A 57,242-nucleotide genomic window follows, 5' to 3' on the forward strand; every position below is an offset into this window, starting at 1 on the left:
CCTTTTTATATTCTGTGTAATCATCATTTCAAGCATTTGCTTCTGATTAATACATGTTAATTTTGGAACACATACGGAAACTACTGAAATTTGTTGAAAAGAGTATCAGCTATAAGCTGGCTGCCCTCGGAATAACGGATGCACTTTCCCAGTCTTCGTAGGTATACTTCGTATTCTAAGAGTTGGAGTTGATGCCCTATAAGCCGGTTTCTATTTGCTCCCCACCCCTTCAGAGCGAGGTGGAGACAAGGACCCGAGCCTCGGGTTCCCCACAGGTGAAATGTCACGCCACGGACGAGAACCAGGCGACGGCACTGCCAGGACTGCGGCGGACAGGAAGTAACGAGTGGCAGAGACAGCTTTCAGCGCCCGCCGCGCGTCCGCCTTGCGGCCTGCCGCACCATTTTCCGCCGCGTGTGTGGGCTCCGGGGGCCGGCAGAGGGCGCTGTGGCCCCGGTGCGCGGCTGCGTCGGCGCGGTGCGAACTCTCCCCGGGCTGCCCGGGTGCCGCCCTGTCCCAGCCTCCTCTGCGGGTAAACAGACATGGCCGACGAGAGAGACCCGCAGGACGCTGCGCACAACATGGGCAACCACCTGCCGCTCCTCCCTGGTAACCTCCCGGGGCCGGTCCCCGGCGGCGGGACGGGAAGAGGCTCGAGCCTTGAGCGGCGCGGCAGGGCTAGGGAGACGGGCGGGGGGCACCGAGGCCTGCCGGGGCGCTCCGGGAAGGGGCCGCACGTCAGGCCTCTGGCCAGCGACCGGGTCCCGGCGCATTTCTCTCTCGCCGGGTCGCCCCAAGCTATGGGCGAGGGTTTTGGATCGGGGAGGAGTCTGCTCCCAAGGGCAGAGACCCTTCCCTCTCCGTCCATTGTGTGTCCAGAACTTGGCTCCAAGGAAACGGCTTAAAACTGAGGGGGAAGGAGGGAGGGGATATGCGGGACCCTGACAGGTTAGCAGCCGTTACTTTTCTGGACTTCTGTTTAATAAGAGTGACAGCTAACAAGTATTAAGCACTTACCATATCAGGGGCCCTGCAGTAAGCGCTTTGCATGCATTTCTCTGTTTAATCCTCCCCACATAACTTTTCTGATCCCCATTTGGTAGGTGAGAAATGGATTAGCGGATTAGTTCAGTGACTTGCCCAAGGTGACACAGTTGCAGAGCCGGAACTGCAATTCTTTCTGTCAGTATAGCCAGTGTCGCTTAACCACTTCACTGCCAAGACAGTATGGGTATGTTTTTCTCAAGGCATGTAGCTCAAGCAGGTAGTAGAATATGCTGGATTAGAGAGATTTAGGAGTGCGATGTTGAATTCAGTTTTCTATTTTCTTTTGTATTTCACGAAAGTTTACACCTTGGCTTTATATTAGAATTCTGGGCAGGAAAAAAATGCATGAATTAATTGTACAAATTTGTCATGGAAGGCTATAGAAGTGATGCTTTTCAAGAGGCTCTCAGACAAACTGGGACTGTTAGCTGAGTTCCTTCAGTGTGTGCCAGTTAGGTGTTGTGGACTTGAAAAGGGGTATGATACACAGTCTGGTACTTGAGGAGGTTTATAATCTCTATGAGGCAAAAGGTAGTTGATTTAGGACCTGATAAATTAATGCTGTTATTGTCCTTAAGAGGGATTGAGGTAAAGCATTGTGAAATGGATTTGGAGATATCCGAAAGTATACACTTAGGATGGGGTTGTGGAAGAGAAGTCCGAGGAGGTAGGTTGAGTCTAATTTGTTAGGAAGCTTGCGTCTCTTGCCAGTGGGTGGGGGCTTTTTTCTGTGGGTTGCAAGAAACAGTTGTGGGTTACGGGGAGTTCCCCAAGGAAAGCTTTTCTTGAAGGATTAATTTGTCCCCTGGGAGTTGTGTGCCTTGAAGGAGGAGAAGACTGAATGCATGCCCACCATATAGAAGGGACGTTTTATGTAAAAATAAACCAGAGTCAGAGTCGGTGGTTGTTCCTGAAGCCAACCTAGCTGAATTGACATAAAGGTAAGTGTGTCAGCCTTTGACTGAAGAGCTGAGCTGTTTATTTCAGAGACGTCAGCCCCACTCTGTGCCAAATCCAGTGTTTCAGGGAGGTTACTGATGTTCTGTTTGCATTCATGTGGTGCTTCTGCGTGAGATGAGTCATCAGACTTCACCCTGGTAATTCCGAACACTGTGTGTTTTGTTGAAAAAAATCGGAAGTGAGGGGGTATCTGGGTGGCTCAGTCGGTTAAGCTGCAGACTCTTGATTTCTGCTTGGGTCATGATCTCGGGGTCCTGGGATCGAGCCCCCACATCAGCTGCGTGCTCAGCGGGGAGTTGCTTGAAGATTCTCTCCCCCCCCCCCGCAGCCCCCAGCTCGCATGCACACGCACTCTCTCTCAAATAAATAAATAAATCTTTAAAAAAAGAAAGAACCAGGAGTGAGAAGGCCCAGAGAGGTGGTAGATATAATAATAAAGCTTTTCTAAATCATACGAGTTTTATTTGTAAAGAAACATTGGATCCTTAGATCTGTGTAGTGTGAGTTGTTTTGAAGAGCAATACTCTTTAAGTGCTAAGGAAATAGTTTAACATTTAAGATGCAAAGAATCCTTCTTGGCCAAAGGAAACGTTAATAAATAAGCAGTCGAGTAGAGGGAAGTGGCTTTTGGACGTATTTATGAGAAAGGCTACTGTATATAAGGAAATTGGTTGATATTTTTGTTGTTGTTACTTTTGGTGAAACTTCCCTGTTCTTAGCAAAAATATGTATGAAGTGTTAGACCACTGACCATTTAAATATAAGTTGAAATAATTATGTTACTCTCTTTGACCAATCCCTGTATCTAGGAATTCCTGAGATTTAATAGAAAATCCAAAGCAGTCACTATATTGAAAAACATTTGTTTTTTTCTTGTCAGGACCCTAGCTGGAGGTAATTTGATTTAAATAGTGACATACACAAAAGAAAATGACAATTTTGTAATGACATTTTATCTGTTTAGAAGTGTATTTGGGGCCTTTACATGAAATACGAGGTCAAAATTGAGATTCAGTTTGTTTAGGCCAGGATTTCTTAACCTCAACACTTTTGATTTTGGGGGCTGGAAAAGTCTTTGTTGTGGGGGACTATCCTGCAGGATGCATCCTTGTCGGATATTTAGCAGCATCTCTGGCCTCTGCCCACTAGGTGCCAGTAGGGCTTTCCTAGTTGTGACAACCAAATATATTTCCAGACATTTCCAAATATAGCTTGAGGGGCAAAAATCACCCCTGGTGGAGAATTGCTGATCTAGGGTAGGAATTTTACCCACAGCTGGCATTAACAGGACAGACTCCTATTTAGTAGAATAGCACCTATTTGGTATAGCTTTTCTAACTTTCTATTAATAATATCAAGTTTTTAGGGGCGCCTGGGTGGCTCAGTCGTTAAGCGTCTGCCTTCGGCTCAGGGCGTGATCCCAGAGTCCTGGGATCGAGCCCCGCATCAGGCTCCCTGCTCTGCTAGGAGCCTGCTTCTTCCTCTCCCACTCCCCCTGTTTGTGTTCCCTCTCTTGCTGGCTTCTCTCTCTCTGCCAAATAAATAAATAAATTCTTTAAAAAAAATAAAAAATAATATCAAGTTTTTAAAGTATATCAGCTTAGTTTTCATAATTTAAAAATTGTGTGTGGGGAAAGTTTTCTAAGACATTAGCTTTAAAATATGTTTTATGTTCCATGCAAACTTTATTTTTAAATTTAAAATTCCAAAGCAAAATTGGAATGAAAATGCTTACAGACATTTCATTTTTTTAGTGACAGCCAAGGAAGTGATGTTCCTGCTGTGGAAGTGTTTTTGCTGGGTAGTAATGTTATCTTTTTCCATTTTAACTAAAAGGTCTGCCTGCCTGCCTTTCTTCTTTCCTCCCTCCCTCCCTTCCTTCTTCCGATCTTCTGTAAGAACTCTTTAAAGTTAAGAGTTTGAAAGAAACAGAGATTGTCTTGTTCCTGCCTGTTATTTTTCCGATGTGGAAACTAAGGCATAATCAGGTGAAATGTGTTGTCTGAGGTCTCTAAGTTAGTTACTACTGACAGAGAGCGGTGGGGGGGTGTGGTGGAACAAATCTCCCTCACTTAAGAATTTAAATAATTTATGTAGATACTTGCTCTTCACGGAGAAGGGAGCATAATCCCTCACCTCTTAAGTGTGAGTTGTGCTGCGTAATTGGCTTCTGGAGAGTACAATGTAGAAAGGAGGAAAAAAGTAACTTTGCAGTAGAGAAACCTGACAGAGAATACCTCAGGCGGGTGATTATGTCAGCATCAGCAGTGATAAGTCATATTGATAGTATGCACCCTTGATATGATGTGATGAACACAGCCCTTAACCCCTTGTGGTGTTCTCCCCGAAGTACATAACCTCAGTGTAATCATGAGAAATATATCAAATTCTAATTGAGGGACACTGTATAAAATGCCAAACTAGTACTCCTCATAACTGTCAAGGCCATGACAAACAAGGAAGGTTTGAGAAACCAGCCCCAAGGAGGCTAAGGAGACGTGACAACTCAATGTCACGTGCTAGCATGGATGGGATCCTGAAACAGAACAAGGGTAGTAGGTGAGAACAAGGAAATCCAAATAAAATGTCGAGTTTAATGATGTGCCAACACTGATTGCTTAGACAACTATACTATACTGATAGAAGATATTATATGTAGGGGAAGTGGAGGAGAGATCTATAGGAAAAGGAAATCTCTGTACTATCTTTGCAGTCTTTATGTAAATCTTAACCTGTTCTGCAAAAAAAAAAAAATTGCTTAGTGACAGAGCCCGGCATAGACCCCAGCCCTCTGGCTGCCTCTTCACAGGCTGTAGAGATCACCACATACAAGTGGTGTTCAGAAGAAGCCCTCTTCTCGTGGGCCCAGAATCCTCATGAAGGATTTATACATTTGAAGGGGAACATCGCTTTGACATTTTCTTGCATCCATTTTTTTTCTCATAATCTTTTACAGCAGAGAGTGAGGAAGAAGATGAAATTGAAATGGAAGTTGAAGACCAGGATAGCAAAGAAGCCAAAAAACCAAATGTCATAAATTTTGACACCAGTCTGCCAACGTCACATACAGTATGTAATGTAATAACAGATCTTATACAACAGATAGATACGTGTAGCCGTAGGTGGAGGTTCCTTACAGCAAGTGACTGAGGTTAGCCTTATTGCATATTCCCTCACAGTAGGAATTGTGGATGAGGACATGGGCTATTTGCCACAAGATACGCATACTTAACTCTAATTTTCAAGCAGTTTGATGCTATGTCCTAGAGTAATTCTTTGAAGAATTGTCACCCTCCATATGTGTCTACTAGTAATGGAGCTACTCAAATACTTCTTACTCTCTGCACTACTTGGTACCAGGGTGTTGGTTAACGTGCTAACGTTTTATAGTTGTCATTTGTGATATTTGGACGTAGAGATGTTTCTTATCGTAGTCAAAGAAAAATATTTTGAACTAAAAAATGCTCTTGAATTTGTTTGTGAGACATTCTTCACAAGATAATAGAACTTCCACTCATAAGAATCAGAATTTGGTTTTCATGTGGGATGCTGATACACCCGGCATATTATTTAAATAAATATTTGTATCTTCTGTTTATATTTCTTTTAATCTGATTTGCTCTGTAGTCTGTTGAGCTTGTATTTTTATTACATATCTACAATGACAGTATATCTGTGTGTGTTCTTAAATAGTATCTGGGTGCTGATATGGAAGAATTTCACGGCAGGACTTTGCATGATGACGACAGCTGTCAGGTTATTCCAGTTCTGCCGCAGGTGATGATGATCCTGATTCCTGGGCAGACCTTACCTCTTCAGCTTTTTCGTCCTCAGGAAGTCAGTATGGTGCGGAATTTAATTCAGAAAGACAGAACCTTTGCAGTTCTTGCATACAGGTAAAATATTAGAATGAATTTGCTTAACACATTCTCTCTCATGTCGAGTCACAGCAGAGGTCAGTGTTAAAGCCAAACCTGACTATTATTTTGCATGCACAGGAGACTGGATAAGGATGTGAGGTAAGAAATTTTGATGAAAAGATTGAAAGTGCAAGTTGGATTATTTTTATTGTTCTCACTACCATCCAGATCAGACATTTACTGTCACACACAATTAAACTTTCTGGTATTTGAAATTTTTTTAATCATTAATGTCTAATAAAAATTTCCGGAATCTTATTTTCAAGCACTATCATTATTTAAAGAGAGAGGGCTTTGACATTTTAATGTAAAGGATTACTTTTACAAAGGAGTAGGTTGTTCTTTTCCCTCTCTCAGAGTTCATAAGTTGTCCCGTAATAGACCAGTGGCAAACTGGTATTTCAGGTATCTGGTGGCAACTGAAGGAAATCAGTGGTAGAAGCAGGAAATGAATACAAGGGTTTCCCACCCCAGTACAATGCTGCTAATATGAAGCAGCAGAAGTGATGGTCTACTGAAGTAAAAGAGTGTCTCATTTGGGAAATGAGAGTTTAAACCCCTATCAGTCCTAGATCATTTTCAGTGACTAGAGATCTATTATTTACCTATTTTTTTTTCTTTTTCCTCTAATTGTAATTCTGAAGCCTTCTTCTATATCTGCATTCCCCATGTGATTTCAAAATAAAATGATAATAGCTTTGTAGTAAGTGCTAACTGCTGTAGGTTTTTTTTTTTTCAATTGTGTGTATTGCTTTTGCCACTTTGCATATTTAAAATTAAATGTTCAAAATTATTTCCTTTTAAAATTTATCTTGGAAGTAATATCCAGGAGAGGGAAGCACAGTTTGGAACAACAGCAGAGATATATGCCTATCGAGAAGAACAGGATTTCGGAATTGAAATAGTGAAAGTGAAAGCAATTGGAAGACAAAGGTTCAAAGTCCTTGAGCTGAGAACACAGTCAGATGGGTAAGAAATACCATAGATCTTAAAGCTGTGTGTACATCATTAAATGAGGTAGTTTTCTTATATTTTTTCTGTTGTATTGACCCTTCATATTTTGTAACTTTGAATTAGTTCTCTTTCCTTTGAATGTATAGCCTAGTGGTTTCCAACTCGGCTATGCATCAGAACCACATAGGAAGTTTTAAAACTATAGAAGCTTGAGTTTCATCCTCCTCTCCCATCCCTAGAGAGTGGTTTCGCCTTGGGTGAGGCTGCAGCATCATTTGTCATGATTTCTAGGTGATTCTCATGCCCCTCCAGGTTTGAGAATAGTAATATAAACCCAAAATGCATTGTCTCTGGGGACAGGGCTTCTTTGTGATTGAAGGCCTCTCTTCAGAGTGGGGAGGCCACCAGCTTCTGAGCTGTGTGTGCACCGGGACAGCTGTGGTGTTTGCAGCATTCCTGTGATATTTGAAAACCACACTGGTTACACCTGCCAGCTGCTCCATCTGAGCTGTAGAAACCATGTGCAGTTAGCACCCATCTCTGGTGAGAATTCGACATCACCCACAAATGTATTAGCTATATAACAGGTGGTCAATAAATGCTTGTTGTCTCTGTACCTCATATAGTTTGTAAATTCTCTGAGTATATTGTTTTAGTAGTTATTTTGGCATGGCTCTCATGGTTCGAGCTTTTTAAGTACCACTAACCTCATCAAAAACAAAAAAAAAAATCAGTTCACCTTACTTTGCGCTTTTAAAAACAAAGCAAAACAAAATAAGCATTTGTCCAGATGATTGCATGTTACCTCTTAAGGGAGTGGTTCTCAAATCTGGCACATAAGAATCACCTGTGAAGTGTTACAAGGATACAGATTCTTGGGGTTCACCCAGTCCTGGTTGATTGGTCTCTTTATAGCCACGCTGAAAATGTTATCTGACCTCTGTGTTGAACAGATAATATCTTCTGAACACCTGGAACTTCAGAAGTTTTGTCTTGTTTTGTTCACATGGTGGACATTCACAGATATCGCTGAATTATGGAAGTATAGTGGACAGGTGAGGCAACCCTTTGGGGATAGAGAAGGCACAGAAAAATGAGAGATGAGGTGCCAGAGTCCTCAGTGGTCCCCCCAGAACATTCACGGTGCAGACTATCATGGTATTAGCACACTGTACTGTCGTTACAGGATTGTGTATCTGTCTCCCTCAGTAGATGAGCTGCCTGAGGACAATGACTAACACTTGCATATGTTTTGCACTTAGAACCATAAATGCTGCGTGAATGAATGAAACAGTGTCTTCCTGAGAGCTCTGCATTGTGATAATTAGCAAGCTGTTTTGTTACTGCAGATTTCACTAACAGTTCCATATTTAAAGTACTTCTTATCCTCCTGCTTATAAAATTTTGATTATTTGTGAATAGTATATTATAGGAACCATGGAAGAAAAATGACTTGGGAGAAAAGTATGTTTCTGAGGCTTTCTTGACTTTTGATTGTGGAAATACTATTTTCAACACAAGATGGCAGTAGACCATTAACTGAAAACAGGTCGAAGACTATATGTTTGACTCTAGTGAAGAGAAACATGAAACTGATAGGGTTAGACAAGACTTGGCAAGGGCAGGTTCTCTATATTATTCCATAGACGCACTGCTAAGACCTCTCACAGAGGTGAGTCTTTATTAATATAAAAGGCTTCCGTGGAGTGCGGTTTCTCTGGTTCCCTTGCCCCTCCGGCCTGTAACTCCCTTCAGTAGAAATGGTGAGTTGGAGATAATGTAGGGTAGTTTCCTTTTTTTCCAAATAAGACAACTAAGTACTAGAGAGATGAAGTGATTTGCCTAAAGTGATGCAGCTAGTAAGCAACAGTTGGTTGGTTCGGGTGCCCTGACTTCCAGACTAGTGCTCCTTCTCTACCAGAACTCCTCCGTAGCACCTTGCAATCAAGCCAGTTTCCTTTTCTCTAGTCAGGTGGTGCTAGATGATAGTCATCTGTCTTTCACGTAAAAGATCCTTCATATAAAAACTACAGTGCTTCCCTTTGACCTTTTCTAAGTTAAGAGTCTCTATTTGGCATTTTCTGAACACATGAAAGTGTTTTTTGTGTTTTTTTGAAAAGTTAATTAAAAAGAGAAGTGTGTTATTGAATCACTGTAGAACCTTTCAGAAATTCCTGAGGATTCCTTAGCATGTAGAGAGGATGAGGAGATTCATACCCTGTTTGGAATTACAGGACAAGTTCTCTTACCTGTCATTACTGAAACCAATAATCATCTGAATTATTAGAACTGTCTGAACCTAATTTGAAAGCAGTTTTTATTGCTCAACTTTATTCATTAAGGCCATTTTATTTAAGTCACATTTCATTGGTTTTTATAATACTTATATAAATTATGTCACTGTAATCACAGAACAACTATAAACAAGTTGGAAAGAAACAGAAGTAGTTTTGTTAAGAACAGAGCCCAGCTGGCGGGAGAACTAGCCCTTGTGTACAGCAGGCCCCAGGCATGTCTAGCAAAAGCAGTGGCGAGCATTGCTCATTCCCGCAAGGCAGTTCAGACAGCTGGTACCGTAGACTGATCAGTAAAAGGATCAGTGAGCCAATCTTTCAGGAACATTGATGTTTTTATCATAATACAATAAAATCTTACGTGGTAGTTGAGTTAAACATCGTTCATAATTTAGTTGCTGATGACTTTTAAAGAAGAATCAGATTTCTAAACATTTCTATAGAATAGTACACACTTCTGTCTTAAAAATAAGATAAGTATTTGTATTCATGTGACAGGTGAATAGAGATTTTATTTGTTTTTAACGAGTTCTAATAATATAAGGACATTTGAATATAGTTTGAACATGTTTGTTTTTTAACATTTTCGGAAGTCATGTAGACATAAATTTGAGCTTGCAGGAAAGAAATGAAGTTAGTGGAATGAGTCTAACCAAGTTAGCCATTTTCTTTTAATAAATAAGTAAAAGTATCAAAATTTCATTCCTAACTTTTTGTGGGTCGAGGTAGTGATTAATATGAAAAACCACTTGAGAATTTCTAAACATAATTAATAATGAAGCAGACTTTAATACATTGAACTTTATCGATGATCTGATAATGATTTGTTCCAGCATTTGACTGTACTAATACATTCTACATTTCATGACCTGTACTCTAGGAGAAATGCTTCAAAAGAAAATAGCTCATAGGTACAGTGTTCCTGTTGGCATTTGTTCATGATAAGATGTTTGTAGTTAATGATATTCTCAAGTAGCAATCTGGAAATGGTGACTTCACTCTCATGGGAGTTTAAGTAATTTTTAGGTTAAAAAAAGATAATATGATGCATGTTTTGATTCTTTGCACTTTCAAGTTAAATGTTTGAGAAGGAGAAAAAGAATGCACATATAAATACAGGCTACATGTAATTCTATAGTCTTGTTTTAACTGTCCACATAAATGGGTTCTTGATTTTCTGTTCCTTTACCTACCCACTCCTCCAGTTAGATTAGACTTAGGAGAAGGGACAGGTATAAGAGCCAGGCAGCAGATGGGGAGCGGGAGGGGTAGGGTATTTAAGAATGTCTAAGAAACTAATTTAGAAATATCAAGTAGTAGTTGATGATTATATATTGATTTTTTAAATTTTGTTTCATTAATAGACTATATTTATCTGAAATATACAAATCTCCCTTTGCATTTCACAGTGAGATTGAAAATCCATGCTTTAGGTTATCTTTGATTTTAACTTCGGTATGATTTATGAAATACAGTATTTTCTGAAGATTCTTGCATCTCAACATCAGTATCCTATAGATATGTTTAAAAAAGAAAACTGAAAATCTTAGTATTTAAAATGACCCATAATGTTTAGAAGCTTAATAGTTTGAGTTAGTTTATTTTAAAAATGAACACCATGCTTGGTTCTCTTTATTTTAGAATCCAGCAAGCTAAAGTGCAAATTCTTCCTGAATGTGTGTTGCCTTCAACCATGTCTGCAGTTCAGTTAGAATCCCTCAATAAATGCCAGATATTTCCTTCAAAACCTGTCTCATGGGAAGACCAGTATTCATGTAAATGGTGGCAGAAATACCAGAAGGTGAGAAACTGATTTTTTATGCACTTCAAAAAATGAAGACAGGTTGCTTTTTTCCTATATTTAAGCAAGGAACACAAGTCTCCCAATTCGTTCCCCAGACACCTTCTGTGGTAATACTACGCTGCATTTGATCAAAGCTAGAGCTTCTGAAAGTTTCGTGGGCAGCCATTTATGTGAAAGCAGTTTGCAAAAATAGTAAAATGTCACAGTACTGTAAGGTGTTCTTGCTATTATGCCTGTCAGTTGTGTATTGGTTAATCGCCTGTGATTTTTAGTTCTGGAGGAATCTCTTCCTAAATCTCTTACCATCATATCAGATGTTTGGCTCTTGAATCCAAACACATTACCTTCACAAAGAGTTTTGAATAGCTCATAGTAATTGTGTGTTTCAATTCTTCTGGACTTCTGAAAGAAAAGCTTTTTAGCCATCTTTTTATACAGTGTGGTCGACACCACAAAAATTGGCTTGAGACTGTGTGCTCTGTTAAAGCACTGCTTGTTTCGGCGTTAATTCTTACACATATGCTTTTGGCTAGATCACTCTTCGAAAAATATTGATGAAGCCTGTTCCTACTCATTTTTGAGGTGTATCAGTTTTGAATATAAAATTCCTGTCTAAAGGAAACGACTATCTGTTTTTAAATTTAGGAAATATAGGTTCTTTGAGGTTTATCTTTTTAAAATACGGAGACAATTTCTATTTTAACCTGAAAAATTGTGCATTAATCGCCCCTATTCTTTGTCAAGTAGTGCAGGTTTTAACTGTGAGTAAGTTAGCATAGGATCCTAATTAGATATAAATATAGGTAATTGAGATAGTCAGTGTACCACTGCTGTCAGTGTTCTTGAGGCAGAATTTATCCAGTCTTCAGAGAGGGCCTTGTGAGGATGGCTGCTGGGCGGGCAGCAGGCTCATAACCAGGTGTCTATAGGCTTCTTGGTCTTGTTAATCAGGATCTCAGTTGGACAATCTGAGACATGGTTTTCTGTGTTTCAATGAGTGTTTCTAAGAAGAATCTAATAAGCGTGTTAGATTGCTTAAGGATTCCCACGCCACCTTGACACTGATATTTTTGAAGATTTAACAGATAGTGCCTTAAGTTTATAGGCAACTTTTGTATAGTTAGGCAATCCTTCTTTTTTCAGACCTGATAGGGACACTTTAAATATACCTTTACCCTTGTTTTAGTTAAGTGGTAGAACAGTGGAAGATTTTGTCATCATGGTCATTTTAAATATCACTGTGGAAATAAGCATGTCAGAGTCAGCTCTGAGGTACATGGGCTTCCAGGGAGTGACTTTGGAATTTTTTAAGTCGTTTAATGCCTAGTGTGTTCAGCACTAGGTGGTACTGAGATATTACGTGGCAAGGAAACTGCGTCAAGATGCTGCTATTTATCATCTCAGGATTTAGACGGTTGTGTATTTCAACCATGGGCTTGTTTTTGTAGGAGATACCAAGTATTTTGATTTATATCATTCTTCTGTACTAAGATTGGTTGTTAAAAATTACCGATTAAAAAATCCTAACTTTGCTTTGTGAAGTGGTAAGCATAGGGTGAGCGTGACTGTAGTTCATTCCTGACTTAAGTGCTCTGTGCTAGTTTGTGTCCTTGTCTGTGGGATCTTGCCATCATAAACCTAAACGTGATGAGTTGAACAAATAAGACTGCTTTTTTATTCTAATTTTTGTGTGAATTACTGATTGAATTCTTCCTGTTCTGTGGCTAAAGCACCTTAGCTTTACTGTTCACAGTAAATTCCGGATTAGGCCTTTGCAACAAGGCTGTCACTGGCTTAGCACAAGCAAGGAGAGCCAGACATGCAAAGACCAAAGAAGCGTATGTTTGTTTGGAACCAGGTCCTCTTTTCCCTATTGTCTTACTTCTCCAGTAATAATAATAATAATAATAATAATAATAATAATAATAATAATAATAATAATAATAATTCTAGACTCTCAAACATTAGCATTCAGTTACTTTCGTATTCAGAGTTGCCAAGGACTAAACAGAAGGTACTAAGGAAGGAGAGAGGCATAAAAGGTTTTAGGAAATAGAATCCCTTCATCCCATGTATTTTTCAGATTGTTAAACGTGTTCCCTTGCTTAAAATTTGAGTAAAGTTTGTTAGCTTGTGAAATTTGGGTCTAGATCACTAGGCCAAGAAAAATTGCTAGCTGATCTATTTTGGACTGCAGATGACCTAAAACCTCTGTTCTACTTCAGGTGACCGCTCTGAGCTGCTCACAAAGTGAAGGGAAAGGGGATGGTTGATGCCCTTGGCAGGAGCTCCACGTGCGTTGGTCCTGCTCGGTGGTTCGGCTCACCGCGCCTTTAGCCGGGTGCTAACTTACCACAGGCCTGGATCACATTACACTGCTTGTCTTTACATGGTCTAAGGCTCAATTCACTCCTCTCTTCTTAGAGTTGATTCACATCTGCCTCGTACTTCCCCTCAGGATCTGAAGCAGTGCATCCATTCGTCTCCAGGTCTGTGAAGTAGTTAGGTAGTCAGAATTGGGAGATGCTTACAGGATTCTAAGCCAGCCCAAGCTTATCAGGTTGCCACACACTTTTTCAGTAGAAATGATACTTAGAGGGTCTCGGAGGGTAGTCTTCCTGTTCAGTGAACCTTGAAACTGTTTGCGCACACTTCTCTTCACATTTGCCATTGAGAACTGCACATTCCAGATGACATAAAGTTAAGCTTCCACAGGTATTCCTGTGTCATCTTCCATTCCGACTGGGCTGCATCAGAGAAGGTGTCCCTAATCACTAAGGAGTTAGGCCACTATCATCACGTTACACTCTTCCAGAACTCACTTCCATCTGGAAATGTTCCTTATTCAGTGATTTGATCTTTGAAACTAATATTTACTTATTTCCTCTCACAGTGCCTTTCACTCCCCACCGTGTTTATCATAGCGGGGTTCTCACAGTGAGGAAACTTTTCTTTAACCTACTTGGGAGTATGACATAAACTTTTTTTTTTAAAGATTTTATATATTTATTTGACAGAGAGACAGCCAGCGAGAGAGGGAACACAAGCAGGGGGAGTGGGAGAGGAAGAAGCAGGCTCCCAGCGGAGGAGCCTGATGTGGGGCTCGATCCCAGGACGCCGGGATCACGCCCTGAGCCGAAGGCAGACGCCTAACGACTGCGCCACCCAGGCGCCCCGACATAAACGTTTTTAAGTGCACTCCCTTCTTACCCAGACTATATCGTTCCTTTATATGGCTCTACTGTGTTCATCAGAAAAGAGTTGAATATGAAATGTAAAAAGAATTGAAATGTGGAAACAAATTAAGAAAGTGATCGATGCTCTTCTTTCTAGTCTTGTTAAATTTATAAGCCACGCTCATACGGAACAGGGAAGAACTGAACACTGATTCCAAAGGGCAGGGCCCTCCAGTGCGGGCTTGCATGTTAGTTTCCAAGTCTGCCGGAGTTTCTCTATAAAGACACAAATATTCTCATCGCGTTCTGTTCTCTTATGTGAAAGGGTACATACTGTCCTGGACCTTATCCTCTCTTACAGAGATTCTTCTGTACCAGCTTTTGGAGCCCAGCTTCCTTGTTGCTGCTGGAGCTGCACAGTGTTCTCTCACGGGGCTGCACCATCACATATAGAACTAGTCCCCTGAGGATGACCGTGTACAGTGACTTTTCAGACACATAGATATATGATAAATTTTGAGACATGGGATGATAGGGAAGCTGCATTTGTTATTGGGACAGAGATTTTTGGAGTGCCTTACTGAGGAGGTTGTTCCTATACGTACCCTGATCCCGGCTTCACGGACAGTGTAGTGTCCAGCTTAATTTTTGATGATCTGACAAGTAAAATACAGAATCTTGTTGGAGGTTTAATTTGAAATTCTTTCGATATGAACGAGGTATAACATTTTATGTTAAATAGCAATTTGTATTTCCTTTGTTTTTTTTTATTCCAAGATACTTGTACAATTTTATTTATTTTTTATACTATTTTTTATTACATTATGTTAGTGAGGAAATATCTGTTCATTGTATTTGCCCCATTGTAGATTTTTAGGACTTCTTCATATGTCAGGAAACTTACCCTGTCTATAATTAATAGGTTCCAAGCATTTTCCCTTTTGACTTGGTCTCTGGCATATTACAGAGAGGTTTTTTTTCTTATGTAGTTGAATTTACCTTTTTTTGTTAATGCCTCTGTACTCTGAATTATAGCTAGAAATGACTTCCCTGTACGGAGGAATCTTTATTTTTTAAAAAAAATATTAAAAATGTGATCTTTTACTTTTGATTGTTGATTTCATTGCTTTTAAGGAAATCAAAACTTTTAAGTTTCTATCCACATACGGTTTGTCCTGGTATGAATTCAATTCTACTTTTCTTCTTGATGGCTCCCCATTGTCCTGTTAGCATTTTCTGAAAAGTCCGTATTTTCCGTCACTGATATGACCAGATATCATATACACCAAATTGATGATTCTTCTTTTCCTTCTGTTTTGTTGTCAGTCTGTGTACCTCTACAATACTGTTACAACCGTTGACAATTTATAATTTTTGTAAATAGAAATATGACTGGTAACCCCCTTACTGGTCTTCTCTTTTTTCAAGGTGTTTGTGGCTACTGTGGCTTCACCTTTCCAAAGAACTTCAGAATCTGTTTTTGTCTTGTCTCAGAATAATAATAGGAGCAGTAGAACAATAACATTTGTTGCCTATTTTATAGTAAAGAAGAAAAAAGTCTTGGAATCTTAGGCTCTGTGTAGTCAGGGACTTCCGTGGACAGAGTTGTGATTTCCCAGGCGTCCATCTTATCCTTGTAGTTGTGTATCTGCCATGAGGAGTTTAGAACTCTCAGAGCAGGAAAGAGCATATCCTTCCATTCCACTTACAAGCAAGTAGGGGTTTGGTAAATGAAGGAGGAAACAAAAACTAGTAGCTTTTGAATTACTTGGGTAGATTATTTTCATTATTTACATTGCTGATTGTGATGGGATTTAATACAGTAAATGACCACCTTTGGTCACTATATCAGTGGTGATGACCTACTATTCATGTTTTGCCTTTTACGTTACTCTTCCAATTTCATTGCACTTCAAAGAGCCATTTAAGGGAGTTTCACATTTTTTTAGTATTGCACATTGTTGGAAGGCAAAGCTGGAGCTATAGTTATGAAGCTTAAAAATGGAAGAATGTGATGGATTATCTTGAGGTAACAGATTTCATTTTAAGGGCCTTTCTGCCTGCTTTCAATAGTAAATCCTGTTCCCAGGGTGAATACTTCTTCACTAGAGAATCAGTCATTGGTCATTTTTAAGCACCTAACTTTTGGGCTAGTATTAACATTTTTTTGAGGTATAGCCCTTTTATGAAGTAAGTCATGATGTTAATATGTGTGAAGAATGCCCATACGTTGCTAGAACTTACCATCACTATTACCCAGCTATAAGACAGGAACCTCTGCTGTTGTGCCAGAAGCCTAAATTGGACTTTTAAGTTTGAGATACTGAAATGGCTTAAATTTGGGCATTATTTGCTCTGTACAAGCTAGCTAGTCTTTTCTGGTATATTTCTCTTCAGTTTGTATAGTTGACTGTATAAAGCACATCACAAAATATTAGGATAAATATATTTAATTGATCCGTAAATAGAACTTTAGAATCTGTCAAGATAATCCTGATAAGAATTTTATTGGCTGCCTCACTTTAAAAAGTCCCAGAACTGAGACACCTGCATTGCAGCTTGGTCACAGTCACCAAGCACGCGTCCTGACCCGCTGCGCTGCTCTTAGTAGACTAGCGGGCCACGCTCTGTTCACCTTATGGTCTCATGGGAAGGAATGTTTATAGATGAATAAATTGGTTTGGTTTCTCTTTATCTTGACATGGGTGCCAAATAAAATTATATGCTTTCGTATTGCAAAAACGATCATTCTCACACCATTCTAAGTGCATATTAATAACTGAATGGGAGTGTGTAGTATGTGTCAGTCAGCCACATGAAAGCTTCTTTGGATTTTTGTCGTTTTGTAATTCTGAGTGTGCCACCAGAAAGTAAGCTGCTCTGCACTAAAATATATGCTCCACAGGGCAGTGATTTTAGTCTTTTTTTGTTTTAATCACTGGTATACCCCAAATGCCTAAAGATAATGCCTGACACATACTGGGTGCTCAAAATATTTTTTAAATATTCGAATAATGGTTAGAGTCAGACTCCCTGGATGCCCAGCCTAGTGACTCCCCATTTATGAACTGTGACCTTGGGCAAGTTTTACTATCCTTCTGTGCCTGTTTCCTTATCTTTAGAACGGGGATAATGCTGCCAAACTCAGAGAATTTTTGTAAGACGTGCAGTGGTTGCCTTTGCTATTACTGAATAGTCGGGGACGCCTGATAGGCTGCTTTACCATGGTTTTAGTCTGTGTGCTTATTCTGTTGTATTTATTGGAACTGTGACAAAAATCCTCAGCCTTAGTCTTTTATCTTAAACATAAAGAACTAGGGAGAGTAACTTAAGTGTCTTGTGTTCTAGCTCCTCTGGCGTAAATCACTTTGGAAGCCATCCCAGACCTATATTTTAGTAGCTTCAAATACAAGAAGGATTATATTGAAACAAAAATTTTTCTCGTTAAAGAATCCATTGGTTATTGAGCCTTGAAAAACAAGTCTGTCCTCATCCATGTAGTAGTTCCCTAAAATATTTAAAAGTAATTATCATGACCCCTTGAGAGGCAGCTCCAAACTGAACATCCCTAAAGCAAACTCTTGACCTCCTCTTAGCATCCTGGTCCCTGACAATTGAAGTTCCCATATTTGTCACAGAAGGGGAACATTATTGTCTCATCTTAGATTCTGGACGTCTTCAAGCATAGCATTGCGGAGAGAGTAGGATGTGAGCTCTGCAGCACAAGAGTTAGTTCATAACTAAGTCCCCCGGGTCTTTCCTACATGTGCTGTGTACCTTCCCCATTTCCTGCCCATCCATTGGTCTTGCAGGTGCAAGCATAGGTTTTCCCTTTCATTTTGTTAAGTCTTCTAGCTTGCTCTTCTTGTTCCACTCTGGGACAGTCCATGTTGAGCCGCCTCCCTCCTTTCCCACCCGCTTTTCTTGTGTCATGCCCGATGTCAACAGTTTACAAAAGTAGGAATATCTATACCTATGGAGGTTGTTTTCTTCATTGAGAAAGATGTAATCATCCTTCGTCCTCCGTGGGTTTGATATGCCTTGCTTGATCAAGTGCAGCATATCCTCTCCTATATTCGTACACAACAGTGTATTTATTGTTCCTTGACATTTGGGTTGTTTCCAGTTCGTTGCTGTTAACAGCACTACTGCAGTGCATTCTCTCAGTCTTATCTTTTTGTGCTATAGAACACTTCTCTTTCCAGACTTTCTTGGTAGGTTTTATACATTTATTTTTCCAAATGAACTTTATATGCTTCTAAATTCCAATCTTGTTGTTATTACATTGAATATATGCTTTGACAACTGACATCTTAATGATTATTGAGCCTTCTTATCAAACACAGAAATTCTAATGGAATTTAAGTACGACTCACATTTTTCTATGGGTTTAGGCATACTTTCATTTGGATTCTAAAATACAACGATTGGAAGACATACCCAGTGGTTTCCCCCTTTCCCTGAATTCTATGAAATGGGCGACTTAGTCATGTTGAGTCTCTAGCGTATGATCATTGTTTTCTTGGAATTGCTTAATTTCTTATGTTTGCCTCCATGGTAATTCAGTTGAAAGCCATTTAAATTTTTACACAAAGACCATTTGGATATTTTGAATTTTCACTGCGTATACTGGGCAACTAATCAATAGTATAAAAGCAGATAACGTGATCAACAGAAGTTAGTTACTCTTCAAGTTCTCTTAATTTTACTAAGTTTGCTTGGCATTGAAATTTTATACTTAAAGTTTGCCAGTAAGAGTGAGGATTCTAGTTACAATATAAATTGAAAGATATAAAAACATGATTGTCAAATTTAATAGAAAATCATCTGTTACAGGGTTATCTACAAAATGTTCCATATTTTTGAAATTAAAAAATCTTTCCCAGGGCCAGAGTCAATTTTCAGATATTTTTCTTTGCACTATAAGAATTATATAGAGTTTTTTAAGTGACTTTTTTTCTGTTTTCAGAGAAAGTTTCATTGTGCAAATTTGACTTCATGGCCTCGCTGGCTGTATTCCTTATATGACGCTGTAAGTGTTACCTTGTTCTTTTTCCGGTAAGCCTTGTCATAATTAAGGGCCGTTAGAATGAAACCTCGGCTTTCATACTCAGTGCTATCTCATTTTCAGAACTAATGCCATCCTTTACATTTAGGTAGAGCATGAAGGAATTAGATACTATTGGATGTACTTTGCCTTTAATCTATAGAATTTTTCATTTTCCCAGTTTCTAGTGGCTTATAAATTCAGGACAAGATGAGACATTTTGGGATCTATTAAGGATTTGAAATGTGGTGAGTGTAGGTAGATTTAGAAAATTAAAGAATCGCATACAGTGTTTTGGTTTTTTTCCTAAACAAGTGTATGAACTTACTGTCTCCTGATCCCCAGTTAGTCTACTACATCCACAAGTGTTTTGCTCCTCAAATTTTAATACTTCGGCATCACCATGCCTTGTAAACTTAAACTGGAATTGTTCAAAGAATCTGGGTTTTAGACACAAAGACTGTGTTTGCAGCTTTTCTGTCATCCCCTCTGTGGTTTGGGGCACCTAAATAAATTGAATTTAAAAAACGGGGATAACTGATAGTTATTGTACTTGGCACACAGTAGGCATTCAACAAATGTTAGTCATTTCCCTTAGTGACTCACCCCAGATGCGGAATCTTGCTTGGGAAGACTAAGCACAGAAGGTTGAACACTTACCACAAGCATAAGTCTAAAGGAAGCTACAGTTTACTCTGTCCTGTAGCAGCTTTGGGCCATTACAGATAACACAGCAGACAAGTATTGTTTGCATACATTTGTGAAAAGATAGCAGGCACTGTTGTGTACTAAATAGGTGCCAAGTAAGGTATGTAGGTAGCAAGTGCTCATGAAGTTTATAGGAGACACTGTCCCTACGAACAGAGTCAGAAAAGCTGTTCTAGAAAGGAGAAGAGAGGCCAGTTCCACAGTTGATCAGAGAACACCTAGAAGGCAGTGAGTCAGCAGCACGTGCCACTGCAGAGAGACCGTGGAGGAGAGAGGCCTGGAAAGCCAACCTAGTGCTAGGCGCACGAGCCGGGGCTTTGATCATCTGAGCATAAGAAAACAGACATTTTTAAACTGGGGCTCAAATTTTAGTAGAGGACTTAAATTGCTACTAATATGTTAGTTTTATTAAAGAGTTGAAAATCTGGCAGTAAGTTCTAAAACGTCTGTGAACCTTATTATGGCTGCTTTTACTTTAAACAAGGAAACTTTAATGGATAGAATCAAGAAACAGCTACGTGAATGGGATGAAAATCTAAAAGATGATTCTCTTCCTTCAAATCCAATAGGTATGAAAAGTCAGCTTCCTTCCTGTGGCCTTTGATGTTTTACTAAATATTTTTGTTTAATGAAACCAAAAATTTTAGTTTAATATTTTTATTCGCTCCAAAAGGCATACACATGTGTTTTGAGCATTAAAAAAAAATGAGTATTTTTTTAGGTAATTTTAACAAAGTTCTTAAATTTTGTGAGCACTCCAGTCTTAAGCAAAGTTTTCCTGTTAACAAATTGCAGACGAGATCGGCTGCATTCAGGGTGGTTACGGCCAAAGACCAAATTGCAGTAAATGGGGCACATTCAAAAACATGAGTGTCAGGATTCTCTCTGTGAACTTTAAGATGGCTTTCAAAAGGACCCTAGTTCTAAGACTTTATCTTATGTATGTATAATCTGTCTGGTTATTAAGTACAGTTACTGTAGCCATTTTTCTAGTCTTTTAGCAGATTGACGTCTTACACCATGGGTTTGATTTTCATGTTTAAAAGACCAAAAACAACAACAAAAAAACAACCACCCAAACCCCGAGGCTCAGCTCTCTGGTGCTCACTGCTCCCACATCTTGAGAGTGTGCTTTCACTTCAATAAAATTTCCCGCCTGTGCTGCTAGCTCTAGCTAGCTAAATAAATACAGACAGACAGACATTTCTAAAACCAATTATGGGAAAAGATTTTAGAACTTCCTAAGAGTATATACTCGATTAGCTAGTGTATTTTAGTATTGTTTATAATTATGTCAAATACATTCTTTGGGAACCCTGTAGAGAGGGTTTATTCCAGAAAGACATTGTCATCTTATTCATATGTCATCTGATACTTATCTGCTTCAAAACTTGAAAAACCACCATGTCTTTAAGATTTTTCTTACAGAGTAGCTGCTTGTCTTCCTATTGATGATGTATTAAGGATTCAGCTCCTTAAAATTGGTAGTGCCATCCAGCGACTTCGCTGTGAACTAGATATCATGAATAAAGTGAGTAAAGCGACCATGTTTGTGACACCTGTTTTAGGCTTGATTATCTATGGGACCGTCATGTAGTCATGCAATTAGAAAACTAGTTGTTTGCTAGTATTTATTTTTTTTTTTTTAAGATTTTATTTCTTTTTGAAAGAGAGTGATCAAGTGAGGGGGGCAGAGGGAGAGGGGAAACAGGCTCCCCACTGAGCAGGGAGCCTGATGTGAGGCTCCATCCCAGGACCCTGAAATCATGACCTGAGCCGAAGGCAGACGCTTCACTGACTGAGCTACCCAGGCGCCCCGCTAGTTTCACATATCTAAAGTATAACTTAGACATTTGGGATCGTACAGACACGTAGATTGTTTTTACATTCCCTCAAACAGTCTGTAAAAACACTCCTTTTCTACACGGAGTGTGTGTGCTTGTATGTATCTGTCACTCTTTGTCCTACAAAGTCAGTAGTTTTATAAGTGAATATGTGTCAGATCTCAGGGGTTTTCTTGGTCCTACTTTAGAACTCTGTTTTTGAATGATTGGAAGGAAAATGTGATATTTAGAGGGATCAGTACTTTAGAGAAGTTTCTTGATGAGCTGTGTAATTACATAATTAAACAAATGTAAATTTTCCCCACTAATTTTCTCAAATTTTTTAGTGTACGTCTCTTTGCTGTAAACAATGTCAAGAAACAGAAATAACAACCAAAAATGAAATATTCAGGTGAGAGCTCTATTACGTTTTCAGTATACTCCTGAATACATTTTCCCAACTGCTGTAATAGTTATGGTCAAGACCATATTTCCATTCTCCATATATTTCCCGCTATTAAATAACAATCATTCAGCAAACGCTATATGGGGAGTTAAGACACTCTTCCTGACTGGGTACTCAGCAGCAATGGTTATGTAAGATATTCACAGGTAATGAGCATGGTAAAGTCAAACGAGGGGGCAATCTTTTTTTTCCCCCATTCCTGCTCGATAATCTGTTTATCATCTTAGTGATCCTCCTAACATGAATGCCTCAGGTACGCTCTTCTAGGCACACATAGGGCCCGAACGTAAAGTAGGACATGCTTCTGAACATACACTGAGGCTGTGTGACACAAGTGTTTATGATGAATTTGTACTAAAATAATTATAAATCAGGACAGTAAGGGAATTGTTGCCTAATCAGTTGTCCAAGGATGACTAAATAGGACCTTTTCACTGTACTTCTACTCTCAGAGACTCCTTTAGATGACGTTGAGCTCCCTGTTTTATAAACATGTAGACTGAATGTTTACATACTAAAGTTCTGACATTACCTCTTATAACCTCATTAGACATTTTTTTCTTTCTACCCATTTTGACTTATCTTCTGTGCTGATTCTCACTTGTAGTTTATCCTTATGTGGACCGATGGCAGCTTATGTGAATCCTCACGGATATGTGCATGAGACACTGACCGTGTATAAAGCTTCCAACTTGAATCTGATAGGCCGGCCTTCTACAGAGCACAGCTGGTTTCCTGGGTAATGTGGCGGTTACTTTTTGGGGGGGGGGGGGTTGCCTTAATTGGACAGAGTCCTAAGCAGATTTGTTAGAATTGTAATAAAAAACAGTGAGATGAATAATTATTTAAATGCCCGTTTTATGAATGGCTAGTAACAGCTAGTTTGGCATACTCTAACTAAACAAAGTTAGAAGGTTGGCAACACAGTTATCCTTAAATTAACTATGCATTAATCCAGATTTTTCTGGATAGCTCATTCTGAAAACCAGCTGGCTTATATAACCCAGTAAAACAGTGTCTGAACCATATTCTGTAATATTTCAAACAAGAGAATATTTCCTAAGCAGTGACAAACAAAACAGCTGGAAGAGCCACTGAATCCTTGTTTTCTTCAATTTTTTTATTTAGCCCAGTGGCCTTCAAATTATGAGCCTGGGACTAGCAGTACCACCTGGAAACTAGTTAGGGTTCTTGAAAATAGTTAAGGCTGAGGGACTGTATTAATAGTCTTTTCTTCCAAATGCTGGGTCAGTCTTTTAATTTTGAAAGAAGCAAGCAAAGTATGGATTAGTGATTATAATTGCCATTTTGGTTGTAGGACCAATATCACTTGGATTGTCCAATTTTATTTAACACCCTTGTTAAGGATTAAAACTAGAATTAACTTGTTCATAGACGTGGGATATAGCTGGGGAAGAAACGGTTTCAGTTATATGGTTTATTTTTCTAGTTATAGTTTGATTTTCTGACAAAATCATTCTTCAGAGAAGTATTTCTTAGATTTTAGATGAGAAATTCACGTCTCTCTCCCTCCCACCCCCCCATTTTAACTCATAAGAATGTATTTCTGGAGGTAGTGTTTTTTTTAACATGACTACAATACAAAACCACCAAGGAAAGGTACCTGTGAGTTAATATTAAGTTTTTTCTCCAATGCCAAGAAAGAAAAAAATTAAACACAGCTTAAGAGCACAATCAAGTTTGTTTCAGGAAACCATATAGAATTTAGCTTTCTCTTGGTAACAGCTTTATACGATGATAGGCTTGGGGTATGGAAATGTGTTTCCTTAGCTGATACCTTTCTTTAATTTTGTAGGTATGCTTGGACCATCGCCCAGTGTAGGATCTGTGCGAGCCATATTGGATGGAAATTTACAGCCACCAAAAAAGACATGTCACCTCAAAAATTTTGGGGTTTGACTCGATCTGCTCTGTTGCCCACAATCCCAGACACTGAAGACGAGATAAGCCCTGACAAAGTAATACTTTGCTTATAAACAAGTATGGTAGCGATAGTTATTTATCAAGTTGGTCTTGTAAAGTCAGATCTACTTTGGAAATTACTGCTTTTGATGCATACCTAAGTAAAAAAGCAACATTACATGGAAGGTTGCAGTTTCTTAGTCAAAGGATATTTGAAGATTTAAATTAAAGGAAGAAAAGCAGTCTAAAAAACTTGGGTTTTTAGGAATATCTACCTTAGTACCATTATGCTCTGGCCTGCTAGGACACGAAGACCTCTCTGAAAGGGAGGAGATGGGTTTCCTGCACAATACACATTTGTAATTCCTCTAGCACGAGGTTAGTCATTTGCTCCTGATACATGGAACCAACAGCAAGTTTTTATCCGCGCTCTCACTGGCAGAAGTTCCCAAAGCTAGAGTGCCAAGTACGTGTTCCTTTTGAAAGAGGCAAAGAAAGGCTTTAATTTTCTTGAGTTTCTCTCATACTGATTTGTAAATTTTCAAAATATTAAAGAGTTAAAATATGCAGTTTGAGCCCCAAAACAGTGTTCATTTCCTTATGCATTTGTTAGTGGAAAAACAGTAACTTAGTATTTGCTCAGTGTTTGTTTGAACACCCTGGGTATTCTGTTCCAAACTTCAATTTGAACCTAAACTAATATGGAACAGAGATATTAAAAACAAAACATACCTCCCTTCAATCAATCAGGCTACAAGTGACTGTATTTTGTAAGCACCTTTGTTCCATGTAAATTGAAAATCTGTAAGTAAAGTTTAAGAGCAAACAATATTACACATCTTTTTTGTTTAAATATTGTAAAATATTTACTCATAAGTCGATAATTTAAGCATTAAAATGAAGCTCTAGATAGACTGATTAGCCACCTACCTCTTTGCTTCTGTGTTCAAGTGTTGATTGATTGATTGGATCCTTTCACATTTGTGTGATTAACTTCAGTTTTGATAGGACTTCACTGCTTTACATAATTGGGAAAAGTTCAACTAATGGGGAAAAATGTATGAGGCCAAAAACAGACTGTTAAATCTCGTTTTATTTTATTAATATTTTCTTTTACCAAACGTGCAGTGGTTGTGATGCCTAAAAGATCTCATGGTGCGTATTTACGTACAGGAGGTAAATGAAAAGCAAGTCAAGAATGCTGTCCGTTCTGTGGGACGTCCCCAAGTTGTAGGGTTTCTGCAGTCCTAAGAACCTTGGGTTTACAGGACTGTACTAGTTGTTCACACAGCCTTACACTATTCCAGAAGCACAGAGTATCTCGTCACTGTCACAGAGAGGGCACACTGCTTTTACTTTTGCCACCTGAAGGGTGTAATCTCAGAGTGTTCTATTTTGTTTACTCACACTGGCCAATAAAATTTTCTGATATGTAAAAAACACATATAACACTATTTTAAGCTGGTTTTATACATAACAAGACCTCTGAAATAACTGTATCTCTGCATACTCCCTATTTAGAATAACAGAGATTCTATGATTTTGTAGGAGGACTTAAATTACTGACTTGTCCCCACAGAGAACAAAGATGCTAGGACTGGCTACACAAAAAGTAAAATCAGTTGTTATAAAATGTCAGAATCTAACTGCTGAAACAATACTTTGCCCTGTACACCCCTTTACCTCCCGAAAGCATTTAGGGCTCAAGCCTTTAAAAAGCGTATGTACAAGCCTGGTCGCGGATATTTTAATGTAGGCCATATCTTTTTAATTTGTGAAAAACATTAATGACTAAGGGTATAGGGGTATTGTTGCCATATATAAAACCTGATGATGTATACCGTCACAGACCCCATAAACACAATTATCTTCCAATTCCAAAGGGAATGTTTATTAAAATAAAAGGCTCAAGAAAAACTGTCAGGCTGGTCTTTCTCAGGCTTAGCATGCACAAAGAAATCACTGTGACAAAGGAAAGTATTGACTACACACTAAAACTTAGAACAAGTCTTGGGTGTATGAATGCCAGTCACCTGGGACATACCTGGTCTTCATTTTCAATACAAGTTTATTTTGAAATTCAAGTAAGAACTGACAATGATAAAATAATGTAGTTATTTCAATTGCAAACATTAAACACTTTTTTCTTAAAGACAGTTACCGGTAACTATAAGATCAGTAATGCACTACTGAAAAAAAAAAAAAAGCCTAGACAGAAGGAAGTCAACTATACTATTTACAGCAGGAACTACTCCAGAAGAATCACAAGGTTCAGGGATAGAAATGAGATTAAGAGGAGGTAGACTTGAGTTTACCGCCTGAAACTCACAACAGAAGACCTCTAAATTGGCTTTCATTCTGGTATATATTCAAGTCTCTTAAATCTCACTGAGTGGGAGAGAAGAAAATCTAGCCTTACCCCAGATTTTCTGCTATTGAGTGCCAGCTCTCATCAGTTTTCACTCTTCTTTATGTAACTTAGGAGTTCATCTTTCTCCATTTGGTAGCCGCTTTTTTTCCACTGTTCTCGCAACTGCTGCAGCAGAGCCCCAATTTCTTTTCCTGAAGAAATGCCCATTTTTCGGATGTCATGGCCACTTACAGGAAATGGAGGAGTGCACCACTGCTGCATTTGCTGTAGAAGACCATGCTCTCCCTGGTACTTCAGGAGTTCACACACGCGGGTCATCGCTTCAGATTCCCTAGACTAAGTGCCAAAATCAAACATTTAGTTCCATCACACGTTAGAATGCTTGCTAATGATCCTATCCTAAAAGGTAAATAAATAACCGATGTGAAATTTTTCATTCAAAATAAATGAAATCCACAGAATACACTGTGGGTCTTAGTATTAATAAATTAGTTCTCACCAAGCCTGGGTATACTTACATCTATAATGAAGTCTTGATAGGGTTTCAATGGCTCCGAACTATCTGCTGCTTTAACTAAATCTTTCCTGTTTTTAACTATGAATATGCCAAGGTTCTTCTCTTCTTTTGAAATCTTCAACCTCAAATCCAATTTTGTGACATCATCCTGTACTTTGAATAATGAGGCCAAGAGAGTCATTGGCTTTGGTGAAAAACCATCAACATTTTTACTAACTTTGTTAAATTCTTCTAAACTTGCATTAGTAGGTAAGCCTGTAGGGACAAAAACATTTTTCACTGATTTTTATTTTTTACAGTGGATAAATTAATTCAGTAGAACACACTCATATCCTCAACCAACCACGGTTATGGGGTACAAGATGCCCTGTCACTAGAACTCACTGGTTCAATTCGATGTTCCACCTTACAGTTTAACCACTGACAAACACTGTGCTATTCCCTCCCAGAATGCCCCCCAAACCTAGGGGAGTCTGAACACATGAGCTACATCAGGAGGTCCGGAGGCAGTGCTGGTGGTGTCAGACTCAGGAGAGCTACTTACTCATGACTGCCCACTGACCTGTCACACCATCCACCCCCACCCCACCACTGCCATTCAAAACCTGTATTTGACATACCTCCAAGTTTCCTGAAGGGTGCTCCAGCACCGACCACTGCTTTCTGCATGCAACATTAATTTCTATGTAGGTCACTCTTTAAGGGCTTTACGTGTATTAACTCACTAAATCTTTCAGCCCTTCTATTAGACACATGCTATTACCTTCACACCCCTTTTTTAGATTCAGCAACTAATGATCAAGGAACTAATCCAAATCACAGTGCTGATAACTGGCAAAGCATCATTCAAACCCAGGTCTGACACCAAAGGCCACTGTGTCCCACCCTCACCCCCAAAGCTTATTTTAAAATCCTGCACTTCTCCTCTCAGTATTAGTCAAACATTTTTCCCTATGAAATTTTAAACCAGATGTTTCATTGTGAAAAACTCAAGTATTTTATAACTTGCTCTCACCTATGTAAGGAGCCACATCGAGATCATAGATGAGGTGAATCAAATGATTTACATGGTTACCAACAAGAATTTTTTTCAGTTCCACCCAAATCCTCTCTCCTGATATTCCAGCCAAGCCTTTTGCATTTTCTGCAATCGCTTCCAAAGTCTCAGAATCGTGGTCACCAGGTTTGTCTACAATTCTCCCATAAAACCTACAAAACACAATTCCCAGAGCATGTTACCTCTGTGCTGGCATATCACTAGAAAAATCTTGTTTTTCATTTTACTGGTACTATTCCATACATCTGAGACAACACAGATTTAGGTTTAAGAGGGAACTTAGACATCATCTGGCCAATTCCGTACTTTCTTTTTGTTCCCAGATGACAAAACCTGAGATCGAATAAAATTTAAATTAACAAGAATTAGAACCCTCTGCTCACTTTCATTTCCAAATCAGTGACTGAGATGTTTAGTATGAGCATCAAATGTACTTCCTGGAACTGGTACCTATCCTGGATGAATAACGCTGAACATTCTTGGAAAGCCTGGAATGCCATCAACAGCACAGTGTACAAAGCTTGCCTATGTGTGCCCATCAGTACTTTTAATGAACAGTTTCAAATAGGACTCATCTATCTGCAGACAGTGGAGTGTATTTCTAGCAATCTCAGAATTGGAAGCCTTAAAGTACACCTGTACTAACACTTATATTTTTAAAATTCAGTTAATAATGTAGATTAAATGGCAGTAACTATGGATGTCAGTCTGTGTTCTATTATTTGCAAAGAGAGACTTCTGCAAATACTCAAATTTAAAGGAACAGCATTGGGGCGCCTGGGTGGCTCAGTCAGTTAAGCATCTGCCTTCAGCTCAGGTCCTGATTGGGATCAAGCCCAGAGTCAGGCTCCCTGCTCAGTGCTCAGTGAGGAGTCTGCTTCTCCTTCTCCTCTTGTGCTCTTGCTCTCGCTCACTCTCTCTCAAATAAATAAATAAAGGAAGAACACTTAACAAAATGTGTAGACTCCATTACAGAATATTCTAAATGTGATCCCAACCAGTAAAAAATATTAGACACAAAGAACTAGCCAGTTAGAACCCTTTTTAAAAAGGATTGCAGTTTAAAAATCAAAACCATCCAAATTCGTTTCATGCTTTTAGCAAGTTCACCTAAGGGTTTCCCATGACCACCCAAAACTCTAAGCCATATGAAGGCAAAGACACTCGTTCCTCCATATTCAAAGCACTGAGCTAGCTGTTGCCCTGTGGTAAACACTCAATTATGTACGTAATGAATGATCAGTGCAGGAAATAAAAAGAAAAATGGATATTTAAAAATGACTTAAAGCTGAATTTTATAAAAGACCATCACAGAATGGAGTAAATATGTTTTGGGGGGAAAAAATATGAAGTGTCTAAGTATCTCAGAGTTAAGTCACATTTTACTAATAAGTCTATCAGAGACAGACATTTGGGATATCACCATGTTGTACTCTGACCTGCACATTTCACATGTTTGGAATTGTGCTCCGGGATAATAAAATCTGAATTAGTATTTTTTCAAAATTCTTACCGGAAATATCTTAAAATTCGAAGATAATCTTCTTGTATCCTCTGTTTAGCATGTCCAACAAACCTAACTTTCTTATTTTTTAAATCTTCATAACCACTGAAATAGTCAAATAAGGTACCATCAAAACCTATTCATTAAGAAAAAGGGGAGAGTGTTAGCGAGTAAGAACTGGAAAACAAAATTTACTTTTAAAAGCTATTACAAACAAAAAGCTCAAGAGTTACAAAGTTAAAATACAGACATGAACAGCATTCATGCATACCTACTATCGAACGGGCGACCTAATGGAATAAGAGGCTGTATTTACAACAGCAACTAAAAAGATAATATCCCAAAATGAACTAAACAAGAAGTATGCCTCAAGTATGAACTGGAGTGGAGACAAGACACCAGGCAAGCTGATTTTCAAGTTAATATGGGAGAATAAGAATAGCCAAGGTAATCTGGGAAAAAAAAATAAATAGCAAAAAGAATCTGGAAAAACTAAAATAAGCAATAAACCATAGGAAAAAAAATTTATGATCCTGGAATGGGGAAAACCTTTCAAAATATACAGTTAATCCTTGAACACAGGTTTGAACTCTATGGGTCCACTTACAGGTATATTTTTTTTTCCCTAAAGATTTTATTTATTTATTAGAGTGAGATAGCAAGAGAGAGCAAAACGGGGCTGGAGGCGGGGGAGGGCTGAGGGAGAAACAGGCTCCCCCCTGAGCAGGGAGGCCAACACAGCGCTTGATCCCAGGACCCTTGGGATCATGACCAGAGCTGAAGACAGATGCTTAACCAAGCCACCCAGGCACCCCTATTTTTTTTTTTACAGGACTATAGATGGTTTTTCTCTTATGATTTTCTTAACATTTTCTTTTCTCTAGATTGCTTGAAGAACACAGTGTATAATACATAGAACAAAGTTTGTGTTAATCGATTGTTTCTGTTATCAGTAAAGCTTCCTACCAATAGGCTATTAGTAATTAAGTATGGGTGGAGGAGTCAAAAATTAATATGCAGATTTTAGATTGGATGGGGGTTTACCACGGAAACTAAACACACACACAGACACAATACCAGAGCCCCAAAAGAAATAATTCAACCACCTAAAAATCAGATATGCCTGCATGACAAGAACCACCATAATGAAAAGCGTAAGATACCTGACATACTGAGAAAAATACATATAAGTCAATATACCTCATTTCCATAATATACAAAAAGCTCTTATAAACAAAAATACCATATATAAATAGAAGAATTATCTAAAAATATCCTAAGGAACCATAAAAAACCTTTAAAATTGAATATTTTTTGGAGCACCTGCGTGGCTCAGTGGGTTAAGCTCAGGTCATGATCTCGGGGTTGTGAAATCGAGCCCCAAGTGGGGCTCTGCACTTGGCTCAGAGTCTGCTTAAGATTCTCTCTCTCCCCCTCTACACACCATTCAACCATCCAAATAGGGAGTCAGTGATCCTGAGAGATACTTTATTTGTGCTCTCCCAGAAGAGAAGCACTGCCACTACTTCTGAAAAACAACTACTTCTCAATTTAGTTCTGTTTGAACTTTAATGCGCTTTTGATATCCTAAATGCAAAACACTGGCAAGCTCAGGCTTGACACTTCCCAAATGATTTATATGGTGTTTTGACACGTACAGCAATTTTAAAAGGTTCCAAGTTCAAATAAATCACAGAAAATGGGGAGGGGGAAGGAAATAAATAGGCAAAAATATGATTACAAAGTAGCAAATGCATTTGGTATATCTGTCTCTTAATGAAGACACAGGACTCCCCCTGGTGAGCATGGAAGTACTCGTCCTTTTCAATAAATCAAAATTTGGAGGAAAGAAGAAAAAGAAAAAAAAAAAAGGATAAGACAAGAGCAAAGCTTGAGAAGCACAGTAACCAGAAATGCCAGAACTTGGAATGCTTTATCCAGCAAGGCTTGAAAAAAGCCTGGGCAGAAAAATGGGTCGAAAGTAAAAACAAGTGAGAATATCCCATCAGTGTGCACTTGTTTTTGCTCTGAATAGCACTTCCAAAATATGGTGCATAAAAATAAGAAATAAAGTTGAGCTGCTAAGAATAATGTAGTGGTTAAGAATGTGACCTCCAGAGCCAGGATGCTTAAATTGGAATCCTAATTCGGCTATCTACCAGCTGCATGACTTTAAGCAAATTACTGTGGGGTTAAACAGCAGTATCTGCGTCACAGGGATGCTGGGAAGATTAAATTTCTGTGATGTGCTTAGAACAGTGCCTGGCACACTGTAAAGGCTCAGCAAATGTTAGAAAAGAGTAGTACCAGTAAGAATAGCTTTTATTTCTATAACATAGTATACCGAAAAGGAATATCAGCTTCTCTTGTTTGGTTAGGTATGCTTAGAAGAAGCCAGTTACAAAGTTTATACATTGCACTAGTTGGGGCAGTTTACCCTAAGTCAGAATGAGCTAAGAAGAAATAAACACCTGGAGTTTGATCACATAATGGAGAGGAAACATGCCCCCGACTGGGCTCCCTCTGGTCATAAATCACCTAGGCTTTGGAAATCCGAGCTCCAATCATGACAGCCTGTGACTTGAGCTAAGCTCCTTAATATCTCAGGCTGTTTCCTCATCAAACAGATTTAATACTTAATGAAGGTTTTCTGACAGTCCAATGCGATAAAGTGTATCAAGTAACCAAGAACCTAGAGGGTGCTCTAGAAACACGTCAATGCAGCTAGCAAGAGATTCCCATCTTGGCATACAACCCCCTTCTCCATCCATGAAGCAAATCCTATTACAGGTTTTCCCCACTGTCTCCAAGCTCACTTCAGGCCACGTCGCCTTTACAAAGACCTACATTAATACCTGTTTTTTGCGAACCAAAAACCTGGAAGAGGATTTTCATTTTGATGAAATAGGAATTGCTTCCATACCTTCTACCACTTCAACTTGAAAAAGGTTACACAGCGTATTTTTGGGTAGCAAGGAACCCGTCTTCATCCTTTCACTATTACTGTTGCCACGACTAGCTTATGAAGAGTGGTTGTTTCAGGTCTCTTTTCTAATCCAAAGTCTTAAACACAAAGGGCTTGACTACAATTTAAAAGACAAAAAATAATGCTGCAATAACGTACTAACTTCATTCACCTTTTATGAGTCTCACTGGTTTCATTAACAAAAAAATCAAGTTGAGATGATAAATAGGTTTCCTCTTGCATGCCAACTCTCATTACAGGGGATTCCTAAAATGCAATGCTATGAAAGAATTTGACCTTGTGTCTAGGCACAGCAACAGAAAAGGTGCTGAGGTCATTCACAAGTGTGTGCCATGGGCACCAGAAAAGAGGAAAGAAAGGCTAGGGTGGCCGTGCACAGGAGAGTGCAGGGGAGAATGATGTGCGAATGTATGTGGGTACGTGTTTCTTACCTGAAATGTTAACCATTTTTAGATGCAATGAATAAGTAAACACTGAATGTGCCCATGTGCCAGCACTGTTCTAAAGACGTAAAATTATTAACTCCTTTAATCCTCATGACAGCCTTGCAAAGGAAGCAGATACTAGCATCCTCGTTCACAGCTAGTGCGTGAGAGTCAGAACCCAGGACTTTTGGCTCCAAAGTCGTCTTTTAACCCATATGGTACCCTGTCTCTCAGATGAAACTAATGCAATCTCTCAGGTTGGAAAACATTTCCAGGATGCAGATTCACTTGAAAAGGCAGTTTTCAGGGGCACCCGGGTGGTGCAGTCAGTTAAGCATCCAACTCTTGGTTTCAGCTCAGGTCATGACCTCTGGGTTGTGGGATCACACCCCACGTTGGGCTCCTCACCCAGAATAAGGTCAGCATGGGACAGAGGGAAAAAGAGAGAGAATATGACTCTGTTCCTCACCCCGCTCTAACAAATAAATCTTAAAAAAAAAGCCAGCTTTCAGAAAGACTGGATTAAAACATTATCTCCAGATATTACCTAAAAACATAGAATTTATAGTGAGATCTCTGCGTTCAGCATCTTTCTGCCAATCAGTTGTGAATTCTACCTCAGCATGTCTTCCGTCAGTGACAACATCAATCCGCAGTGTAGTAATTTCAAAATTTTCTTCATGAAGCTGTAATGAAATGTTTTTTTAATTAGTTGTATCACTGGATGAACTGAAAAAAATAAGTGAGTCTGGACACGTATATCTTCTTTCTTTTCAAAGTTACCTAGGACACATGTATCTTGAAACAGAAAGACACCCACAATATTCAAGCTAGATCCAAACAATATTTTTTAAAAAATAAATCCACCTTAGTTAAAAAGGATGAGTCTGACATTTAAAAAAAAAAAAAGACAACTCTAACAAATGCTGTGGCAGAGAACGGAAGAGGCCTTCACAACAGTGTATTCCAGTTCTTCATTTCAAATCAGGCTACTCTGAAATATTCTTTTTAAAAGCTCCAGTTTACAAAGAGCTAAGTATCAATTTTTAACATATAGCAGTGAGCAAAGGACTGACAGAGGAAGAAATGCAAACCATTAACAACTTCTGCAACTCCTTTACTGGTAACCATCAATGAAGTTGAAATAAAGTACTGTATATACCGTGGGAAGAGAGATGAGCTCCAGCTGGGAACAGCTGAGTAGCTTCAGGATAGATGACATGGGACCTGAGCCTTGAAAACCAAGTAGGATCTGTCCAGCACACGTGGAAAGAGCATTTCAATGAAGAGATGACCAAAGGCACAGTGAAGAGAAAGAGGGATACCTGCACAAGAAAATACTGCTGACAAATAGCATGTTAGCGTTTAGGGGCAGACAGCAAAGGGTTTTACATGCCACTGAGAAGTCTGGAATCTCTTCATTAAGAATTGAAAGCTACTAATGATCACTGTAAGTCTGTTCTAGAATTCCTCTCAATCTCATTTCTTTTCTAGAAACAAGTTAGATCTCACTATAGGGTTCTAGAACTCAAGAATTTGAAGCACAAGTTTTCTCTAAAGACAAATGGTAAGAAAACGGTTTGAAATATGGAAGACTGAAAATTGTTGTAGAAAACAGACCCCTGGAATGTCTCCCTTATCCAGGCAAAGAACCAGACATTAACTCACTAGAAAGGCTGACCTATAAATAGTCACAATTTGGGACACCAGATACAGATGATGGTGGGCATGAAGCACCACAATGAACAGAAGATGAAGTGAAAAAAATCAACATGACCCTCATTCTCTTTCCAAATTGGTTTTCCAAATGCTAATAACCAGGCTTGTTCTAACCTCAATGACACTAACGGATTCCTCTGATTTTCTCCTAATGAAAAGGCCTACCGATACGAACATCGGTGATGCCACAACTAACTGCCTGACATTTTCTACACAAAACTACAGTAAGTTCTCAAGTCACTTTACAAACACCAGAGGATCACCCAAACTTAAGGAAAGAACCAAGCCCACATTTAAGGAAAGCTAACAGGAAGGACAGAAAAAGCTCAGAGGAAAAACAGTATCAGCCTAACTATAACTGATATCCTAAGGGAGGTGAGACAGTGCATCTGAAACAAGAAGAGGAAGTTTTCAAAAGAAATATTCTAAGAAACACCACTTAAAAATTTTAAAAATAGCAAAGGTTGCAAATATAACAAAGACTGGACGATCAAGTTAAGGCAATCTCATAGAAAGTAAAATAAAGATATGAGAATATAAAATAGTAGAGGGGTGCCTGAGTGGCTCAGTTGGTTAAGTAACTGACTTTGGCTCAGGTCATGATCTCCCGGTCCGGGTCCTCGGATCTAGCGGCCTAAAGCTCCACACCCAGCAGGGTGGGGTGTGTGTGTGTGTGTGTGTGTGTGTGTGTGTGTCTGCTTCTCCCTCTCCCTCTGCTCCTCCCCCCACTGGTGCGCACGCGCGTTCAAAAAAACCTTAAATATAAAATAAAAGATAATACTAGAAGATCAGTCCCTGTGGTCCAACATCCAACATCACAGTAGATCCCAAACATGAAGACCCTGAAAAAACGGGATGGAATTATGAGAGGAATACAAACGGATGGAATTATGAGAGCAAAACAAGAGGGCCCACTAAGCGTCCCTACACAATGAATGAAAAAAACACATCCAAACCAAAGCGCACATCTTGAAATTAAACACACTAGATAAAAAGACCAGAAAAGCTTCCTAAGAAGGGGTCGGAGTGGGATCTGGTCTCAGAGGAGAAATCTGAACGAGCTCAGACTTCCCAGCGGCAGCACTGGCAGGCAGCAAACAAAGGCTTTCCATTTCTGAGTGAAAATGATGGCCGGCCTGGAATTCCACAGCCAATAAACTATCAGACCAGCGTGAAGGTAAAACAGAAATATTTGCAGACATGTAAGGCTTTTCCAGGTTTCAAACTATTAAAATGGGAGCCAAAACAAAACAAAACAAAACAGAAATCACATAGGACTCAAGAACCAGGCAGTCTGACAAGGAAGAGGCCAGGAAATTCCCAGGATCTGGTGCAGGCAAATCTCAGGATGAGGAATGGGGAGCCAGCCCACAGCACGCTGAGAAGAGAGAAGGCACCACGTGAAGTGGCTCAGAACAAGGGAACTGAAACTTGATGGATTTCATCTACTAAGAGGAACTTTACAGAGCACAGGAGCGAATGAGTGGCACACAGAAAGCTACATAAAAGAAAAATGCTGTCAACTGCAGGGAAATCCAAAATCACCCAAGAAAGAGACGCAGTCACGGTACACTTCACAGTCCAGCTGTAAACAATACAGTCCTAAATGAAAACACTGAACATGAATTCAACCAAACACGGTGGTCCAAGCACAGGGCGAGGATGAGGGAGAGGGAGCTGCGCGCCCTGTGGTACGAAGCCGCCGCTCTCCCGGGGAGCAGGTCAGCACGCAACACCTCACACCTGGGAAATTTGAAACAAAGACAAACACTGTGGCATAGAAAGGACTTTTTCAGAAATGTGGGGCTAACAGGTAAGCACCACAAAAACTAACTGAAAGTGGCTGTAGCAAAGGTGGATGCAGGGTGTAAGAGGGAGAGAGAGATGGACATATTTTTACTAGTTTTTCGTCACTTCCTTTTTAAAACTACTAAAAACACACAGAAATTTTAAAAATTACAAAAAAGACAATGTAATTGCTGTCAAACCTTTCACTCACCCTGGCAGTAATTGTTCCATGCTTTTCTCCTTTGTTGTTTATCATACGAATACCCGCAGACTGAAACATGTCCTTCATTTGGGCAGGGGTAGCAGTGGTAGCAAAATCCACATCTTGGGGCTTTATTCCATTTAATAAATCCCTCACTGCTCCTCCTGCTATTCTTAATTCATGATTTTCTTTGACAAATAATTCTGAGAGGAGAAAGAATATTTTTTACTTCAATTTATTTAAGAATTACAAAAGTACAAAATTTTTCTAATCTATTAGGGACAGCAAAAATTATTTAACTGTGCCTTTTCATATAAAAATTCGAACAAGCCCACAGAAATGAAGTGACTTACAACTTTGAGATCAGGGAATTTGCAGATTTTTTTCTTGGCAGACTCGGAAGATAATTCAGAATTCCACAATCCCCCAAGGTCACCGATACACTTTTGAATGATACCCAAAAAGTTAACAATTCTGCTTTTTCTCCAAGTTTATGTGCATATTTCAGAAATGTGAGGTTTCTTAGACACATTTCTCTTTGTGTACTGATGCTGAGGTTATATGTTCGTGCATGAAACTATGAAACCGTCAAACAACATTAGTCTATCACCCCAGGTATGATAATGTTATAGCTACGAATCCATCAAGAAATACTCTGCACACAGTGTTTATTTCTGCTCCTCTCTGTGCTCTAGAAAAGCCATAGGAACACTCAAACTACTGTGAGGGCCTCAGTCCAGGAGACCCAGAGCAGACTCCTCTAGGTACAAGATGAGACAAAGTCCATTGTTAATTACTCCTGACCGAAGGATATCATATAATGACATCCAGGAACTGGTCTTATACAACCCCCTGAGCCTTGGTATAGCCACAAACTGGCCTGGCACCCACAATCGGGCCCTGGTGTTCTCCTGTTGAACATAAACAATGTCAGAGAACATCCACATCAGACAAGTCCACTCGATGACCATGACGGATAGGTTAAAATAAGACAACTAGTAAGGGCTGTCTGAACACAGAAGACATGAACACCGTCAAAGACCACCTTACGACTGTATGTATGACTTCTCCTTATTTACCCACTGGTTAACTGAGCATAGCGCTGTGTTCTCACCTTCTTACCCAGAAGGTGGGAGAGCAGAGAGCTGTTTTCTCACCTTCTAGGTAAGAATTAAGACACCCATCACAGATTTATTCTTGCTTCCTGAGACCACCTAACCCACAGGAAAACTGTACTTCTTATACCTGCCTCGAAACATGATACAAGCTCAAATCCTACAAGAAGTCTTTTCTAAAAACCCTTGGCTGAGATACTCCAAGGTTCTCCATCGCCAGTGTTCTCCCTCACTGCAAGGAGTAACAACTCACCTGGTCTCTGGCTGGAGGGCACTGACCTAAATACATTGGAGTTCTGGCATCCCTAATCACAAGCCAGTATGTTAACCTCCAACCCTACCCTAAATCCGTGCTTGCTCATTCTCTTTCTCTACCCTTCTTCCTAAACCTTCAGCCCAACTCTCTGGAGACTACCTAAAGTGGTCTGCTACAAAGTAACAAATGCTCCCTTCCCTCTACCTTCTGGCCTTAAATTTTTAGCTGTCCCAGACCACCCTAAGTCCTTTCCAAGAGTATGTGTTCATCTTCCTTTCACTCCACATTTCTAATCAAGTTCTACTGACTATATGTCCCTATATGTTTCTTCATATCTCTTAAAATAAAATATAAAAACCATGTATGGTAGTTAAAAAAAAAAAAAAAAAACCCATCTATGCTAGTCCAGTTTTCATGGGATTTATAGAGGTCCATGACCCAAAAGTTAAGGACTGCCAAACTATTTCTAGACTCTATCCTCATTTCTCCCTAGTTCAGGGCCACTTCATCTCCTTCCTGAATAAGAGTGCTACATCAGCCCTCTTAAATCCAGCTTCCACCATCTAGACAAAGGGCTCTAAATCACTCGCTTGATTAGGCTATGCCATTGTTCCTCTGACTACTCCCAGCACAATATCCACATTTCTGCAGTACATTATACAAGGGCCTCCTGACCCATTTGTCTCTTCTCTCACTAATCTCTGCATCGCGCTTTACACTCAAAACACTCTGGAAAACAGTGTGGAGGTCCCTTAAAAAGTTAAAAATTGAGCTACCCTATGATCCAGCCATTGCACTACTGGGTATTTACCCCAAAGATACAGACGTAGTGAAGAGAAGGGCCATATGCACCCCAATGTTCATAGCAGCAATGTCCACAATAGCTAAATCGTGGAAGGAGCCGAGATGCCCTTCAACAGATGACTGGATTAAGAAGTTGTGGTCCATATATACAATGGAATATTACTCAGCTATCAGAAAGAACGAGTTCTCAACATTTGCTACAACATGGACGGCACTGGAGGAGATAATGCTAAGTGAAATAAGTCAAGCAGAGAAAGACAATTATCATATGATTTCTCTCATCTATGGAACATAAGAACTAGGATGATCGGTAGGAGAAGAAAGGGATAAAGAAAGGGGGGGTTGGGGCGCCTGGGTAGCGCAGTCGTTAAAGCGTCTGCCTTCGGCTCAGGGCGTGATCTCAGCGTATCGGGATCGAGTCGCACATCGGGCTCCTCTGCTATGAGCCTGCTTCTTCCTCTCCCACTCCCCCTGCTGTGTTCCCTCTCTCGCTGGCTGTCTCTCTGTCACATAAATAAATAAAATCTAAAAAAAAAAAAAAAAAAAAAAGAAAGGGGGGGTAATCAGAAGGCGGAATGAAGCATGAGAGACTATGGACTCTGAGAAACAAACTGAGGGCTTCAGAGGGGAGGGGGTGGGGGAATGGGATAGACTGGTGATGGGTAGTAAGGAGGGCACGTATTGCATGGTGCACTGGGTGTTATACGCAACTAATGAATCATCGAGCTTTGCATCAAAAACCAGAGATGTACTGTATGGTGACTAACATAATAAAAAAATATATAAAAAAGAAAAAAAAAACCACTCCTTTGTTTGCACAGGTCACTTCACCCAAACACCTTCCCAACTTCCCTAGCTGAGCAGCTGGCCTTGAAATGTCTTGGTGCACAACCCACACCAGAGAGACATTTTGCATGTCAGTCACTCAAACCAAACTTTCAGGAAATACTGTTACTCCATACCGTGCAATCTCATCTGTTCTACCCTCTTTTCCTCTGTTTTCCAATGCTGGTCATGACCACTAAATTAACTTTATGGTCTACTAGTGGGTTGCTACCCACAAGCAGAAAAACACTGATCTAGCTCATCCTTATTCATCTTTTGTGATTCAGTTTAGGAAGCCTCTCCTGATGACAGAGCTAAATCAATTTCTTCTAAGCTACTAGAGGAGCTTTATTTTTTATGCATACTAATTATATTAAAATTACCTGTTCATTCTCAGGGTAGAATACCTACCTTACTCATCTTTACACCACTGTGGCTCACAACTGAACCTAATTGTGATATCCCGGCTTCAAAAAAATTTAAAAAATAAACCAGAGTGACTTCATTGGAAACTGCATTTTTTTAAAGGTTTTCTTCCTTCAATACAGTAAGAAACTATTTTGAAATGCAAAAAATGAGTTTTACTTTCACTTGAACCTACTTTAAGAGGATGAAGAAGGTCAAGACTGAATACAAGATAACCTCTATTTTAAGATTCTCATGCTAGCGCAACTAAAATAAAATTTTAAGTTCAAAGTCACCTAATAAATTTTTTTTTTTTTAAAGATTTTATTTATTTATTCAACAGAGATAGAGACAGCCAGCGAGAGAGGGAACACAAGCAGGGGGAGTGGGCGAGGAAGAAGCAGGCTCACAGCGGAAGAGCCTGATGTGGGGCTCGATCCCGGATCGCCGGGATCACGCCCTGAGCTGAAGGCAGACGCTTAACCGCTGTGCCACCCAGGCGCCCCAAAAGTCACCTAATAAATTAACTGCATTACAGAGAGAGATCCAGAATTCAAAGTAATCTTTGTTTTTGTTTTTTAAATATTTTATTTATTTATTTATTTGACAGAGAGAGACAGTGAGAGAGGGAACACAAACAAGGGGAGTGTGAGAGGGGGAAGCAGGCTTCCTGCAGAGCAGGGAGCCCGATGCGGGGCCCGATCCCAGGACCCTGGGATCATGACCTGAGCCAAAGGCAGACACTTAACAGCTGAGCCACCCAGGCGCCCCAAGAATTCAAAGTACTCTATTCATCACTTTGATAGTATTTCCAAAAAACTCACAATTCTGACATTATAATACAACTGAGAAAGGCGTACTAAGGCTTATGTATGTGCCTATGTGGAACATTCATAAAAAAATGCAATGATTGTATGCTGACCTAAAAGAGTAAGGATTATCAAGCTTAGACACTCTTTTTCCTTGATTACTAGTATCTTCACATTCACAGAAATCCACATTCTAATGAATTTTTTTTTTTTAAGATTTTATTTATTTATTTGACAGAGACAGCCAGCGAGAGAGGGAACACAAGCAGGGGGAGTGGGAGAGGAAGAAGCAGGCTTCCAGCGGAGGAGCCTGATGTGGGGCTCGATCCCACAACACCGGAATCACGCCCTGAGCCGAAGGCAGACGCTTAACGACTGCACTACCCAGGCGCCCCCACATTCTAATGAATTTTTTAAACTACATACTCAGAAAATAATACCTAATGCAACAAAATTTAATTGTAAATTTAAGCCTGAGACTCAAGAAATACATAATCTCACCATTCCAAAGCTATTAGTCTGCTTCAACTGCCACATCTGATAATAAGCTATTTTTAATTATTATTGTTAGCAATCCAAAGGACCATGACATTATAGGACAGAAAACTTTTATGATTGTCTATTTTTTAATTTTAATTTTCAATCAAATGTTCATTAACTTCTTCTGTTTACAATTTTGAATTTTAAGTTCTGGAGGCAGGGGGTACAGAAAGTAAAACTAAAATGGGAAGACCATGTCATGACTATTACTACCAAAAAACAAACGATCTGTTCTTCAGTGTTTCCAGGAGCTCCCAAACTTGAAGAGTGATCAGGTGTTCCCACTGTCCCAAAAGTTACTATGATGGCTTTATGACAGCACATACCAAAGCAGTTAAAAGCTAACCACTGACTGCTAATACCCAGCATTTCTTTTCTTTTTTTTTTTTTTTAAGATTTTATTTATTTATTTGACAGAGATAGAGACAGCCAGCGAGAGAGGGAACACAAGCAGGGGGAGTGGGAGAGGAAGAAGCAGGCTCATAGCGGAGGAGCCTGATGTGGGGCTCGATCTCATAACGCCGGGATCACGCCCTGAGCCGAGGGCAGACGCTTAACCGCTGTGCCACCCAGGCGCCCCAATACCCAGCATTTCTTATGAACCACAGCCAAGAGGCCAAAGAAGCCCTAACTTAGGAAAAAAAAAATCAATGTTTGGACTTCAGTCTCAGGTACAGAATGAAGAAAAATTCTCATCTGCCCCTAGCATGCCTCTACAATGTTATCCTCAAGCAAAACGAAAAATAAATCACATGAAATAAACTGACAAATTGTAAAATCCTATACAGTGTACAGATAATCCACTATCCTAGCTTCCCTAAGTCTTGCATACTGGAAACTAATTTTACATGTGGCAAAGCAGCTATTAAGATTTAAGAACCGGTACAGTATTCAACGGCACAGTATCACCATACGATAGCCATCATGTGTGTGTGTGTCACCATACGATAGCCATCATGTGTGTGTGTGTCAATAGCCATCGTGTGTGTGTGTGTCACCATACGATAGCCATCGTGTGTGTGTGTCAATAGCCATCATGTGTGTGTGTGTCACCATACAATAGCCATCATGTGTGCGTGTCAATAGCCATCGTGTTTGTGTGTGCGTCAATAGCCACCATCTGTATATGTTTCTGCATTGTTTTCATGCAGAACATCGTATTTTACTAGAACACACAGGTCTTTAGAAAGTAGCAAAAACCAAATAAAACCAATTATTTGATTTTCTAACTGATGAGCTTTGCACTAAAAGATGCCATTCCTGCCATTTCCACTCTACCCTAAAAAAGTCAACTTTCAAATACATCCAAGCTACCACTTGGCAGGCTTTAGAGGACAAGACGCTGGGGGTAAACAGACCTGTATCTTCCCACCGTCTTGAGTTTCTAAATCCGTAGGATTTCACCTCTCAAGGTGGAGACAATTCAACTCTTGAGGTAAGGGTTAGTAAGCCAAATGAAATTGTTAAAATATAAGATGTTCAAGAACCTATAGCAATCAATATCCACAGCCTTGTTTCCAAAAGAAAAATGCAGAAGGACCTGAAAGAGGCCACTAAGAGTTAATTACCTACATCCAAGCATTTGGCACCTTTCTTCCAAGAGGCCTCCTGCAACTGAAGATGGGAAGATTAGGAGCTGGGAAAGGCATATAAAGAAAGAACAAGCTTGAATTCAACTCAGATTTGGAGCTTCTAAACTTGTGCTGTTCAAACAGCAGGCATATGTGGTTACCGAACTGAGCACTTGAAATATGGGGAGTCTGAATTAAGATGGTTGGGATGTGCTAACCACCAGATTTCAAGGACTTGCAAGGAAGGATATGGAATACCGCATTAATAATTTTTACATAAATTTTATATTAACATGATGGTATCTTAAATACAGTTGATAAAATGAAATGCTATACTAAAATAATTATTAAAAATTAATTTCACCCATTTCTTTTTACCTTTACTGTGGTTACTAGAAAAGCATACATTGCACATGTGACTGATCTCTCTATTGGACTGGAGTTTCTAGCATTTTTCACGGTAATTACAACTCAGAGTGAAGTATCAGCTTTAAACCTTCCACTTCAAGACCACATGAAGAATCTATATGAATCAACAAGTTCTGGACCACTAACCTCTGACATGTATCTAAAAAATTATCTAAATTCAAGAACAGAAAAGTAGCTCTGGGAATAAACTAACACAAGGAAAGCCGTTTTAATGCCATGGTTCCTCTACCTTTTGCGCATCAGAATTAATGGAGTAGAGTTCTTACAAAAATTTATAGATGCCCATCCTCCCCAGAGATTCCAGTTCAGTAGGTCAGGGTGGGATCCCAGCACTTGGGTATCTTAAAAGCTCCCCAAGTGAATCTAATGGACGGCCAGGGTTGCATGCCACTACACAGGTCATGCTTCTACACACACATAAGGGCCACTAAAATACCACAGGCTTTGAAATGCAGCTATGTGGCTGCTTCAGCAACAGCATAGCTGATACTGAGGACCAATGTAAGGAATGAGAAGACTGGGGCAAGCAACATGAAGCTGCTGTAATCAGGGACTTAGCTCGAGTCATTTTCTATGCCCCTTCCAGGTAAGTTCTGCATGTGCACAAACAGAGGGGACTCCTATTTCCTCCTACCTTCAGTTCACTCAGAAAGCACTCATGACTAGGGAGGAAATATAGCTTGGTGGTCACAAGCTAGGTACTGGAAGCAGACTACACAAGTTCAAAATTCAGCTCTTCAGTTATTATAAAAATGTTGGCACATTCCTAAGCCTCTTTCCTCATCCACAAAACAAGAAAAAAAAATGTATCTACTCATTAAGTTAGTAGGCCCAATTCTGTAATCTATCCATAAAGTAGTTAGCATAACATACAGAAAAGCCATGCTTTTTAACTGAAGTCACTACCTGAATCTTTTATGTTTGGCTATAGTTTTGGATTACCCATAGTAAACCTTTCTTCCATTAACTCAACAGAAGAAGAGAGAGAGAGAGAGAGAGAAAGAAAGAAAGAGAGAGAAAGAAAGAAAGAAGAAAGAAAAGAAAGAGAAAGAAAGAGAAAGAAAAAGAAACAAACAAAAAACCCAAACAAACCCTGAGTATTAGCTAAAAAACATTAAGCCTCCATTTCTCCATTCACATGGGCTTCCCAAGCAAGAAAGCATCCTAATCTCTCACCTGTCAGACTCTTCAATCCTGCTGTGAACAGTGACTGGAATTCTGGAGACTGCAACTTCATTGTAAATAGATACTGCTTGAAAAGACACAGCCTATTCCAACTACAGCTCAGTAACGGCCTGTGCCAGGGATTCAGGCACCTCAGCATCTGGGGGGCAAAGTCACCAACCACTACAAGACAAACATGCATGTACAATAATGAAATTAACAAGGGAAGGAAAATAAAGGGATATACTGCAACTTTATTTCACATCTGAGAGACATTCATCTCCTGTTGAGATGAAAAAACTGAAACCAGTGACAATTTGAGGGACAGTCACCTATGACTAGATCTGGGCTTGTGGCTATGCAGTTTTGTACTCCTGAAGCACTTACTGCTATAGTCGCCTTATCACATTCTACTGTTAGGATGCTCTCTGGAGAGGCGGGTGTCAGTTAAAGCTTGAGGGGAGCAGGCTGCCCAGAACAGTGGTTGCAGAAAAGGAAACTCAAAACACTCTAAGACCCGGCCTTCTCCAAAACATGGTACAGTCACATGTTTACCACTGTACTTCCCCACATGCACCTAAGATTTATGCAACAGGCGCATTTCCTAGGCACTGAAAAACATTTTCCCAAGACTTGTCTTTGCTGCCCGCTTTTTTCCTCATTCACCATTCCTTCCCGTCCTGCCGGCTCCTGAGTCCCACCCACACCGTTTTCCACGTGAAGTGGGTCTCCGGGAGGGACCAACAGGATTTCAAGTGGCCCCGACCGAAACCACTAAGGAGCCATTCCTTTCCGGGGGATGCAGGTTTCAAAAAGTGGCGCTTCCCACCAGGGGGCAAGACGACTTCTCCCCACCCAGACCACGTGGAGAAGAAAAACAGTATCCTTCCAACCCCCCCTCAAATCAGAAAAACCTGCCGAGGACCCTGGCCTAGAAGTGGCGTGTCTCGCCCCTCACACCAGGTGCCAGACCGAAAAAGCTTAGTGAGACCCTCGGGAGCCCGGCCACAAAGAACGAAAAGTGCCCGGGGAAGCCCGATGATTCAGCCTGCAGTCACTGGAACGTGGCAGGGACGCGGCCCCACGACCGGCACGTCGAGCTCTGTTCCGCAGTAGAAAGAACGCGTCTCACCGCCACAGGCTCGCACCCTCCCCCGGGGTGCCCCCACGTGCGAGGAGGCCAGCCGCCCCCAAGCCCCGCTGCCCTCCCTGCGGCGCGAACCCGCACGAACCCTGTGCGCCTGCTCACCAGCCCCACCACAGCCGTCGTCGCCACCCCACGCACTTCCGGACGGCTGACGCCATGGCGTCACCACCGCGCGTCTGTCGTCAGCGAATGGGGAAATCGCAGCTGAGCATGGGCGGAGCCCGAGTGCTCCCGCCCCCTACGACACGGCTAGAGGCGGAGCGCGGTTTTCCCGTGATTCGGAAGCCAGCGCCGCGGAGGCGGTGCTCCTGGGGACTTGGGGGCACCGCGGTCTTTTATTTCCTTTAACTACATCTCCCTCCACCTCTCTCTTGCCCTGAGGTGGTCAGATGCCCATCTGCATTGCATGCCTGTGTGATCTTGGACAAGTGTCACTCTTTTCCTTTTTAAAATGAAACTGTCGATAAAACTATTTCAGGGGGTTGCCAGGCTTTATTGTCATGTTACTTCCAAGCTAGGAGTGTTGTTATTCTTGCCTGAGACACTTCGTCAAGACCTAAGCAGAGGGTTTGAGACACACCGGTTCTAAATTTAAGCCCTCTGTTTCTTTGAAATTACTTGGCATATTTTATTTTCCCACCTGGTTTTTGTGAAGTCTTAAGGCTACTGCAGCTGCAAAGTGAAGAGCTTGGATTTGATTCAGTTCTTGGTTTTCTCCAAGGCTGAGTAAATAAAGTGGCAAAGTGAGTAGGAGTAAAGCCCTAAATCCTTAAAAGGGGACATTTCCAATTAATTTGCCAATTATCTTTTTAAAAATAATAAAATAGGGGCACCTGGGTGACTCAACAGGTTAAGCGGCTGCCGTTGGCTCAGGTCGTGACACCAGGGCCCTGCGTTGGTCGCCCTACTCAGCAGGGAGTCAGCTTGTCCGTCTGCCCCACTCCAGCTCCTGTGCTCCCTCTCTCTCTCTCTCAAATAAATATTTTAAAATAAAATCTGCTTCATGTTTTTATTAAGTATAGTGTTTTTAATAGCACTTTAATTTCCCTAAAATTTTCCTAGGAAAATTCATGTGTCATAGTATTTCTGTGGTTTCCAATGATCAGATCTCTTACCTTCAGTGCTACTCGGTATCCCATTTTGAGAGGCACAGGAACTAGTTTCCCAAGTTGCTGTTCAGAGGCCAAACATTGATTTATGTTCCTTCACGTGGCAATGAATATTTTCATATATCCTAACTAGGCTGTCCAAGAAAAAAAATACAGAGAATTCAATGTGAAAGAGCATAGCACCATAGACATACAGACATTAACAGGATAACAGAAGACATTATGGACAACTTTATGCCAACCAATCTGACACTGAAGATGAAATGGACAAATTCTTTCAAATGTACCTCAAAACTGAAACAGAACGAAATTTAAAAATCTAAATAGTCCTTTACTATTAAAGAAATTGAAGTTTGTTCAACCAACTTCAGGCCAATGGTTTTAGTGGTCAAATTTATCAACCACTTAAGAAATAACACCAATCTTGCACAATTTTTGTTCAGAAAACAGGGGAAAACATTTATCCTCTTATTTGGGGCCGACATGACACTGATAACAAACCTGAGATATAACCAAGAAAGAATTTATACGTCAATATCCACGTGAACCTAGAAACATGAATTTAATGAAATATTAGCAAACCAAATCCAACAAACTGGATTTCGGTCAAGTTTGGTTTATTCCAGGAAAGCAAGATAGATTTAACATTTGAAAACCAATCATTGCTAATCACCATATTAGCAGAGTAAAAAAGAAAACAGTATGATCATCCCAATAGGGGCAGAAAAAGCACTTAAATGCCATACTTTTAATGACAATAACTCTCAGAAAACTAAGATTAGGAGAATTCCTTAATCTGGTAAAGGGCATTTGTGAAGAATGTACAGCTGCCATCATACTTAATGGTAAAATACTGACTACTTTTCCTCTGATACCAGGATATCAGGAACAAAGATGCCCAGTCTCACAATTTGTTTTCAATATTTTACCATAGTTCATAACCATTAACATGAGAAAAATAAAAGATGTAATAATCGGGAAAGAAGCAACACTGTCTTTTCAGATGACATAATGGTTTGCTTAGGAATTGACAAAACTACTAGAATAAGTGGATCTAGCAAGATCTTAGGATTCAAGGTTAATAATTTAAAAAACAAATGTATTTTTATTCAGTGGCAGCAAATATAAATAAGGTTTTCTTTTAAAGATTTTGTTTATTTATTTATTTGACACAGAGAGAGAGAGCATGAGTGAGAGAGGGTGAGCACAAGCAGGGGGAGCAGGAGAGGGAGAAGGAGGCTCCCCACTGAGCAGGGAGCCCGAGGTGGCACTCCATCCCAGGATCCTGGGATCATGACCTGAGCAGAAGGCAGAGGCTTAACCAACTGAGCCACCCAGGTGCCCCAAAATGTTTTAATTTTACTAATAGCTTAAGGTATAGAGATACAGGTTATAATATAGAAATAAATGTAACAGAAGAAGTTATATGGTTAGCAACCAACCATGTAGAGACAGGCAACATCATCTATTATTGGGGAAATACAAACTGAAAGCACAGTGAGAGGCCATTACCTCCCTATGAGAATGTTTCAATCAAAAACCTGGGAATATCAAGTGCTGCTGACAATGTGGATCAGCTGGAACTCATACACCGTTGATAAGAACACACACTGCTACAACCACTCTGGAAAACAGTTCGGCAGTTTCGGATAAAGTTGTATCTATTCTTAATATACAACCCAGAAAACTTGCTGCTTGATATTTAACTGAGAGAAAAGAAAACTTCTGCTCGCATTAAAAAAATGTATGTGGGGGCAACTGGGTGGCTCAGTCAGTTAAGTGGCTGACTCTTGATCTCAGCTCAGGTCTTAATCTCAGGGCCGTGAGTTCAAGTCCTAGGTTGGGCTCCATGCTGAGTGTGGAGCCTACTTAAAAAAAGTATGTGAATGGTAGTAGTAACCTTACTGATAATCATCCAAACCTGGAAATAAGCCAATTTTCCTCCAACAGATGTATGGCTAAGTAAACTGTGGTACATCCACACAAAGGAATATTGCTTAGCAATATAAAAGAGTTAGCTCCCGATATCTGTCTAAATCTGAAATAAAGAAAGCCAGACTCAGGAGGCTACATAATGATTCTATTCATATGACATCCTGGAAAAGGCAAAATTATAGAGACAGAAAACAGACAGAGAAAGGGGCTCACTACAAAGTGGCATGTGTGAACAGTGGGAGGTGATGGAATGGTCCTATATCCTGATGGTGGTGGTGAGTGCGTGACTGTGTCTGTCTGTCAAAACACACGAACATTATACTGAAAAGGGTAAACTTTCCTTTATGTAAATTATACCTGAAAAAACCTGACCAACTATTTTCTTTCCATATATTAGCCAAAAACTAGAACATGAAAGTTTAAAAATATATATTTAAAAAGGCTCTCAAGAAATGCTTATTCAAATAAATTCAACTATTAAAGCATTTCCATAGGAAGGTAGAATGGAGAACTTTGAGGCCATTAAACTAAAGCAGAAGAGAACTCTATAGACAGAACGCTGCTCAACCCCCCTCCCCCAGGACAATGGTGAGGATTACCAAAGCAATGCAAAAGTCCTCTCTGCTGTACACAAGAGGTTTACTATTATCTCTTAGTATAGACCCAGCCTGAGGGAAATACAATTCTACCTGCAAAGGAACTGACATTTATTACATGGAACTCCTACAGGAAGTATTCTTATTGCATATTCTCTACCCTCAAGTAAATATGAACAGAGGGGACCGTTAGGGTTGGGCAAGTTTCATTATACTATAGAAACACCATCGCTATGAGTATTATTCTGCAGTTAGAAGGTAACATATTATTCAAAAGTAAAGAAAATGAGATAAAAACAGCCTATAAGTATTCACCGTATGTACAAACTTCAGGTCCTAGTTACTAATGCTGGCTTGAAAACCCATTAATCTTGTTTGGTATGCACTTCAGTGCTGGCTAAAGATGCCCTCAGGAGTGGATGGCTTTCAACTTTCTTCATAGTTATCAGATTTTTTAAATTCAGTTTATACATCTAGCAGCCAAAATATGGCTCGCAAATGTTCAGTCGTCTCTGTTCATCTAAGTTTTGGTTGTGTTCCCTTGAAACTGAATCATCTCTGCACATCAGAGAGAAGTAACAGAGTATGTGAAACAGTTGTGAATGCAGTGCTGTTTCCATCCGTCCATCCGTCCGTCCATCCATCCATCCATCCGTTTCTTTAGTGTCTGCTATGTGTCGATCGCATGTGTGACTGCTCACAGTAATGATAAGGCTAGTCATTTATACTGTGCTTAGAACAGTGCTAAGCACTGTATTCTTACTAATCCTCAGGAACATGCAGTGAGGTATTTTCCAAGGAGAATACATAAGCACAGAGAGGTTAATTTGTCTTCACGCCGGTTGCGAGGAGCACATGCAGAATTCAGCCCTGACACTGACTCAGAATCAGGAGTGCGCTCTGATGAAGCTGGAGAAGCGGGCAAGACCAGACCACGCAGGGCGGGGCACTTCACATGGTGACACTTGAACTGCATTTTAAAGGTAATATGAAGACATTGAAGGTTTTTTAAGCAGGAGTCTTCATAAACCTACTGTATTTTCATGTGACTAGCCTGGCTGCAGCACGGAAAATGGGTGGAACGGCCTGGCACATAAACTTATTGTCTCCCAGTTCTGGAGGTTACAAGTCTAAAATGGGTCCACAGGGCTGCATTCCCTCTAGAGGCGCTTGGGAAGAATCTGTTTTCTTTTTGGTCCTTTCCAGCTTTGAGAGCTTCCCTCCCTCCATCTTCAAAGCCAGCAACAGAGCCTCTGTCCTCTCTAACCTTCCTGCTACCTCCTTATATGGACCTTTGTGATTACACTGAGCCCCCTGGATAATCCAGGATAACCTCCCCATTGAAAGATCCTCACCCTTTGCAACTTAAGGTGATATGTTTGCAAACTCTAGCAATTAGGAGGTGGACATCTTGGGGGGGGGCGTTATTCAGCCTACTGCAACCTTTAAGTGTGTGCTTTCGTGGCTAGGGGGATAGGAAAACTAGGGTACACCAAGGATTATCATGTGACAAAACAACTGGTTGGTCAACTTGGGACATTAACTGTGTCCCCCTTAATGCTGAATACTTTCTCCGTTTCTTCCTGTTTCTGGTTTTAGGCAGAGGATTTGATTTCAAGTAAAAACACATAGCTGAACAGAGGTAAAAACCATTAAATAGCAGAGAGATAACCCTGGGGTCAGAGCTCCTGAGCCCACCTGCCAGCACCCAATTCCAGGACCTATGGCATCAGTGTTCTTAAAACATCACTGGTCCAAAGAGCATCTGCATTTTGAAATAGGACAGAGAAAGGAGACTAATCCTTCCCATAAAGGTAAGAATTTATAATAGCATTTTAGACCCCTTGAGATATTTGAAGCAATATTTAGACAAGTCAGATAAAAACATAATTTTGGCCTAATTCTAATATTCTGCAATTTGGGAGTTGATGCTGGTTAAACCTCAAACCCTTCCCCCACCCCACCCCCCTTTTTTGGGTAAGCAACACTGAGTAATTTGTTTAAGACATGTTCTGTTTCAAGAATGTGTTCTTTCTTCGAAACAACAGAAAGTACCTCTTTGAAGGAAAAGTCATTCACTCGTTTTGTTCTCATAAAAGTTTAATAGAAGCCAACTAAAGTTTAAGATCTCCCAGAGGACAAATAAAGAGATTTCTCAGAAAATGTAGAATCGCAATTTCCATTGGTGCTAGGGGATTTTACACACAAATGCAATTTTATTTTACATTTAAAAGAGGTGAGTAAATAGACAAATCAATTTTAGCTGTTCTGAAATTTCATGCTGGGTCATTAATTTTAAAAGATGGAACTTCAATAATAGTTAAAAGAACAGACGCCCAAGGGTAAAGACTGAGAGTAATCACCTTCAAAATTCTGACTTAGCAGCAGCCTCGGATCGGAACCAAGCGTCTAAACCAGCTTCCTTGTGATGCTCTCCATTGCATTTCTACCTTCAAATAGAGAATCCCATGGAATTCCCTATTGTAACAACACAAACTCCCCCTTCTTTCCTTAAAACTGGATACTCTAATGGATTCTTACAAAACCAAGCTAGGTCAAATTAAGACCTGCCCTCGCATCTGGCGGTGGAGACAGAGCTATAAACATAATATTCAGTACAGTATAAAAATAAAATAATCTCAGCAGCAGAATGAGCACTCCCTCGGGAGAAAGAGTCGAGTCAGAAAGGTCTTCCCATAGAAGATGGTGTTCAGACTTAACCTGGAATATTTGGAAGTTTCTCAAGAGGCATCTCTTCTCTCCCACCCCCACCCCCCAACCACCAAGTAGGAGACTTAGTCCTTGTTAAATACTCGTTACATTGTTTCTCTTAAAATAGTTATGACAATCACACAACTAAAATGTTGCCATTGTAGGCAATGTGACTGTGGGGAGCATCACAACCAAACTGGGCTAAATTCTCTGAGTTTCAGTTTCTTCATCTGCAAAACAGGTTTATAGGGCTGTGATATGATCATGTGTATAAAGCAATTGACAACCCCAGGCAGGAGGGAAGTTACCACCTGACTGAAATAGAATAGTAATTTACCTTAATAAAGCAAGCTTAATTATAGTTCATTTGTTTCCACATTCTGGTTGATTTCCTGTATCTGGCTTTGCAACTATAGAACTGGTCCCTGCAAAATTATTTTGTAATGCATAGTTACAACAAATCATTATGTTGTACACCAACTTATATAATGTTATATGTCAATTCTATCTCAATACAAGAGAAAAAATAAATAAAAGCAATTGTAAAAAGAAGAACTGGTTACTAACAATTCGAGATGCTCAAGGTACTGGGATTCTTTATTGAATAAAGGTATGTTCTTAATTTTAGCTATACATGGTAAACCTACACATTGATTTTATGCTGGAGTTGTTCTATAACTACCTAGGATTCTATTTAAATCCTGTTAGGGCATATATTTTTTTTAAATAATAACAATTTTAATGAGACGTATTCACATCGTAAACTTCACCTATATGAAGTATGTAACTCAATGGTTTTTAGCTTAGTCTCTGAGTTGGTAATCATCACCACAATTAGGGACATTTTCTTTACCCTCTAGGAAACCCCACTGCCATTGGCAGTCACTTCTCATTTTGCCCACATTCCCCCTAGCTACCCCTAGGCAATTGCTAATATACTTTCTATCTCTATGAATTTGCCTATTCTAGACATTTCGTATAAGTGGAATCATAAAATATGTGCTCTTTTGTGAACTGGCTTCTTTCATTTAGCTTCAGGTTTTCAAGGATCATCCATGTTCTAGCATGTATGGCTACTTCGTTTCTTTTCACTGCTTAATAACACTCCATTGCATGGATATTTATTTATTTTATCTTTATTTTTATCTTTTGAGAGAGAGAGAGAGAGACAGTGAGCAAGTGAGCCAGGATGGGCGGCAGGAAGAGAATCCTCAAGCAGACTCCCCACTGAGCATGGAGACCGACCCAGGAGCTCCATCTCAGAACCCTGAGATCAAGACCTGAGCTGAAACAAGAGTCGGACAGCTTAACCAGCTGAGCTGCCCAGGTGCCCCTCCAACACATGAATATACCATGTATTCTTTATCATTGGTTGACAGGCATTTGTGCTATTTCCACTTTTTGGCTATTATGAATAATACTGCTATGAACATTCACATACAAATTTTTTGTGCAGATATAGATCTTCATTTCTTTGGGGTATTTGCCTAGGAATGCAATTGCTGATTCATATAGTAATTCTATGTTTAACTTTTTGAGAAACTGCCAGACTGTTTTCCAAAGCATTTGTATGACTTCCCATTCCCACCAATAGTAGGAACTAACAGGTTCCACGCAGAACCTATGAGGGTTCTAATTTCTCCACATCCTCAACAACACTACTAGTTGTCTTTTTTATTTTAGCCATCCTAGTGGACATAAAAAGGTATCTCCTTGTGGTTTTGATTTGCATTTTTCCAATGGATGATGTTGAGCAGCTTTTCATGTACATGTTGCCTAGCAGGGCGTCTTCTTTGGGGACATGTCCATTCAAATCTTTTGTCCATTGTTCATTGGGGTATTTGTCTTTTCATTGGTGAGTTGTAAGATTTCCTCATTTTTTTTTTCCTGGTTACAAGTCCCTTACCAGATACGTAATTTGTAAATATTTTCTTCCATTCAGTGAGTTGTCTTCACTTTCTTTCTGGTGTCCTTTGCAGCACAAAAGCTTTTAATTCTATTGAAGTCCAACATATCTACCTTTTTTTCATTGCTTTTGGATCATGTTTAAGGAACCACTGCCTAATGTGAGGTCACTAAGTTTTTTGCCTCTGTTTTCTTCTAAGAGTTTTATAGTTTTAGTTCTCACTTTTAAGTATTTGATTTCTTTAGAGTTAATTTTTGTACATGGTGTGAGGTAGGGGTTGAACACCATTCTTTTGCATATTTATATGCCATTTGTTAAAAGGACTGTTTCTTTCTCCATTGAATTGTCTTGGCATCTTTGTCAAGAATCCATCAATCATAAACGTGACAGCTTACTTCTGGACTCTCAGTTCTATTCCACTACTCTGTGTGTCTCTAATACTTTTTCCCCCTGCATTAATACAGAATAAAGTATTTGCATATATAGGAGCATAAGAAGAAAATTAAGGGACATGTTAATCCCACTGCAGTAGACGAGCCATTGGTTGCAATTCTTCACTGCCCTCTAGTAGTTGGGTACGTCCACACCCTTATCATGGCCTCACCGTGGTGGGTGGAGTAGACTGTGGGCTGGGTCCATTTGACTCTGGCGGTGGCCGTGTCATCTGTTCTGATTCTTGGGATGTCAGTGAATGTAACATAAGGAGATACTTGAACTAGGCTTGCACAGCTGGTCCTGCTCTCTTGCACTTTTGCTATCACCATCAAAGAGTATCCACCTTGGGTAGCTATTGGTTCCAAGAGAATGGCAGATGTGTAGAATACACGTGACCCCACTCTGTGATCTGGAGCCCAGCCACATTTACCCAGAGTCTATTCAAAACTCAGACACTTGGGCCAGAAATAAATGCTTATCAATGTTTACCACTGCAGGGTTTGTGGGTGGTTGTTCTGTAGCAATAGCTAACTAATAACCTACCACTTAGAGATAACCGCTCCTATCAGTTGGGTCTTTTGATTAAAAATGAGATTGTGAAAGAAATCTATCTATATGTGTATACTTGCTCTATTGTTTTTACTTAACGTTTTCCCATAATACTCGGTATTATTAAAAGTTCTTGATGAACACTCCTTTTATTATCTACCTGTTTCAACCTTTGACAGTTCTCGCAACCATCCCCATATTACTTTTCCTATTATAAGAAAAGTATACTGAATTTCACTCTTTTTCTCTCATACAAATCTTGGTCTCCATTCACATTGCATGGAATGAATTCCTAGAAATAGACACCTTCAGTTAGTTTCTATAACCAGAGTCCAATGTGGAACCACTGAATCCCGGGTTCCTTCCTGGCACCTTATTCCTATTTTCACCTGTACTATTTGGCTGAACCAGCTTGCTTTTCTTCTACAAGAATACAGGCAAATTTGAATTTCCTTTAAAAAAACTGGGGGGATTCTTCCAGCATGTTCCATTATCCTATCTTTGGGCATTTACAGTTTATTCTAAAGAAGAAAACTTGCCCCAGAAAGTAAACTATACAAAACCCTCATTTTCCTTCAAGCTACAGTGGAAATATGACATGGAGACCAAATGTGAGCACATTTTTAAAATTATTATTGACGTAGTTGATAAAAGACCATATATCCAAGAAGATGGTATCCAGGGTAGTAGCCAGATCTAATTTTCTTTATGTCCTGAACAGTGCCTGGCACTGTGCACAGCTGCATTCAATAAATACTTCTTGAGTAAATGAATATAAGAAATAGAACATGTAAGCAGACTTTGAAGCCAGAAATTATGGCCCTCACAATGATTAATAACTATTTTTAGGGTTTCTATAGTGACAAGTATGCTACATCTAAAATTAGCTGTGTGGGACGTCCAAGAGTAGGTTAGAGGTAGATACTCTATCTCAGCTTCTCTGGGTGCTTCTTAGCAAATAAATGGATCTGTCTCTGCCACTTCCCCTTTTTCAGGGAAAAATCACATTTTTTCAGGCCATCCAATAACCATTGATCCAGTTTCATTTTGGCAATTGCTACAACGGATACCTTAAGACCGCCACTCCCTGTCCTTGCACATTACCTACGCTCAGTCTCCTGGAAGTCTCCTTCAGGTACCTGTGTTTCCTCCTCTTGCAAACAGAACTGATCTCGCCTGGCGATCGCCTCCCAGTCCTTGCGCCCCCTCCTCCTTCCTGCATTGGCTTCTCATAGGCCATTGTCACTCAGCTCCTTGGGCAAGGTAGAGGTCCCCTTACAAAGGCAATGACTAGTACCGGGCTCAGATACTTAATAAAATAAGTGCTCTTCTTTTTTCTTTTCTTTCTTTCTTTTTTAAAGATTTTATTTATTTATTTGACAGAGACAGCCAGCGAGAGAGGGAACACAAGCAGGGGGAGTGGGAGAGGAAGAAGCAGGCTCATAGCATAGGAGCCTGATGTGGGGCTCGATCCCATAACGCCGGGATCACGCCCTGAGCCAAAGGCAGACGCTTAACTGCTGTGCCACCCAGGCGCCCCCTTTCTTTTTCTTTTTTTTTTTTTAAGATTTATTTATTTGAGAGAGAGGGAGAGAGCAAGAGAGAGAGAGAGGGCACACACACACAGAGGAAGAGGGAGAAGCAGACTCCCTGCTGAGCTGGGGGCCGACATGGGGCTTCATCCCAGGACCCTGGGATCATGGCCTGAGCCGAAGGCAAACGCTTAACCGTCTGAGCCACCCAGCTGCCCCAATAAGTGCTATTCTTAGCCATTCATACCCTAGGCCACATTTTTTAAAAAATTATCTTTGCTAGTCAGTCACCTCAAAATTCCTAGACAGAAATGGAACAAAGGAAAGGAAAGTGCAACTGAGTGTACTTCAATTAGAGCATTCCGAGGACAGGGAGGCGCTCTGCGGGAACCTGGGAGTTGACGGGGGAGAAGGTCCGGGATGTGCCACACACCCCGGCCGCAGTCTGTCACAGTTGGTGCAGGATGAGCCGGGCTACAGCTGCCAGCAGTTTACCACACTCGGAAACTCTCCGTGCCCGGACACACACAAGTATTTGCAGGTGCAGGACCTGCTCGCAAAGAAGAGAGAGGCTAAGGCGTCCTCTTCAGACTGAGAAGTGCTGCTCACGCTCAGCAGGGAGAGAGACCTATTCCTCATGCCCCATGCTTCTTGTCCCCTCCATGCTGTGCGGTTGACAGAGGCTGAATGAATCATATACAGAACATAGAAA

General features: G+C 40.0%; 2 protein-coding genes across 5 annotated transcripts; one reads left to right on the plus strand and one right to left on the minus strand.

Moving 5' to 3' along the window:
- The first annotated feature begins 462 nt into the window (after window positions 1–462).
- On the plus strand, window positions 463–24,953 carry CRBN (cereblon). Of its 2 annotated transcripts, XM_087866844.1 has the most exons (12): window positions 524–609; window positions 1,839–1,988; window positions 4,964–5,076; window positions 5,701–5,903; window positions 6,747–6,896; window positions 10,817–10,976; window positions 19,125–19,187; window positions 20,395–20,479; window positions 21,326–21,441; window positions 22,081–22,145; window positions 22,807–22,938; window positions 24,016–24,953. In XM_087866844.1, exons 3-12 carry the CDS (start codon window positions 4,993–4,995, stop codon window positions 24,194–24,196), a joined length of 1,239 nt encoding a protein of 412 aa, XP_087722970.1. In that variant the 5' UTR covers window positions 524–609; window positions 1,839–1,988; window positions 4,964–4,992; the 3' UTR covers window positions 24,197–24,953. The 2 variants fall into 2 exon arrangements, with proteins under 2 accessions (XP_045664066.1, XP_087722970.1); XM_045808110.2 differs by lacking the exon at window positions 1,839–1,988 and having other exon boundaries at window positions 463–609.
- On the minus strand, window positions 21,541–45,929 carry TRNT1 (tRNA nucleotidyl transferase 1). 3 transcript variants are annotated; one of them, XM_045808112.2, is made up of 8 exons: window positions 45,842–45,929; window positions 44,622–44,792; window positions 36,701–36,894; window positions 33,530–33,668; window positions 29,581–29,707; window positions 28,026–28,219; window positions 27,012–27,265; window positions 21,541–26,829 (listed from the first exon to the last, which is right to left on the minus strand). In XM_045808112.2, the coding sequence occupies exons 2-8, from the start codon at window positions 44,767–44,769 to the stop codon at window positions 26,575–26,577; spliced, it is 1,311 nt and encodes a 436-aa protein (XP_045664068.1). In that variant the 5' UTR covers window positions 44,770–44,792; window positions 45,842–45,929; the 3' UTR covers window positions 21,541–26,574. The 3 variants fall into 3 exon arrangements, with proteins under 3 accessions (XP_045664068.1, XP_045664070.1, XP_045664069.1); XM_045808114.2 differs by having other exon boundaries at window positions 45,859–45,895; XM_045808113.2 differs by lacking the exon at window positions 45,842–45,929 and adding an exon at window positions 45,742–45,760.
- Between the last annotated feature and the right edge of the window lie 11,313 nt (window positions 45,930–57,242).

The sequence above is a fragment of the Ursus americanus genome, chromosome 14 (assembly GCF_024610735.1).
Source record: "Ursus americanus isolate L20-20 chromosome 14, mUrsAme1.1.p, whole genome shotgun sequence".
NCBI classification, from domain to species: domain Eukaryota; kingdom Metazoa; phylum Chordata; class Mammalia; order Carnivora; family Ursidae; genus Ursus; species Ursus americanus.

Bases quoted from the DNA above. Each gene is read 5' to 3' on its own strand.
- CRBN (XM_045808110.2), top strand. From the start codon at position 543: ATGGCCGACGAGAGAGACCCGCAGGACGCTGCGCACAACATGGGCAAC. The intron at 6,897-10,816 runs GTAAGAAATACC...TCTTTATTTTAG, and splicing joins CTGAGAACACAGTCAGATGG to AATCCAGCAAGCTAAAGTGC. The intron at 10,977-19,124 runs GTGAGAAACTGA...TTCTGTTTTCAG, and splicing joins GGTGGCAGAAATACCAGAAG to AGAAAGTTTCATTGTGCAAA.
- TRNT1 (XM_045808112.2), bottom strand. From the start codon at position 44,769: ATGCTGAGGTGCCTGAATCCCTGGCACAGGCCGTTACTGAGCTGTAGT. The intron at 29,708-33,529 runs GTAATATCTGGA...CTTAATGAATAG, and splicing joins TATAAATTCTATGTTTTTAG to GTTTTGATGGTACCTTATTT. The intron at 28,220-29,580 runs GTAAGAATTTTG...TGTGTTTTGTAG, and splicing joins CGAATTTTAAGATATTTCCG to GTTTTATGGGAGAATTGTAG.